At 35.6% G+C, this 72,089-nt stretch overlaps 1 protein-coding gene, 1 non-coding gene and 1 pseudogene across 2 annotated transcripts; 2 read left to right on the forward strand and 1 right to left on the reverse strand.

The window, feature by feature from the left end:
* Positions 1-25,592: 25,592 nt before the first annotated feature.
* On the forward strand, positions 25,593-27,379 carry LOC113293049 (annotated as a pseudogene).
* A 2,449-nt stretch (positions 27,380-29,828) lies between these two features.
* TRNAY-GUA lies at positions 29,829-29,917 on the forward strand. The gene is given in 2 exon segments: positions 29,829-29,865; positions 29,882-29,917. It is a non-coding gene; the product is annotated as a tRNA-Tyr (tRNA).
* Positions 29,918-57,073: 27,156 nt separating this feature from the next.
* LOC113295340 (probable cysteine protease RD19D) lies at positions 57,074-58,391 on the reverse strand. The gene is made up of 3 exons (XM_026543682.1): positions 57,899-58,391; positions 57,693-57,812; positions 57,074-57,592 (listed from the first exon to the last, which is right to left on the reverse strand). Exons 1-3 carry the CDS (start codon positions 58,388-58,390, stop codon positions 57,074-57,076), a joined length of 1,131 nt encoding a protein of 376 aa, XP_026399467.1. The 5' UTR covers position 58,391.
* Between the last annotated feature and the right edge of the window lie 13,698 nt (positions 58,392-72,089).

Genomic DNA, 72,089 nt, shown 5'->3' on the forward strand with positions numbered 1-72,089 from the left:
CTCGAAACTCAAATCTGTGACAGGCGTTCAAATTCACTCTCATCTTTTTGAAATGCAATCTTGAACATAACTCTTATCGTAATTTTTTGTTTCTTATCTTCAGATGAAGATTCATGAGTTCTTTCAAGATTACTACCATCACGAGAAGTATTTTCTATATAAGTTTCCGCAGAAGATTCATTATCCTTTGGCCTCTTTATCCAGATTTATTCTTGTATATGGTAAGTTATCAATGGGGATTTATCTTGAACATCAATCACTTCAAAACATGTCTTATCTGTTAACTTCTTTTGGAAACTCAATGAACTTTTCATGAGTGTGAATACTTTGCATGTTTCAGTTTTGGTTGGGATGATTGTAAAAAATGACCTTACATCTCCCTTAAGCTCCTTTTCTATTTTTTATCTAATTGTTTTCATATTTCTCGATAAATTCTTTCAAAAAAATACATTCATGCTTTCAGAACATTTAGTAGTCAACATACCTGCCCAAAAATAAATCTTCACGTAACATGGAACCCATCGACCTTTCTATTTATATAGTTTGTTTAACCATCTACTTTGTTCCAAACTTTTATACCTCTAAAACATATCACTCCTACCCTTTTCAAAATCAGCTGGACCTTGTGTATCGTAGATGACTCTTTTCAACTTGGATTTTGTTTTCTTATAATTTGCATAGATACTTAACTTTTCAGAATGTCATAAACACCATCGATGTTTAGCATTTGGAAAAACCTATTTCAAACGCGGCCTTCAGAGCACATCCTCCCATGCAATTCAGCCAAGTTTTAAATAACCAAACAAAAGTCTTGGTGCTCTCATTTGAGAGAAATCCACATCCACATATAATTGATTTCCCATGATGATTCACCCAAAAAAAAAAAGGGAAAATGGCATGTCTTATCTATCTTTCAAGTATGTTATATCAAATGTAATAACTTCACCAAATTCCTTATAAGCTTGTATGCACCTTTCATCAGCCTAAAAACATTCTTCGATCGCCACCCCCCACCCCCCGATATCCATATTGATGCTATAAAAGAAATTTGGGCATTGTTTTTGCATCTTAATAAAATAATTTTGAAGTGTTCTTGTATCTCTTTCGCCTAGTTCTATATGTTTCGCGCGTAAAAGCATATTTCTCACCAAATGTAAGCTTATCATCACCTACCCCAACTGCTAATAAATGGAAGCTTTTGTTGGTTTTAATTCCTGTTTTTTGATTTAGTACTAGTTTATGTTTAGAAGTGGTGTCAATTTTTTTTTTGCATATCAAATTTCGAGTACTACTTGGACATAACTAGTGGTTGTGACCAGCAACTAAAACAACAATTCTCCACTTTTCATCTGGGTACAGTCTCGCTTATAGTGAGCTTTACAACCAATTTTTGAAGTTGGTCCGACATTCAATGGATTCGATTCAACATTATGTTTGCCTCCTCGAACACAACAATAACATACCTTCTCGATGCATATCAATAATAAAATTAACATTCATACAATTCATCTACTGTATCAAAGTTCATTCCCAGCTTTGGTTCAATCACCTCACTTTGATCCTTGTTGCTAACAATATCCGGAATCCCAACATCTTGGTATCCAACAATATTACACACTTCTGTATCCATGTCTGCTCATTAAGATTATTGATAAAAACGTGTTATAATTTTCGAAATCACAAACAATCCACTATTTACGTCGTGAAACAAAAAAATCAGGTTTTTTGTTAATGAATTAAAGTCTGTGAAGCACAAATTTTACCAAAATAGATACTAAAATCTTAAATCAACCGATAAAAAAAAAACTTATTGATTCTTGGTAAGCTTCACCGATCAAAACACTATCTTGGCGCCTTTTTTTCTCACAATGAGGGAACTAAAATTAACTCTTGATACGTTCTTTTTCGTTTCTCCAAAATCACATCCCGAGAAAAATATGTGGTCTCATTTGGAGCTAGACCTAGGAATACCCTCGGTATTTCTCACGGTCATTGCAAAATTATTGATAACAAACAGAGTTTCTTTTGTTTTATTAAGAAATGAGATTTAATGTGAGAATTGGCCACGTCCACTGTCTGTTAGATATTAGTGATTCCACGTGCTTGGTAAAATAAAGAGAAACCTTTGTGTACACTTGAATCATTCCCCGACCATTAATTTATTAAGCGGTGCAACACTAAAAGACAACCCAGGTAACTCTTCCTTATGTTGTGTTTTTAGCCACAAATGTCATTTTGCTTGTATTTCTGTTATTTTCCTTCCAGTTACAGGATTCACTTGTACTTTCTAAAAATGCTCTAAATTAAATTTATTAACGAAGGCCTAGCTAGTGTAATTATGGATGTAGAAATGCCGCACTTACATGCTATCAAATACCTCTGTACTTACATTTTGCTAATCCTCAAGCAAAACAAAAGCCAACATTCTTATATGATATGCAACAAAATATAAAAGATAGAGTCGAGGGAATAAATTTGATGGGTTGGTCATGAAGCGAAAGATATTTGTTTCCCAGCTTTCTCATAGCAAGTAATTTCAAACAACGTGAAGATGGAACCCAGAAAGACATGTATAAGTAACAACCTGCAAAGTATTTATACAAAATGTGGAAAGTTGGGTATCAACCCAACATATTAGTTCAGCTACAAATATGAACCCGCAAAGACTATAAACATCCAAAAATACATCTGAATCCATAAGTAACTCACCTCTATAAACAACAAGTTCAGAATGTTTACTAGCTTTCAATTCCCAGTTGAGATTCCAAATTGGGTATTAAATCAACTGAAATATTTTCAGCGGATTCACTAGAAATCGGTGGAACCAATACATTAGCAATATCAATAAGCATGAGATCACATGAGTTGGAAAAAGGAGTTAAACAAACAGTTTCCGGTTCATATTTTTTACTGTGCATTACCTGACTAGTATTTATATATTTAACACCTATATAAGCATCTTGAAAATTACTAGGTGGAACAACAAAAGAAGGGCTCAATGCAGAAATCTTGCGAAAAAAAAGATTATCTGAATCGACAAAATAAGATAAGCAAATATCTGATAGTTCAGTTTTAGTGAACTCCTTACAACCTGCAATATTTTGAAGGATATTTTCGAGATTCTCATTTTAACAACAAGTATAATCATTCACACTATCAACCATTAGTTATTTAGGTGTTGACTCTGTGACTCACATATTTACCTTAACTATTAGTTGACCGCGAAAGATAACAGAGACCGTTAGTTGAGTCAGGTGACCGGCGACAGTTTCTCAATGAATTTTCCGGCATCGATGATAGGATTTCGACGACCACTTTTTGACAGAAACATCAGTGGGTTATTTTTCACACATGAGTATGATGGATTACTTGGATGTGGACTTTGGGAAGACTTATCATAGTTTTGGAAGTTGGAGAAAGAGAAAGATATTAAAGGAAATCACTTCTACATGTTCTTCAACTTGGGGTGTTGGTGCAAAGAAAAAGTAGCCGTTATTCTACTAATGTTTCTAGGGTTTGCTTTATCTTTTATCTTCTTTAATTCAATTATTTTGTGAACTCCAAAATCCATGACTAGCTAATTTATTTATTTTTGGTTAACATTTTAATTGTATTTCTCAAACATGATGCTTGATTAATAAATTAGGTTGTTTCAATATTTATCGTTTATAATTCATTAAGAAAATCGTTTATGATTTGATTCCTTGATTGTTTGAGTCCGAAATCAAGTGAATTTGATTTCATATATAGAGCTAAATTAGGGTTTTCAATACGAAAAATTTGATAAATTCTGATTACAACTAGCATAGTATGGTTATTGCTTGTAGTGATACATCAGTATAATCGCATATGAATCATAACCTTTGTTAAATTGACTGGACAACATATGCTTATTACATTGATTAGACTAATTCTGAAAACTTAATGCTCCTGGGAAACTAAAATTAATTGCGTTTTTACACTTTAGGTTGTCCTTTGGTCAAATTCATATTCGCATCTTTTTAATGTGTTTGTGAAGAAATTAGAAAACTACCGGAATATTCTTGCATTCAAGTTATTCAAGGGCTTTTAACAGTGAGAGAACAAATACAAATTCTAGTTATTGATATACGTACATGTTTGTGAATGAAAACGATCCCTTAACCAATATTCTCATCTCACTAATCTTTTAACTATTTCCTTTGCTTTCACTTAGTTTTAAATTATTTTCAAGAATCACAAAAATACCCCTAGTTATGTAACTTGAAAATAAATAACAACACATACCTCTTGTGGAACAAACTATTTCTTACTACTGTAGTTAGTCCATATTTTTGACATGCTGCGACACACACCAACTGTGCAGAATACAAATACATGAACATGCCCAAATGATCATTTGGAAACCTCGGTTTTGGTGTGTCTTTTGATATTGATGAAAAGACGAGGGTGCCCAAATACACCACAATCTTTTATTTTGATCACAACCTATACAAGACCCACTGTGTATAAACCTCTTGGAGATACAATCACTCAAGGAATATTTCAACACAGTGTCCAATTGATATAGGGTTAGTCCGAACTGGCCTAACTCGTGAATTAAATATCAAAGGCAAGTGGAGAAAACCAAATCACTTTGTGTGATTGTCTATGGATATGGAATCGAGACAATACAACAACAAAGTTGTTAGAGCATTGCTCGGTCAACCTCGCATGCGTTGCTATCTCAAGCATGTTTGTCAATGTTAGTGATCAAAACTATAAGTCTTGATTTCTAGTCTATTATAACTAAGTCTCGTACTAGGATAAAAAGTGTAGTTGATCTCAAGGACTTCATGGCGATTCATCATACAAGCAGAAGAACTACTCAAGGAACCGTTGGAACTTCTCGACAAAAAGATATGTGAAGACTTGAACTTATCTATCACTCAAAAGTCTATCTACTCTATATCTCGAAATATGTGTTGGTAAGTTTTTCGCTTCGGTCAAGTTTTACCTTTACCTAGTGACGAAAGTCATGATATGTTTTAATCACTTTCAAAATTGCTTTGACGAGAAATGGTGTAACAATTACATAACATCCTCTAAGAATGTTTCAATGATTGAAATGAGAGTTTAGAATACATAACCAATGATGGACACAAGCATTGTTGTGGAAACAAATTTATGTATAAGTCATAGTCCTTGAACCAAATTTTGCAAACTTTGTTGATCAAGAGAAACCGGAAGAATGGCTTGTTGCCAAGTCCGCGAACTGCCGAGATTCTCATCCCAAGATTTTCTGCTGGAGTTTGTAAACTCTGCCCGGTTGCTTAAGTCCGTGAACCTAGTCTGCGAACTTAAGAAGGTTATATATCTGAAGATGATTTCTAAACTTAAACTTAAAAAGACTAAGGAATGCAGTTTGCAAACCGTGGGTATAAAAGTTCATGAAGATTCAAGTGAGTCAAATCATCTTTGCTTCAACTGTATCTTCTATAGTACATAAGATTTCCTTGCAATTGAACAACTCTCTAATTAGTTCATTTGAAGTTATTTAAACTAGTTATGGTGAAGAAGAACATGGTTGATATGATATGCTCATATGGCTAACCTTTTTTTAACTATTATTGAACTAAGAAGTGCATAGTTTTGGGTACGGTTAAAAAACCTAGAAGCGTGCATTGTCAAGTGTGTGTAACAAGCTAAGTTTTCGATCTAACAGTTGAGAAATATTAACTTGAATCTAAATCAGGTTTTCATCTAAAAGTGGATATTGAATGCTTTGTTACTAAGCTAACATTGATTGCAAACCCAGATTTGAAAGACTATATAAAGGATACATCTAGTATTGTGCAAAACTAATCCCCACACCTTACGTGTGATACTAGTTTGCATACTAGAGTCGATTCTCCTTTAACCTATGGTTTTATTTTCTCAAACCGGGTTAACGGCTTAAAGACTTCATTAGGATTGCGAAGCCAGACCGATACTACTTTTATCGTAGTTGTGTGATCTGATCTTGCATCTTCTATCGTACGAGTACAATCAGATTGATTGGATTGAGATTGATATCTCCGATAGGCAATATATAAAAAGTAATCACAAACGTCTTCGTCTCGTCGTTTGTGATTCCGCAACATCTTGTTTCGCTACCATAAGATTAAGATTGTTGTGAGGTGATTCATAACTCTAGGATGTTCTTCGGGAATATAAGACCGGATTATCAATTGGTTCCTGTTCACCTTGATTATTATCAAAAGACGGAACAAAACCTTTAGGGTTTATCTGTGGGAGACAGATTGATCCTTAGATAGACTTGTCTGTGTGAGACAGATTTGTTTATTGTCAAAGCCTGCGATTTTGGGTCATAGCAACTCTTAGTTGTGAGTGAGATCAGCTAAGAGAATCAAGTGCGTAGTATCCTGCTGGGATCAGAGGCGTAGGAGGATAACTGTACCTTGGATCATTGGGAGATTGATTGGGGTTCAACTACAGTTCAGTCCGAAGTTAGCTTGGAGTAGGCTAGTGTCTGTAGCGTCTTAATACAGTGTGTGTTCAATCTGGACTAGGTCCCGGTTTTTTTCTGCATTTGCGGTTTCCTCGTTAACAATATTTCTGGTGTCTGTGTTATTTCAATTTTCACATTATATTGTTTTATCTTTATAATTGAAATAATACAGATTATGCGTTAGATCATCAATTAGAGTAATCCAACCTTTGGTTGTTGATTGTCATTGATTGGTCCTTGGATATTGGTCTTTAGTACCATCCAAGTTATTCCTTGTATTTGATTAAAGACTCGCTGATTCTATTAGATCGAGTAAATCAAATCAAGAGAGAGATATTAACTCCTCGATATACTTTAATCTAGATTGAGTCTGACTGTCTAGTTGATTCTCTAGAAAAATATATTGGAGTTAGTCCATACATATTGCTAAGTGAAATATTGGTGGTGTTGTTAGACCCCCGCTTTTTCAATTGGTATCAGAGCAGGCAAACACGTTTAAGACCTTACAAGTATGTGTTTGTAGCGACCTGACTCTATGGACAGAGGTACTATCTCTATTAACGTACCACCAGTCTTTGATGGCTCTAATTACTTGTTTGGAAAATTGTTATGCGAGCTTTTCTTCAAGCGCGTGATTTTCAGTCATGGGTATATGTTGTTAATGGCTATGATGCTCCCGTCGTGGCAGTTGGAGATATAAACGTTCCCAAGAATATTGGTGAATATAGTCTTGCCGAGCTAATTGCTGCAAAGCAAAACTCGGACGGTTTGAATGCCATCATACATGCCATTACCCCACACCTTCAGCACTATGTGTCAAATTGCACTAGGTCTAAAGATCCTTCTTAGAAAACGTATTCGAAGGAATACCAGTGAAAAGGAAGCCAAACTTCAAAATCTGAATTCCAAATGGGAAAATCTTCGTATGGCAGATAATGAATCGATTGATGATTTTTACCACAAAATGTCTGAAATTGTTAATGCATCATTTGCATTGGGTATAACCATTCCTGAAAAGGACATTGTGATGAAAATCCTCAGATCGCTGCCATCAAGATACGATTCTAAGAAGCATGCCATCATTGAGGGAAATAACCCCGGTACACTTTCCAAGACATCACTAATTGGAAAGTTAAGAATTCTTGATCAAGATACATGAAAAACGTTCGCACTCAACGCTGTGAACAAACCTGAGATGTCGTCCTCTCACCTGTCCTGGGCTGATGAATGTGATCATTCACTAGTAGTCAAAGAAGTTAAGAATCTAATAAAAAGGAAGAATAGATTTACAGGTTTTCCATCTTCTCTGGTTGCTGAAAATAATTCAACAGAAGACAATACTTCTCAATATAAATCACATGAGTCTAAATAGTGCAATGGAGTTACTGCCCTTACTTCAGATTCTTTTTCAACTAAAATTCTGATTCGGAACTTGAGTTTGACACTGAGTTGGTTGATCTCCTGAATAAAGAGATTATTCAAGAGAACCTTCGTCTTAAAGCCTCCTTGAGGAATGTTGAATCATCACTCCAGACGAAAAATATTGAGATAGAGCATCTTCATATTAAATTCATCAAAACCATGTCTTTAAAGGAAGAAAAGATTAATTCTCTCAGAGATGACCTACAAAGGATGTCTGGAAGCTCTGACAAAATTGCAGCAATGTTGTTTGGTCAGAGATCCTTTGTAAACAATCATCGTTTAGGATTCAAAAGCAAAACAACAAAAGTGATGGATTCTGCAAATCAAGAAACAATGGTTGGGTGTTGTGTCAAACAGGAAAAATTACATGGATATGAAAAATCCACATTGATATGCTCCTTCTGTGGACACTCAAGGCATGATAAAGATACCTGTTGGAGATTCAATAAAAGCAACAAAAGAGTCACCAAACTTCAAAAGAACATGCAAAGAGTGAGTCTGGATAAAGATAAGCAAGGTAAATATTCCAGAAGAAGTAAGAAATCTGTTAGCACAACCAATAGTGACAATCCACGAAAAAACAAGGGAAGTGAGCATTTGGCTCGTCCGGTCACCAACTGAATGGTGTCGTTTGCCCTCTCATCTTTAACTTGGGAAAGATGAGAAGTGTCTGAGAAGTGGCTCAAGTCAATGTTCGTGAATTTCATTTTATATTTGTGTAGGTAATCTTATTTTTAGATTCTTGGAAGACTGTGTCAAAATGGTCTAGGGTTTGACACTTTTAAATCTCATTTTATTGTATGTTTTCTCCTTCTTTCAGTTACGTTCTCATGGCCCCTGTAACTAGAGGTACTACCAAAAGAGATGCATTAGAAACAGTCAATGTACATCTATGCAAATGAATCACTTCCTCGAGAATGATAAAGAAGAAGTCAACAACCAATGGAGAAGGTTCTTCCTCTAACTGTATCTTTTCTGTTTGTCGTGCTAGAGACATGGTGAAAGTTTTCATCAACAAGCGAAATGATTTAAAATCTCGAATCATTTCCTCTTTGGAAGAGGTAACTCACTATGAACAAAGGTTGTCTCTGACTAATAATACCCTGCGTGATCTAAAAAGAGACCTTAGCGAGTTAACTGATATTTCTGAAGATCTAGAGGAATTGAACGATCCCATAATCAATGGGTTTTTCAATAATGAAAAGGAATTTTCTGTAGATGCTCTGATAAAGATCTACAATGCCTAGTAAGTCTTCTTTTTGGTTTAGTTGGAAGAATAACTAGTGCCTTGAATAGCAATAATTGTGACTACACATAGCTATTATTTTTCATCTTCTTATTCTTTTTAGGTTTATTTTTTAAATTCTAAAAATATTTGGTGGATGATGTTTTTGCAGTATTAATCCTTGTGATTTTTTATATTGCAATTTGATATGGGATATTGGTGTTTACGTCCGTGATCTATGTTTGTCCCATACTCTGTCAAAAGTAAAGTCGTTTTTGATCGATATTCACGTACTGGTAAAAGAATGAATAGACTTTTGACAAATACAAAAGTTAAGCCTATGTTGTCAAACATTTGATGGAAGATAGGTTAAAATCTTTTGTTTTCAAGGATTATGTCTATTAATATCGTTATGCAAATAGTGATTGAAGATAGTTAGAATCCTTGAGTATTCCGCAGTATTGATCATCCCTGATCCATATTTTTATGTATTACTGTGAGGCTCCGTAATGAATCTTATGTTGAGCACTAAACAACCAAGTTGATTTATTAGCTTAGTTGGTGTTCCGTGTCGAGCATATTGAACTAAATTAATCATCTTGTTTGGTTATTTAGTTTTTGCTCCGTAAGGTTTCTTATGTCGAGCAAAACAAATGACAATTAAATTGATTAGTCTTGTGATTAGTTTGGTTGTGTATTCCAATTAGATTAATTATGGGTTCTCTTGTAATTAATCTAGTTGAGTATTTTCGTGTCTCCATAAGTTCTCTTATGTTGAGCATAATCAATTGAATTGATCACCTCTTGTGTTTAATTCAATTGCGTATTCCGATTAAATTAATCATGGGTTTACTTGTGATTAATTTGATTGAGTTTTTTGGATATAGAAAATCATTCTCATGGTTTTTAGTGTCCAATAAAATTCTTCTTTTCTTTTGAAATTAAGGTCACTCTTGTTGTTCTTTCGGGAATGATATCAAATGGGGGAGAGTTCTTTTGAACTTGTGCTTAATGGTCATATCTTGAGGGGTGTGCGGCTGTGGAGTATTAGAGGGGTTATCTTGTATCTTTAAACTCCTTGATGAATGCATTTAGCTTCGGCTTTATGATTGCATCTAAATTAGTTGGTATGTATTCTTCTTTTAGTCTATGAAACGTCTCTTTCGGAAATTTCATTAGGATCCCGTTCTTGTATCTTTGCCAATTTTATTGACAAAAAGGGGGAAAATTAATATGTAGTTCATACTACAAATACATATGGTTTTCGGATCATTATGTAAGGGGGAGTGGCTTCCATGTGAGACGGAATATTGACTAAGGGGGAGTGATACATATCACCATAGTATTATTGTTGAAGTTGTGATACAATTGAACTTTGACACTGAGTAATAATACTATGACACTGTATAACAATGATCGAGACCAATGCTTTCTCATTGTTATAGATACGGATCTTCAACAACGGTGATGCTAAACTTACAACCTTTGGGATCATTGGAGTACTTGGAAGTGACGAAGATTTCGAGGAATGTTGAAGATTAGACATGTGGAATAGGAGCTACTAAAGTTTCTTCATCTTTTTTGTATTCCATATGTATTGATAGTTTTGTCACTAAAATTGACAAAGGGGGAGATTGTTAGAGCATTGCTCGGTCAACCTCGCATGCATTGCTATCTCAAGCATGTTTGTCAATGTTAGTGACCAAAATTATAAGCATTGATTTCCAGTCTATTATAGCTAAGTCTCGGACTAGGATAGAAAGTGTAGTTGATCTCAAGGACTTCATGGCGATTCATCATACAAGCAGAAGAACTACTCAAGGAACCGTTGGAACTTCTCGACAAAAAGATATGTGAAGACTTGAACTTATCTATCACTCAAAAGTCTATCTACTCTATCTCCTACTCTTCGAGACAAGAAGTCGTATGCTATATATATAGACTTGGATTATACACATTTGGTATTTCGAGCCGAGTATACCTCGCCTATCTATATCTCGAAATATGTGTTGGTAAGCTTTTCGCTTCGGTCAAGTTTTATCTTTACCTAGTGATGAAAGTCATGATATGTTTTAATCACTTTCAAAATTGCTTTGACGAGAAATGGTGTAACAACTACATAACGTCCTCTAAGAATGTTTCAATGATTGAAATGAGAGTTTAGAATACATAACCAATGATGTACATAAGCATTATTGTGGAAAAAAATTTATGTATAAGTCATATTCCTTGAACCAAATTTTGCAAACTTTGTTGATCAAGAGAAACCGGAAGAATGGCTTGTTGCCAAGTCCGCGAACTACCGAGCTTCTCATCCCGAGATTTTATGCTGGAGTTTGTAAACTCTGCCCGATTGCTTAAGTCCGTGAACCTAGTCTGCGAACTTAAGAAGGTTATATATCTGAAGATCATTTCTGAACTTAAACTTAAAAAGACTAAGGAATGCAGTTTGCAAACCGTGGGTATAAAATTTCTTGAACCGATTCAAGTGAGTCAAATCATCTTTGCTTCAATTGTGTCTTGTATAGTACATAAGATTTCCTTGCAATTGAACAACTCTCTAACTTGTTCATTTGAAGTCATTTGAACTAGTTATGGTGAAGAAGAACATGGTTGATATGAGATGCTCATATGGTAACCTTTTGGTTAACTATTATTGAACTAAGAAGTGCATACATTTGAGTACGGTTAACAAACCTAAAAGCGTGCATTGACAAGTGTGTGTAACAAGCTAAGTTTTCGATCTGACGGTTGGGAAATATTAGCTTGAATCTAAATCAGGTTTTCATCTAACGGTGGATATTGAATGCTTTGTTACTAAGCTAACATTATTTGCAAAACCTGATTTGAAAGACTATATAAAGGAGACATCTAGTATTGTGCAAAACTAATCCCCACACCTTGTGTGATACTAGTTTTCATACTAGAGTCTATTCTCCTTTAACCTCTGGTTTTCTTTTCTCAAACCGGGTTAACGACTTAAAGACTTCATTGGGATTGTGAAGCCATACGGATACTACTTTTATCGTAGTTGTGTGATATGATCTTGCATCTTCTATCATACGAGTACAATCAGATTGATTGGCTTGAGATTGATATCTCCGATAGGAAAGATATAAAAAGTAATCACAAACGTCTTCGTCTCATCGTTTGTGATTCCGCAACATCTTGTTTCGCTACCATACGATTACGATTGTTGTGAGGTTATTGATAACTCTAGACTGTTCTTCGGGAATATAAGACCGTATTATCAATTGGTTCCTGTTCACCTTGATTATTATCAAAAGACGGAACAAAACCTTTAGGGTTTATCTGTGGGAGACAGATTGATCCTTTGATAGACTTGTCTGTGTGAGACAGATTTGTTTATTGTCAAAGCCTGCGATTTTGGGTCGTAGCAACTCTTAGTTGTGGGTGAGATCAGCTAAGGGAATCAAGTGCGCATCATCCTGCTGGGATCAGAGGCGTAGGAACATAACTGTACCTTGGATCAGTGGGAGATTGATTGGGGTTCAACTACAGTTCAGTCCGAAGTTAGCTTGGAGTAGGATAGTGTCTGTAGCGGCTTAATACAATGTGTGTTCAAACTGGACCAGGTCCCAGGGTTTTTCTGCATTTGCGGTTTTCTCGTTAACAATATTTCTGGTGTCTGTGTTATTTCAATTTCCGCATTATATTGTTTTATCTTTATAATTTAAATAATACATATTGTGCGTTAGATCATCAATTAGAGTAATCCAACCTTTGGTTGTTGATTGTCATTGATTGATCCTTGGATATTGGTCTTTGGTACCATCCAAGTTATTCCTTGTATTTGATTAAAGACTCGCTGATTCTATTAGCTCGAGTAAATCAAATCAAGAGAGAGATATTAACTCCTCGATATACTTTAATCTAGATTGAGCCTGACTGTCTAGTTGATTCTCTAGAAAAGTATATTGGAGTTAGTCCATACAGATTTCTAAGTGAAATATTGTGTGGTGTTGTTAGACCCACGCTTTTTCAAAAGTGATCACTTGATAAAAGGTACGGAAATAACCAAAACCAATGGGATCAATATCAAATGCCATGTTAACGTACAAAGTGTAATTTACTTTAATTATAATAAAACAATTATAATGCGGAAATTAAATGTAATTGGCACAACAAGATTTTGTGAACGAGGAAACCGCAAATGCAGAAAAACCCCGGGACCTTGTCCTGAATTGAATACTCTCGGGATTAAGCCGCTATACAAAATCTAAACCAACTTCGTATAGTTGATACCAAGCAACTAAACCTATAGTTCACCTAGTTCTGTCTGTATCCCTGCTCCTCCAACTTGTAATAAGTCAGGCATTTGGAACAATTCCTTTGGTTCATATTCCAAATAGTAAACGAACAATAAATCTGTTCGGTAACAACTCTTTTCAAACAAGTGATATGAGTTTGACAAAAGGCTCTTCTGTTTATCTCAATAAACTCCTTTGTCAGGTTCTTAGATCTATCTCAGTACAACTATAAAAGTAATTGTCTATATTTTGCAATCAATACTTCTTAGTCACAAAGAAAATATATTGATGAAGATCTACTCAACTAATCAATCAAGGTTATCACAGAGATAAACCGATTATAGTTGGATCCTCAACGATCAAGTTTTGTTCACACCAAAGATTATGAACTCAAACAAGCAATCTTCTTAGATCTTCAATAAACACCTGCACACAATCAACTTGAATCTCTTGTGATCAATCACACAAAGAACAAAGTTTGTTAATAATAGATTATCACAAGACGTCTTTAGATCTACAAAGAGTCTAAAGATCCCCGTCGAAACTTCGATCTATTTTGAGTGAATCTTATATCAGAAGAGAAGATTCTCAAGCATAAACAAACTAGGTGCAATCAAAGTTCGACCACCGTTAGTCAATCAAATCAATCAAAAACTAATAATAAACTACAATTATCTAGTTTCCCACCAATGGTACTCGTAGAGATTCCCAATCCCAAAGAAGTCTTTAAAACGAGCGGTCGTAAGAGATTTCGCCTAATTAGGGTACTTTCCTCTTCGAATAGACGGCTCCACCAGTAAGAACACAACTAGGTAGTTTTGTTGGCTATGAGGATTAGTTTGCTTGAAATGCAAACTTCAATATTTATAGACCAAGGAAGTTTGGACACCAAGGAATTTCCAAAACCGAAAATATTTCAAGATATGCAATAAATTTCCAAATTCGGTTTTTATAATTCCTGGAAATGCTCTGTCCAAATATTGACCGAAATCTCAGTAGAAAATCTCCAATTAGTAAGTGCACATTACCAATTTTTATTTTCTAAAGATATGCATTTTAATTGCTGGAAATTAAAACCATATAAAACTAAAAACCTTATTTAAAAGATTCTCAATTTATTTCGATCCGGGATTCTTTCCTTTAGCTATTAAGGAATATCTTTGAACAATAAAAGATAAGAGTTACTGTACATGTTCAAAGTATGTCGACATCTTTACTTTGTAAATCCTTTTTCATATTTACATTCTTGGAACCGATTTGCCACACTTCCAAACGAGTTTAGAATTGGTTCATCTGATTTCCAAGAACTATGTGATTGATCAAAAACATTCAATCATTATTCATGGGTTTAACGGTTCTACCAAAACAAGTTTATGTTCTACCTCCATGTGAGTACTAGGATCGGTCACACTAGTTACCAAAAGTTAGTTGACTAGGTACTAGGATCGGTTACCACATATATATGGTATAAGCTTGTATTCGGTTGCACAAGTTGTAGGATCGGTCACACCAATTACTAAAACTTGTTAACCTACTACAAGGATCGATTACACATCTTGTGATTAGTCCCAACCAAGTTCTAGGATCGGTCACCCAATGACTAGGAATGGTCACACCAATTACAAATATTGATCATACCATCTCAGGTGATTACTTAGGATCGATTTCACTAATAAAAGTCATACCAATACAAAAGTCAGGCCTTGTGAATAGATTTACCAAGATACATAAACAAGTTATGAGTGGTTATACTAAACACACATATTGGTAGTCCAAATATTTGCAACGAATAACAATACCAATAAGCCTAGCGATTTCCCTTTCGATTCACAAAAAAAGTGTATGAATGTACGACCTTTAAATGAATGTAAAACATTGTTTCCTAGGACTAAATCTTCACCCATACCCATACACATAATCATAATAGCATTCATACGGTTATGTCGATGTCTTATATACGAACTTCAAAAGATAGACGTTATACTTTGTATTGCAATTTCTTAATATTATGTCTAACTAGAGTATAATCATTCACAGCTTCACATTTATGTTTTCAATATGCACGACTTGAAAGATACGTTAGGAATGAAACAGTTCAAGTCAAATATTACTAACCTCAAGTGGAAGGATGATGTCGTCGTTGTAGCTCTTTACTTCTTGGCATTCTTCAAATCTTCATGTGATACTTTTAAGTCTCATATCCTAGTAACTTTCTAGCTAACCTATACGAAGTTGACTCTAGTAAATAATCAAGCGACTCTTTAAATGATTTTTGATTCACTAAAATATGACAACCAAACTTGACATACCAACGCTTGGTGGGTTCAACCGAGCTATGCTCTAACAATTGATTATAACAAAGCTGGATTGGGTCTAATTTTACTAGATGTTGCAGGACATTGCCATGGAAATCAATATTTCCCGTTAAAATCCTTAGACATCAAACAAAAGGAAGCAAAATTACTCTTAAAATCTTATTTATTTGGGCCAAAAGGAAAAAAAAAGTGTTATCTTCATTTAAAAGAGGACTCTAAGAACATGATACCTGCTCTAAATAGAAACTCAAATGTAATAAAGTGAATGACTGGAAACCTTGTCGAAGACGGTCTATTTTCTTTATTAGATTTTGAGAGTTGGTTGTGCATATATGCACAAAATTAAATATATGGATGATAATCCGACCAAGCATACTGTTAATTTTTGTAGCAAGGAACTAAGAGTACTTTGAGTCAATTCCTAACTGGATACAACAATATGCCCAATTGGATGTTATCATGTTGTTAATCTTAATTAATCAATACTTTCTTAGAACATCTCTTGTATATGTGCAGAAATTTCTCAGAGCATCTCTTGTATTTGTTCCAAAAATAAGAATGTTTTGCGCATGGATTATCTCCAACGTTGTGGAGTCTTATTTTTATGAATTTAATTATGGATAAATAATAAAAGTGGTTTCCTTTTTACTATTGGTTTAGAAAATTTTATTTAGAAATAATAATTAAAAAATAGCTTAAAAAGATGACATGGAGGTCTAACCAAAAGTCTAATTAAGATTTCTTTGAAACCTTCATGTTTAATATTTCATCCCTCCTATTCTGCAGAACCTACTATTGGAGATGCATTTATTTTTTATGCGGTTCTAAAATCCTATATGTCGTTTTAGGCTTCGGAGAATCATGATAAAAACCCTAAAAGTTAGAAAAATCAAATTTGGTCGGGGTAAAACTGTGGTCCAAGCCAGTAAGATGATTCTAATTATCTTTGTACTTTCCAGTCTTCCCATTTATCAGATGGGTTGTTTTACATAACCTAAGAACATAACCCATAAAATTAACGCAATCCAAAGGCATTTTTGGTGGGTCAAACAGAATAACTCTAATAGATTTAACTTGAAAGGTTGGGATTTTATTTCTGAACCCATAGAGTTAGGAGGCTTAGGTTTAAATAAGCAAATAATATGAATAAGGCAATGATTGTCGAGCTTGCTTGGAGATTGGGAACTCAGCAGAACACACTTCGGGGATCCTTTTTAAAAAGATAAATATTTAGAAACACATCTGTGTTTCACTTTAAGAAACATACTTCTTGGATATGAAAGTGTATTCTGCAAGGAGTTTTTATGATTCACAAGTTCAGTTGCTAGAAGGTAGGTGATGGTAATTTAAATCATGTTTGCACAAACATTTGGATACCAGGTATGGAAAGTAATCTCTTATCTTTTTGTGGTATCCAACTGTTGATGGTGGTTTTTAGCTTAGGGTTAAAATCATAAAACCTTACATCTGACATGACGTTACTACAACCACTAGCGCATTTATTGAATCATTCAACATACCTACGTAAGAATTACCAGGGTACCTTTTTTTATATACATGTATCATGTTCCACGGCATAACCCTTAGTATTGACAGACATCATCTTCGTACATACCAAACCCTAATTCTCATGCTACCTCGCCAAGGCATGCCAACCATGCCAGCTGCACCACTGTGCCAATGGCAAACCATGCCAGCCGCACCACTGTGCCAATGTCAAACCATGCCAGCCACATCTCCGCGCCAAGGCATGCCAACCATGCCAGCCGCACCACTGTGCCAATGGCAAACCATGCCAGCCACATCTCTGTGCCAAGGCATGCCAACCATGCCAGCCGCACCACTGTGCCAATGGAAAACCATGCCAGCCACATCTCCGCGCCAAGGCATGCCAACCATGCCAGCCACATCTCAGCGCCAAGGAATGCCAACCATGCCATCCGCACCACTGTGCCAATGGCAAACCATGCCAGCCACGTTTACCGCGCCAAGGCATGCCAACCATGCTAGACGCAGCATGCGCCAATGGCATGCCAAACCCTTGGCCCCACCATGCCAAGCCAACCGCGCCTTGCCTTAGCCCCAACCATGATAGCCGCACCATGCGCCAATGGCATGCCAAACCCTTGGCCCCACCATGCCAAGCCAACCGCGCCTTGCCTTGGCCCCAACCATGCTAGCCGCACCATGCACCAATGGCATGCCAAACCCTTGGCCCCACCATGCCAAGCCAACCGCGCCTTGCCTTTGCCCCAACCATGCTAGCCGCACCATGCGCCAATGGCATGCCAAACCCTTGGCCCCACCATGCCAAGCCAACCGCGCCTTGCCTTGGACCCAACCATGCTAGCCGCACCATGCGCCAATGGCATGCCAAACCCTTGGCCCCACAAAGCCAAGCCAACCGCACCTTGCCTTGGCCCCACCATGCCAATCTGTCCTTACCAAACCCTTGGTCCCACTATGCCAACCCATCCGCGCCATTGTCCTTGGCCCCACCATGTCGGCCTTCCCTATGCGGCTACCAAAACGAAGGCGTGCGACGATCAACGACCACCCTTCCATCCTAGATGCAAATCCTAGCCGTCCAAGATCGCCAAAAAACGCATGGTAACCTTTGGCCCAAAACCCTAGTTTTGGCCACGCCAAGGCATGCCATGCCACATGTGCCAATGGAATGCCAACCACCATGCCGCGCCACACCATGACGGCCTTCCCTATGCGGCTACCAAAACGAAGGTGTGCGACGATCAACTACCACCCTTCCATCCTAGATGCAAATCATATCCGTCCAAGGTCGCCAAACAACGCATGGTAACCTTTTGCCCAAAATCCTAGTTTTGGACACGCCAAACCGCGCCAAGGCATGCCATGCCACATGTGCCAATGGAATGCCAACCACCTTGCAGCGCCATACCATGCCGGCCTTCCCCATGCGGCTACCAAAACGAAGGCGTGCGACGATCAATGGACACCCTTCCATCCTAGATGCAAATCCTAGCCGTCCAAGGTCGCCAAACAATCCATGGTAACATTTGGCCCAAAACCCTAGTTTTGGCCACGCCAAACCACGCCAAGGCATGCCATGCCACATGTGCCAATGGCATGCCAACCACCTTTCCGCGCCATACCATGCTGGCCTTCCCTGTGCGGCTACCAAAACGAAGGCCTGCAACAATCAACGACCACTTTTTCATCTAAGATGCAGATCTTAGCCGTCCAAGGTTACCAGCTAACGCATGGCAACCTTTGGCCATAGTTTGGTCGTGCCTAAACAAATCAAAAACCATAAATTTTGGTCGCGCCTAAACTGGGACATATTAAAGCCATACTGATCATATTTTCATGCCACTGGCTACCAAACGAAAGGCTGCAATAATCAACGGCTACCTTCCTCTTAAGATGCAAAATCTCGACCGTTGAAGGTCACCACCGAGCCGACAAGTCTCCCAAGCTCAACTTGCCAGACAACAACAACATGCTACATGTTTTCCACGAAAACACTCGAGACATCAACACATGTCACAAACTGGGGGATGCTCATTGGGTATTGGTTTGGCGGTTTACAGCGTGCGGTGTACACTACGTTCGTTATTAGAAAGTGTCATAAGGATGAGGTGGTTAGTAAATACAGGGAGTAACGGTGAAACACTTTCTTTTATGGAACATCAATTCCAAGCGTTACCGGTTACCACCTCCTCCCATTTACTCACCCGTTTTCCATTTCTTAATGAGATCAGAGTACGTTTCACTTCGACTTGTATAAATAGGCATTACCTATTTCTACCGAACAATAAGTTCTGGTCAGGAGCATACAACAATCAGAAAACGTTTGCTAGCTTTCCCATCTGTTAGCTTCCCACTTTCTGATACAAGTCACAAAACAAATACTCTTCCAGAATCAACTATTCTGGTCTCAACACTCTCTTCGCTTCCCTCCCCAAAACCAACCTTTCTCCTCCACTTTGTGACCGAAGCAAGTCTGGAACGACCATTTCTTGGTTTAGGCCGGACTTGTACAGATTGATCTCTCGAATCTAAAGTACTCCCTTGCAGTACATTGTTCAGGGTTTAGATTTGTTTCTCACCCACATCACACGAAATTACCGAAACCAGCAGAAACTGTTTTCACCCTTAAACACCAACTAAATTATTTAACACTTGTATTTGAGTTGTTAGACCCAAATACACAGAACTGGAATGAAAGGGGAGTTAGGAATAACTTCCCAGAAATTATTGTAGAAAAAATTCTCGGTGCTAGAATATTTAGTGTTAAAAATGGCATGATAAAACATGATAAACTAGGATGGTTATAAACCAAATACGGGGAATTTTCAGTAAAATCGATGTATCAGAAGTTTTGAAACCCTAATATAGATACCGCTAAGTCTAAAAATACATCTTTCTGGAAACTAAATGTATCTCAGAGAATTAAAATCCTTTTGTGGAAATGTATTCATAATGTTCCACATGTTAGGAAGAAATTGGGTCAATATATAAAATATATGGATATGAAATTCTTTTTCAATGAACATTGGTGTGAATCGATTAAACATTTGTTCTTTGATTTTCCTTAGGCCAAGTCTGATTGGATTCTGTTATAGCATTTCTCGGTCGAACTCACAAGTGTTGCTATCTCAAGCTTATTGTCAAATTTAGTTGATCAAAACTATATCTTGATTTCTAATCCACACTTAGTCAAGTCTCCGATTAGGATAAAAGTGTATAGTTGAGTACCGGACATCACTGTGTTCTACTGTTTGAAAAAGAAGATAAACCGAAGCTTTTGGAGAACTTCATCAACAAAAGTTAAGTGAAGACTGAACCACCTATTACTCAAGTTTCCACCTTTCTATATATGAGACTAAGTCGGATGACTAAAGTGGACTTTACACGCACAACAAAATTTTTAAGTTAATTTTATCTTGTTAATTATTCTCGAAATATATTGACTAAGCTTAAGAACATTTGTTCATACTTGATGAATTTGGTTAAAAACAATTTATTGTTTATGACCTAATCGTGATTCAAGTTAATCATTTGAAAATAACCTGAAACAATGATATGTGTTATTGATGGATGTTTTAAATTGATTATTAGAGAGATATAAATCTACGGTAAATCTGGATACAGGACAGTACACGTACCAGCTTACATACTGGCACAAATGTTATAGTTCCGGAGTCGTAGTACATGTACCCAGTACACGTGACGGCGTAGCTATAGTTCGGCAACGACTTTTGGTACACATGTCGAGTATGCAAACTTAAAAAAGTATGTTGATTCGTGAACTCAGGATGGTACACATACCTAGTATGCATACCGAAAAAGTTATGTAGACACCTGAACATGTTTTGTCTTAAGGGTATACAAACCCGGTACACGTACCATGACAAAATAACTCACGAGATATAAAGTAAGTACACGTACTTACTGAATATTTTCATATGCATCTGAATTATTTCTATACGATAATCGGCATTTGAACAACTCTTTAGAAACACATCTAGACATATTTGATCACTTTATCACCTATGGTTGTGACTCAAGATTAAAATGTTAAAGTATTATATGAAAATGGTTAAGCTTATAGTTTGTCTGGCTAGTTTCAGCTAACCTTTCATGAACTAGTCATTATACATGGTTCGGTTACAGTTTATCCCAACCAGCGTGTATATTTTGTTATGTTAATCTCAAATCAAAGATTTATCTAATGGTGATTATTGATTGCTTGATTCCAAAGCTACCTTAGCTTAAATCTAAAGAACCCGTTCATTTTGAAAGACTATATAAGGAGAACCTCAAGTAACCGAGATCTTTGAATCCCTGACACTTTTCCCGTGTGTCCTAGTTGTAAACTAGATTTGTTGTCTCCTTTAAACCTTTTTAGGTTTAGCGACTAAAAAGACTTCGCTTAGGGATTCGTGAAGCCAGGTCCAAATATCTTTTTCTTGATAGTCCGTGTATCCTGATCTTGCTAGTGATTATTGAGTCTCACTCCGACCAGGCAAGATAGATAGAAATCACAAATTTTTTTCGTCTTAGACTTTGTGATTCCACAATTATATTCCTCTATAACGATTTTTTGTTGACACCGGAGTAGGTTTTACTTGTGAGCTGAATAATAACCTAGGTTGCCTTTCGGGAGTTGTAAGTGCCGCATTTTGGGGTTTGCTAGACCTTGTCTATTGCAGACGGTTTCCTATCTCACCTTGATCTTTTGATCAAAACGGAAATCACATATAGGCTTATCCGTGGGAGGAAGATTGGTTTAAAGTCTTCAATTAAGTTGAAGCAGCTCTTAGGCTGTAAAGAACGTCAGCTAAGTGAATCAATTGCGCAGAGTCTTGCGAGATTCAAGAGGCGTAAGGAGCACGATTATAACTGAATTACTATGATGGTGGATTCAGTCTCAACTACATTCCAGTCCAAAGTATTGATAGTAGGATAGAGTCTGTAGTGGCTTAATACAGTTTGGTGTTCAAATCTGGACAAGGTCGCGGGGTTTTCCTACATTTGCGGTTTCCTCGTTAACAAAATTTCTGGTGTCTTTGTTATTTATTTTTCTGCATTATATTGTTTATCTTTGTAATTAAAATATCACAGGTTATATGTAAATCAATCAAAGTAGATACGTCCATCGTAATTGTTGGATACGACTTGATTGATCTTGGATATTGATCTTTGGAATTGTCCAAGAACTCTCACGGTATAATCAGGTTCACAGACTTGTTTCCGTATATATATTGATTGTGAGAGAAAGAGATATAAACTCTTAATATAATTCCTGATTGAGATTAATTAAGTTGCAACTTTCATAATTGTATTTGAGTTCAGTCCATACATGTTTCCTAAGAAAAAGTTGGTGGTGTATTTTGGTACCCCGCAATTTTAGATTCTACCTCCTCTTGCAGGTTTGAATCTCAGTTTTGATAGAGAGTTTTCCTTTGCTTCAATGTACTCAAACTGGACTGCAGGAAATTGTAAAAAGAACAACATAGAAATAATGGCTACAAATGCTGGTTAATTTGGAAGGAATAATGTCTTAGAGTCTTTCATTCCAAATCAACCACAAGTATGCAACTTGCTTTAGCAATTCAGAGACATTTGGAATTCTGGTCTTCACTCGAGATAACTATTAATGATAACTTATAAAGCAGAGTAAACAATGACTCTGGATTTCGAAGAGAAACAATAACCTTTACTAAATAAGAATGGACAAAAGTTTTATCTAATCAATCCAAAGTGAATTTTGATGCTTCTTGGATTGATTCTTCATCTATTGTTGGATATGGTTTAATTTTATGTCCTGACTCAGGTGCAACTGTCCAAGCTAGAGCTGGAAGCAACAAAGCCTTCAATGCAGAAGAAGAGGAAGCTTTGAGCTTGCTAGAAACAACATCTTAGGTAAAAATTATGGTCTTAGATCACTTTTAGGTAGAAGACGACTGCCAAAGAATAATCCTTTATGCTTATGACAAAGCAAATAATGTTTACCAGATAAATCAGGCGATAGTAGCTGAAACAATGAAGATTCTACATTCCTGTGATAATTTTTTTGGGTACTTTGTTTAACAATAGAAGGTGTAGTGGGTTGCAGATCTTTTGGCCAAGAAAGCAAGAAAAAGTGGAATCCATAAAAAACAATAGGTTAGAATACCAAGCTACACTATCCTTGCTATTGATCTGGAACCATCAAAAAATCCAGTGCAGAAGAAGAAAAAGCTTTGAGCCAGCTAGAAACAACATCTTGGCCCTTGGGCAATAAGTATGGACTTAAAGCACTTATAGGTGAAAGGGCGACTGCAAAAGAATAATCCTTTATGCTCAGGCTAAAGCAAGCAATGTTTACTGGAGAAATCAGGCGGTAGTTACTAAAACAATGAAGAATCTACATTCATGTGACAACTTTTTAGGTACTTCGTTCAACTATAGAAAGTACAATGGGTTGTAGATATCTTGGCCAAGAAAACAAAAATATGAGGAAGCATAAAAAAATAATGGATTAGATTGCCGAGCTACATTGACCCTGCTATTGACTTAGACTTTTCGTTTTCAAATTCAGTTATTTTTTCCCTTTCTGTTTCTAAGATCAACAATATGTCGGGTGATATCAATATTTCATATTGTAATCATGAGATAAGGGTAACCAACACTTTGAAAAATCCTATGATATTTGTTTTTCAATCTATTTTTACTTTCTAACGTAGACGCTCTTAATGAGGAAAAAAAATCATCAAAAATCACCCTTATGAACTTTAAAAAAAAATTATATAGGGAGTACGGATGTGTGTGTTATCGATCAAAACAAAAAGGGACATGTGTTGTGGCTCTTTCTATTCGCGATTTATTTACGTTTTGTATCTTGTTTTGTATTTATTTCATGTTATGATGTACTTGTTTCTCTTTAAAACCATCATGTAAACGTTTCTTGTGGAATGAAATACTTGTTGTTTGATGATCAAAAAAAAAAAAACTAGCGAACTGAAAAATAATCTTGTCATAAATACAGATAGTGTCACTCGATCCTTCTTAAATTCAAACGTATATAGCTGTGGATTTTTGTACAATGAGGTACATATATCGTCCTCTGCAGTCATTCTTGGTTTGAATGTCGGACTTCTAACGCTACAACCGACACATCCTGTTTCGTTCAAGTTAATACGAACCTAGAAAATAATCACCGTCTAATTCCCTTTTTAATATCTCTCACAATTATGAGAAATTCTGGAAGTAGAATAACACATCCTGTTACATCTTGGCACCCACAAGAACTCGATCTAGAATTCTGGATTCTACAAATCTAAGACTCAAGCTGTAGTAATGGGTATTCATCTGTATGGTTTTCTCAACAATGTATGACGATGGTCCATGTCGTACTCTCCTTCTCAGTTCATACCTGAATTAATACTTAAGGATGAAAGGAATCATTCACAAGGATGGTCTGCAATCCACTCAAGACAGTGTACGGAGTCTACGGACCCTGCTGATACCTGAACCCGAATTACGGCCCGAGGTGAAAAAAGCGAAGTCACATGGGTAATCAGCAATCCATTGTAATTCTAACCAAAAAAAATGAAAGAAAGGAGGAAAAAGTAACACAATGCTTTTAATGATTCGACAAAATTGTACATAGCTTTCAATGTTGGAAAATTGCTTGGGCAAAAATCAAATTCCCCAAACACATACATTCAAAGAAGCAAGAGAGTTTCTTCTGATAAGAAGTTTTTGAACACAACATTAAAGAGACCTCATCTACTTATATCTTTAATAATTACCCCATATTTTTTCCCCTTGAAGAAGGCGGCAATGCTCTCAAGTCTCAATAGTTTGGGCTAATAAAAACAACAGCCGTTCGCGTGAAGAGAATAGTTGAATTTGTCCCTGTTAAACAACTTGCATAGGGCGGAGCTAGGATTTCAAAATCATCAAGTAACTACTTGTTATGGACCATGTAACTAGAACTCTTTTAAGGTAGTTAGCATGAAATCACCAATTTTTTCTGAGGCTTCCCCAGATTTACACTGTTTAGAGAACCTGAACATGGTTTCAGAACCAATTGCTTAACATACACAGTTCTCTCCAAGGGAAAAACCAAGTAAGTGTCTCCAACAATTATTAAGTCAAACCAATAAGTTAATGATGGCTGCATTTTATACAGGAGATCGGCCTTTCTTCTTTTTTTTTTTTCTTTCAAATATATGTTTTCATCTGAATTTACATTAGCACCACCAACTAGTTTGGTACAGCATAGTCCCAAACTCATTGCCACTGCATCTCAGCATCTCTCTTTATATAGTGTGTGGGTCCTTTCCACTTCCTTATTAATATCGATCGTACTGATATGCCTTACTCCAACAGCTACCCATTTCTCTCCTCTCTCTCTCTCTCTCTCTCTCTCTCTCTCACTCAAAAACTAAGCTTACAATCATTCTATGTTTATTTCTTTATAACGTCTCTTTCTGATCTCTTATAAGCTACCTCCAAAACAAAAACAAAAAAATTGCTAGCTTCTTCCCTTCTTTTCAATATGACTGATCATATATTTCTCTGCTTTATTGTGCTGATAATCGTTATGATCATCCTCCCTGCTGCTTCATCAAAGAGTGCTATACCGTCTCCTGGTTAGTATCCAAGTTACAAATTCAAGACCATTGATTTTTATCATGGATATAGAAATCTATGGGGTCCTCAACATCAAAGAGTAGACCAAAAATCTTTGACTATTTGGCTTGACAGCAACACTGGTAAGTTATTCGATTTTCTTGATCAACAATGGTATGTTTGTTTTAATGTCATATTACTCATCATAGTACACCGAAACAGGAAGTGGGTTTAAGTCGATTCAGCCATCCGGGTACTTCAGTACTGCAATCAAACTCCAACCTGGTTACACTGCAGGAGTCATAACATCCTTCTACGTAAGATTTGAAAATCCATCATGCATAATACGTATTGATTATTAGCATTATGTCCGTCTAGGAATTTAACAACTCAATCAATCGTTTCTGTACTTCTTTTCCTTTCCTTTTTTTGTTTCCAGCTTTCGAACAGTGAAGTTCATCCGGGGCATCACGACGAAGTTGATATCGAGTTTCTTGGGACAACACCGGGGAAACCGTATACGTTACAGACAAATGTGTACATTCAAGGAAGTGGGTATGGGAAGATTATAGGAAGAGAAATGAAGTTTCATCTCTGGTTTGATCCAACTGCAAATTTCCATAACTATGCCATACTCTGGAGTCCCAAGGAGATTATGTACGTGATCGAGTATAATTCATCAAATGTGATAATGACATTTTAGCAAAACATAGTATACATTAGGTTAAGTCTATAGGACCTATAATTAATAATGATCCAACTTTTTATTGCTCACTGATTCATTTTCTTGCTATGAATAGTAAAATGGGGTCTCATAGTATGATCACCATGTTCAAACTGGGTGAACATAACCAATCGCTTTGAACAGTAGATTTTTCTAGAAACACTAAACTTAATGACTCATGCTTACAGTTTCAAATACTGATCATATGGTGGTCTTGTGATACAGATTTTTCGTTGATGACATACCCATTAGGAGTTACCGGAAGAAAAGTGCATATACATTCCCCTTGAGGCCAATGTGGGTATATGGATCGATATGCGATGCATCCTCATGGGCCACTGAAGATGGCAAATACAAGGCGAACTATCAGTATCAACCCTTTGTCGGAAGGTATTCAAATTTCAAACTAAGTGGTTGCTCCGCCTATGCAAGACCCTCGTGCCGCCCTGTCTCCGCGTCTCCTTATAGGTCCGGTGTGTTAAGCCGAAAACAGTTTTGGGCCATGAGGTGGGCACAAAGGTACTACATGGTCTATAACTATTGCAAAGATTACAAAAGAGACCATTCTCTTACACCCGAGTGCAGGGCTTAATTTGTTTGGCCATAATTAATTAAGTTTTGTACTCTCTTAATAATCTACTCATCTTTCAATTAAGTGGCTACGTTTCCAAGTGTATGTAAACAGTAGTAAAAGAAGTGTTGAGCATCTATCTAGTTTCCCCAAAGAGAAGACAGAGAAATTCAAGAAACAAGGGCTGAACCGCTGAATGCATTCAGTTTTCTCAGCAATAGTTGAGATTTACATTTTGTTTTTGTTACTTATTATCATGTTTCCAAATTTGAATGAGAAAAGACATTGGAATTGAGTTTATTTTTCATCTTTCTGTCAAAGTCTAAGGTGAGTGTACACAATAAAAAGTGTTTTTAGTGCGTAGATACATATAATCTGAATCTAAAACTCATCGTACTCTGAGACGACGTTTAACCATTTGCTAAAGATTCCGTCGCAAATTCTCAGTTCGATAGAGATTCTTGACACAAAATGATGAGCATGGAATCTACGGATGATGAGAATAGAGCGAGTGAATAGCTGATTTATCAACACCGCTTGTTGTGGAAAGCTACTTGACAGAACATGTTAAAGAATAGAGCTTTGATATGCGCGTGAGGTCCACTTGCTTTCGGCCAGTGTCTAAATTCGCGTCTTCTGGTTTTATTTTACAAGCTGCTTCAAAGAACTATACACAGAACGCGCTTGTAAGGTTTCAAAGTTGAAAGAAACAGAGTTTGTGAAACCCAACTTTCAAAAACGGCAATGCCGCATACTTTAAAATTAAGATTGCCGTATAAGTTTATCTTGGTTAGATTTTGTCAAAAGGGGAAATGATGCATGTTCAACTAAAACATGAATTAATTAGTGCAAGAATAAGAAAAGACGGTATGGTCTTGTGATAAGACCATACATTCACAAAGGCTACAATGTATGTCATGTAAAATTTGTGGAAAAAAATTACAAAAAAAAAAAAAAATGAAAAATCGAAAAGTAAGAAAATGCTTCATGCTAGTCATTATCGGCTTTTGTTGTGAGTGTAGCTAATATCGATCGAGATGGCTGAGATACCGTCGATCATATCAGTTTCGATGTTTACTGGAGATGTCGATATTCACCGAAATATAGTGTCTCGGTCCCGGATGACATTCACCAAAATTCGATATCTATTACATTATGATTTATGATTTTGTTACCTCCTTCCGAGTGAACCATACCTTTAGATCATGTTTTTCACGATTCAAATGAGGCATACCAGTCCTAGTAGGGGCTGATATCATTTCATATGGGACAAAAAAAATCCTTTATAATAAGACTGATATTCCTTTTATAAATTGTTATGTTTTTACTCCTCACTGGACCAACTTGTTAAGGTCAGAACTCACAAGACCTAGCCTACTAGCATAATTCATGGAATGTTTCTCCGAAATTGACCGTAGCTCATAGAATTTTCTTCTGATTATTCATTTTTGTTTCCTAGTTTCCGCTTGTCATACAAGTTTATAATTCCGTTACGTGTTGTCACGGTCATGTTGACGAATGCATTATAGCAAAAATTAGCTTGGTAACCTTACGTGCTTGCTCAGGGTTTATGATTCATGCTTCATAATTCGCCAACCTCTTGACATTTTTTTGAGGTCCTAATTGTGATTTCTCTTTTCATGAATGCCCCACGATAATCTATGTCTACACGAGAACACAGTCAAGGAATGAGTCGAATGATAAGAAGTTGAGAAATGCCAGCTTAACCTCAATCTTAATTTATTTTGGGTTGAAGTTTGGAGTTTTTTCCAGGTAATGTCGGCAGGAAATTAAGATCAAATCAGCCAGTCGAGGTCAAGTTTCATGAATTTGTCAACAATTTTCGTCAATCAATCACCGCTCCATTCAAGTGTCTTTTCATGCAAATATGTCAATCTAGAGTCCTAGACTCCGATCGTATCAAATAATAAAGAAAATCTTTGAGCGCAATCTAGATATGATCATCTCATGCTTGAAAACTCCTATTATCCATTAGGTTTTTGACGTTTTCCGTTAACGGAATTGTCATTCCTTCAAAACTCCATCAGAATTTAATGCTCTGATGATCACAACTATTCACAAGAACTAAACGGAATTCAAGTGACATCTTGGAGTGGACCCTTTTAGGGACACAGGCCCTTCTGCAGTGGTCATATCAGCTTTAGGCTTTGTTCAGCTGTAACCATCACCCTTTCTTTCAAAGTATTTTTCGATCAAAATGAACTGTGGGTCCATTCATATTATTTTTATGATTGGGTCCCAATTTTTGTAAATTAAGGGCAAGGGAATTCCACGTGGAATTGTTCACCAATCAATCAACCATTTCTTTACAATTTTCATCAATTTAAGATCTTTTCTGTGTAATAATGGTTTTGACAATTATCAAAGAAGCATTCATTCGTACAAAGATCCAAACTCAGTCTTGGAGTATTGGCAAAGAGAGAGCCTACAGCTCTTTTGTGAAGATATCTTTGCCTTAAGTTTCTTAACTGATTGATTGAGCTGCTCCTGTATATTTATCTGCAATGTCAAGGTTCAATCATCATAAATTATCTTTGCTGAGTCTTTGCCACTAGGCAATCATGATTCTTGTTCCATTATTCTATTTTTAGTTTTTTTCCTCTTTTTAGGTAGGTTGCTGTTTCAAAAACGAATGAACTGTTTATAAGTTTGCCCTGGAAAATTTACACTTATGATATAATACAATTTGTCGACCTTACACCAAACCCGACCTTAGCTCAGTTGGTAGAGCGGAGGACTGTAGTTGTTGCCAACAGATAATCCTTAGGTCACTGGTTCGAATCCGGTAGGTCGGAATTTTTGTTTGCATTTTCATTTTTAGACTTTTTTTTTTTTTTTTTTTGTCAATCAACAAATTTCAATTTATTTAAATCAAAACGTGATTACATGATCGCTTATAAGAATAACAAAAGCATCAAGGTACAAGATAAAAAAAACCCTAATACAAATGAAGATATCAATTACAAAAATATTGCGAAGAGAAAGAGCCATATACCGTAAAGATACCCAATTTTTGTAAATGTAGTAGGGAAGGCAATTACAAAAACATCGCGAAGAGAAAGAGCCATATACCGTAAAGATACCCATTTTTTGTAAATGTAGTAGGGAAGGATAATGGTATAATCCGGAATCGATTCAGACCATTTAATCGGATTTTCTTCTTCTTCAATAAGAGATGCTCCTATAAAAAAGGAGTTATTTGCCCAAAATCTTGTAGATCCAAACGAACCCGGATGCCCTGAATCCCGTAGATTGAATATAGATTCTAAGCAATACCGTATTGGATTGTTGATGTTCTTGAATCGAGAATAACAAGTCACGAACCAGCGATCAAGGTTTGAATAAATCACCCTCAAAGCGAAGAGAAACTCGCCCCAAATGGCGAAGACAAAATCGCTCCAAATAGCGAAGAAATATGTCAAATGACATTAAAAACAAAAGAAATCTACTTTATTTGATTAAAACTTGAAAAGAAAAAGAAATCTTGCTCAGATCTGGTCCAAAAATGACCAAATCTGAGCAAGAGATTAATGGAGACTAAGAGTTTTTTCTTAGAGAGAAGAGGAAAAATAGAGGAGAGAGAATAAGAGAGGAATTTAATCTCTTTCCATGCTCCTTGAAGCGGATATGACTTATGATGCATAAATATGTTTTTTTGAATAGTCCAACAAGGCACGTAAAAGCCCAAGCCTAATATGAGTATTATGATTATTATTTTTGGAATTTTGATAAACTGCCCCACTTCCAAATTACGGTTTAAAAAGTTGCCCCCGTTATTTTTAACTTTTCAAAACTTCCCCTCAGTTACAGAATCCGTCAAAAGTCAAATATCTATTGGTCAACCAAGTCAACACGTGGTCAAAACTCTACCGAATTTCCCAGTCTATCCCTTGGTCTTTATGACCTGTCGAGAGAGAGAGACTTTCATTTTCGCTTTTATCTCTTAGGTTTCAGTTTAGCAGTGGCGATTGAGAGAGAGATTTGTAGATCATGATTGTTCTGCCATTTTAAATGAAATCGAGAGTGATTGGGAGACTTAACTTGGGTGTTTGCTTGATTTGAAGATGAACGAAAACGAAAAGAAGAAGAAGGTTGCAGACATGTTAGTTTTATCAAAACCCTAATTTTGATTTATTCTTTTTTATGATAATTTCTTCGTTTTGATGATGATTCTGTAGTTGAATGTTGATGTTTATGTTATTGCATGATGAATATTCTACTTTATTCATCTGATTTTGTAACTGTTATATGTTTATAAAGTTAGGGTTTGTTAGAAATTGGGTTTGGGAATATGTTAACAGTATTTGAATTTACCAATCAATTTGTTTGAGTATATGCTTTTGTTGAATTTATTTATGGATCTAATTTTAATTTGTTCTTCTTGATGTTGATTCAGTACACACGATCATCATGAGCTTAAACCGTTTGTTTTTATGTCTAGGTGAATCAATATTATTCTGCACTAATGATTGTAGTATCTGAAATACTATAGACCAACTAGTTAACAGTATTTGATGCATGCTATTGTTTATGTTTGTAATGTATTTTTTTTTAAATTTCTTGAATTTCGGTATGATTCTAATGTACTTTGTATGCTTATTTTTCAATGTTTCAGTGTAAATACACCATACATGGATGTAAATTGTTATTGTACACAGAGCCAGATTCAATTTCTATTGAAAAACCTGAACAAAGATGAATTGAGCTTGAAGACACTTGAGCAAAAGATTCACAGTAGGTTACAACTGGAAGATATTGAAACTGTTGATTTAACGTGGATGGAAAATGGAGTTGGTTATAGCTCAATGAGTGATCAGGACTGCTTCACATTTTGGGAGAAAGCTGAAATGAATTGTAATGGTTGTTTAGAATTACAAGTAAGGATACTCAATCCAGAATGGGATACTTTGCAGGCCATTATGAACACACCTGAGAAGACTAGAGTGTCAAAGTCACCATCAGTTCTAGTGAGAATAAACCCTAGACTGAAAGGTAAAGGAGTTACAAATTATACTTCAAAGAATTTGTTTGGTGAGACAGGTGGTTCAAGTACCAAACCAGTTGTACTTGATAGTGATGAAGATGTAGAATTGGGAGCTGCTCAAGATGAAGATATTGAAAATAGACAAAATGATGAAGACATTGAAGATGTTGGTGTATTTAATCATGATTATTGGGTAAATCAGGAAATGCTAGATAGAGAAATGGGAGCCGCTCAAGCTGATGACTATGTTGTTGAACTTGAGAACATTTGTGAGGATGAGTGCAACCCTGTAGAGGACAAGGACAATGTTGCATACTTTTCTTACTGCAAGTCTGACAATGCATTTGAAACCATGACTATTAGCTTTGGGGCAGCAATTAAAGGATGGCAAAAAGGTTGCAGGAATATTATTGGGTTTGATGCTTGCCATCTAACTGGTAAGCATGGAGGTGTATTACTTGCTGCAACAGGATTAGATGCAGAAAACAGATTAGTGTCATTGGGAATTTGTGTTTGCAAGTCTGAAACTATTGAGAACTGGATCCAATTCATCACTGATTTGAAGCCAGCAATAGATGGTCATCCTACGCCTCCTACCTTCATCTCAGATAGGCAAAAAGGCTTACTTGAAGATGTTCATGCTGTATTTCCTGGCAGGCCTCACAGATATTGCTGGAGGTATGTTGATTCCTTAGTGTCCTTGTATGTTCACTGCACCTTATGATTTTCTTTAGGTTTATTGATATGTTTGTATGAAATACACTGCAGACACTTGTATAAGAACTTTAAAAGTACTATAAAGGGCAAACTTTGAACAACTCATTTTGGAATGCTGCCAAAGCATACAAAAGGCATCATTACCAGGTAATGTATATTTCCAGGCTACTTTCATTTTTTTATATGTAAACTTTTTTGCTCGTCATATGTAAACATTTTCTACTGTCATATGTAAACATTTTTGAGTGTTATATGCAGCAACACATGGATGCTTTGAAGGCTGAAAATCCAGCAGCACATCAATACCTTTTAGATGCTGGTCCTGAGTCTTGGTCAAGAGCATTCTTTGATGACACTTGTAAATGTGAACACTTAAATAACAATTTTGGTGAGCCTTTTAATGCAATGATCCCGCACATTAGGGACAAACCTATCTGTAGAATAGGAATCCTTTATAGTCAGTTGGTGAATGCTAAATGGCATGAAAGGAGGCAAGAGGCTGAAAAATGGCCAGATGAAGGTTTGGTTCCAAAGGAAATGAACTTGATAAAGAAGATGTGCAAGTTAACTGGTCATTTTGATGTTAATCCATGTGTTTTTGGAAAACTATATGAAGTTACATCTGTTCACAATTCTATTTTCATTGTTAATCGGGAAGAAAAAACATGTTCTTGTCTTCAATGGCAACTGAGAGGGTTTGTATGCATGCAGTCTGTGCATTGAAAGGATACATACCAAAATGGTATAAGTAAGTTCACTTTATACATTTGTTTGTTTGTCTTTTTGCTCTTGTTAACTATTTACTTTTTGTGTTTGTTAACCATCTATTTTTGTTGTTGAACAGGTACTGCTCTCATTATTACTCTGTGGCAGCATTTAGAGCCACATCTGGAACCATTGGTTGATGTCAAAGAATGAGTCAAGGTAAGCACTTTAAACTAGATCTGAAACCAGTAAAGCACTATCTTGGTAGTTGTACATTTAATATTCACAATATTCTTCTTTATATAACATATATGATTCCTTTAGGGTTTCATTTTTCATTTTCCTTTATTGTTTGGTTGCAGGTAGAGATGGAGCTAAACCCTTTTAAAAGTGCCAGGAAAACAGGAAGGCCTAGAGTTAAAAGAAGGAGGGCATATGATGAACCTCCACCACATCCCAGAGTCTACAAATGCCGCAGGTGTGGGATTGGAGGCCACAACAATAGGGGATGTTCTGGTGGTGCAGTTGGGCAGAACTCTAAAGCACCTAGACAAAGAACTCAAGTTGATGGTGCAACTCTCACAAGCTTTGATAAACCTGCAGCAACCTCTTCAAGATCTAAGAAGAGGAAATCATATGATACTCCAGGTGCATCTACTTCAAAACCAGCTGTAACTAAGAAGCAGAAAGTTTCTCAAAATTTCAGAAATGTTAGATCTGTTAAACAAATAGTGAGCCAGACTATGACAGATCCTAAAGGAAAGACAAAGAAACCTATCAAGGCAAAGAAAAACTAAAGCTGCAGTTTTTTTTTTTTTTTTGTATCTTTTATGAATGGTTAATTTGTGAATTTTAAGTTATTGTAAGAATGTAACTGGTTTTGAACTTTGGTCTGTTTGAACATCTTTTGTTATGACAGGATATGAAATGTAGTAAACTAAGTTCTTAAAGCAACTTCTTACATACTACATATGGAGGTTTTTTCCTAATTGCTTACATATGGCAGCCATTTGGGTTGCATATTCTCTAGCCCTGACTTTTGCAGCAATGTAGGGGGCATCTGAAGCCCATCTAAAAGATTCACAATCTTGACAGGAAAGGTAAGCTATATTCTTATTGTGTTGATTTTTGCACTTCTTCAGTATGAGTTTGGATTTGCAGGTTGCAGAAAAGCAAACCTGATTATGCAGTGGACAATCATTGTAGAAGTGGTCTTCTTCTCCACAAGCACAACAGCTTTTTTTTGATGGTGGCATAATGTCATTGGCTTTACAGTGGTCTAAAGCATCTTCAAACCATTCAAAGTAACTACAGGTTGGTATTATGCACTTGAAGAACATTTTTTCATGGTTTTTAGTTGTTGTAGATCTAAGTAATGCTCTCACGCCAACACATGGAATATGCTTGCACCTAGAATACATCCAAGGACAGACTTGTGTGTCATGATTTCCTTGTTTACACATTGCACAATCAATCATGCCTTTTTTCCCTTATTCTTGATGTTGCTACTACTTGGAGATTCATTCTGACCACCACCCATTTACTTGTTTGCGTTTTCTAAGTTTGAATTTGATGAGTAACTTAAAAAAAAATATGGTTTAATTGATATGAATGAATTAGGGTTCTTCTCTAGTTTTTATAGGGTGGAGAAGATGAAGATAGCCGTTTTTTTTTGTCAGCTTAATCATGGTCGTTAATTTTTGTGTGCACAAGATCATGCCACGTGTTTTCTGGCCATTATGTTACCTGAATCCGTGTGAGTTGCACGTGCGAAGAATTTCCAGCCTTGTTACTGCTGTGTGTGTGAAATGCACGCTCGAGGGGTGTATATGTCATTTGTAAGGTGCCAACTGGCACTTAACCATCCTAACAAGCCGTTATCCGTTTTTTGAAAAAAAAAACGGGGGCACTTTTTTTTGCTATATCAAAAGTGGGGCACTTTATCAAAATTCCATTTTTTTGTGTTTTCTTCCTTTTTGTTTATGTCTTCTTCTTTATAGAGATTTTCTATGCGCTTTTTGTCGTTTCTTTGTGATTTCAATGGAGATTTTGGGTGGAAGTTTGAGTGTGGTGATCAAGATTCAAGACTTTTGGGTATATTGCTCTCATATTTTTATGAGAAAATTTGTTTTTTCAAGAAGTTCTACCCCGCATTTTAGGGGCGACCACGAAGGAATTAGGGGCGACTTTTTTATTCCCATCCAAGAAAGATGGCTATAGGGTGTCTTAAAAATAGAAATTGTCTATATTGTCCTCCATCTTCATATTAAATCTAACCCTATATCCTTTATTTTCATAATCATAACATTTCTCTTCTTCTTCTTCTTCTTTATTCTACCGATTGAATTTTTTTTCATCGTTTTAATTTTGATTGAAACGAAATATCGTCGATCAAACTTTAGGATTAATTGTTTAATATCAAAACCCAAAATTCATTAACCTTAAAATTGGAACTTAGAACATTAAAAAAAAAATCGAGTTAAACAAACAAAACAGATAAATGATAGAATTTGTAGTAAAAAAAATCCGTTAAACAAACATAAACGGATCAATTGCTTGAAATCAAAAAATTGATCGGAAACTTTTCTAAGATTTACAGTTGCAGAAACATAATCGGTAGGTATAAAGAGATTTTTATCTACCGATTATGGTTGATGTTCTTCATTTCTTAAGAACATAAACCATAATCGATAGGCAAAATAGATTGTTATCTGCTGATTTTTTTTACGTCAAGAACTTCAATTTTCGGTGTTAAAATTTGAGCAAAATCAGTAGATAAAATCCACCCGTGACTACCGATTGTGAAAATTGATAAATTCAAAATTCCATTGGTTTTTGAAAATTTTGAATTTGGGGATACTATCACAATCGGTAGGGAATAAACATTATGAAACTATCGATTGTACAATCGGTAAATGATAAACATCACGAAACTACCGGTTGTGAAAATAGAGAAATTCAAAATTCCACTGGTTTTTGAAAATTTTGAATTTTGGAATACTACCACAATCAGTAGGTAATGAACATCAGGAATCTACCGATTGTACAATCGGTAGATGATAAACATCACGAAACTACCTATTGTGAAAATAGAGAAATTCAAAATTCCACTAGTTTTTGAAAATTTTGAATTTTGGACTAATACCACAATCCGTAGGTAATGAACATCACGAATCTATCGATTGTACAATCGGTAGATAATATACATCACAAAACTACCGGTTGTGAAAATAGAGAAATTCAAACCTCCAATGGATTTTTGTAAATTTTGAATTTGGGGCTACTATCACAATCAGTAGATTATGAACATCATGAAACTACCGATTATGTTTGCGTGGAGAATTTGAAAATTTAAGGATATTAGCAAAATCAATTTTGGGGCTACTTTGTAATCGGGAAGTTAAACGAACTTCTTTTACTACCGATTATGTTAGTTCATTTACTACCGATTGTAATCGGAAGTTAAATATGTTTAATTTACTATCGATTATGTTTATGTAGAGAATTCGAAAATTCAAGAATTTTGGCACAATCCAATTTTTGGGCTACATTATAATCGGAAGCCAATTAAATGTCATTTTCTACCGATTATAGATATATTTTGGCTCAGTAGTTTACAATCGGTAGATACGGTACTCCGTTATCTATCGACTCTGGGTTGTTCATGGCATTCAAACTAAAAATAAAAAATAAAAAAATTCCTCTATAACAAATTTCTCCCGATTGTAAATGTAACTACCGATTATTAAGTGTAGAATCGCCGTTATAAAAATGGGAGATAAGGGGTGGGTTAATTTTAGGTTTGGGTGATCCTATTTTGTTTTATTAGTCGCCCCTAATTCCTTCGGGGGTCCCCCTAAAAATACCGAGAAAAAAACCCTATCAAAATGGTTGGATTATAATCTCAAAACCAATCTTTCAATCTTCGGATTGCTTGGTACTCTTGTTGGTAGTTCGTTACTTCTCTTCATGAATTACTCTTTGTTAGTACCTTTTAATTATATTTCCATTTTTGATCTTGATGTTTTTGAAATCTCTATTTTATCATGAATTAAATTTTATGAGATTTATCTAAAAAAAGAAACTTCAACCTATATTTATTAGAAAATGGGTCATTCGTCCAAATATTTTTAAAACATGCTTCAAATGGACGAATAAAAATTAATATGGGTGAAATGGACACTAAAAAAATAACAAGGATGAAACTGGATTCATCCTGACTTAAACTTAAAAAATAGTAAGGATGAAATGGATGCATCCTGATGTAAATTAAAAAAAAAGTATTTGAAAATGGGTAGGATGAAATTGTTTACATCCTGATTATTTTTACATTTTTGTCCATTTAAACAGTATCAAAATCTAAATATCCTTTTCACCCAGAAATTGTTGATTTTGATCTTTTTAACTAATTTTGTGTAGATTTATGAGTATATCTAGGTAATGTCTATATATACTACATTGGTGCTCGGTGCATAGTTAACTTCTCCTGATAATTTTTCACCTAACATATGATGATAAAAATTGATAGTAGCCTGTATTTTTTTGTTAGGATACCTATAACCGTTTGAAACACTAACTCATACACACCACTGATAATCGAAATGCAACTGTTGAACAAAAAATGAAAAATGCAAGCCCCAAAAAACCAAAGTGAAAGCCAGAATTTTAATATTTACTTACCCATACACACTGATGGCATTCTTATTTTCTTTCTTTGCACCCTTCAATTCTCACTCATCGGTGAAAACAAAATATAGATATTTAATGGTTAATTTGTCGCAGCTTCAGGTTTTTCAGTTTGTTGGCATCAAACTGAACCTTATCTGCACGGGTTTTTCAGTTTTTCAGCTTGGTACCAACCAAAACATTTGGCTTCGGCTCTTCGGCAAGGCCACCTTGCACACGATAACCATGTATGTTGACATTACTCCTCTCATGCTTGACCCTAGAATTTCACTGCTACGACTAATATCAGTACTACTTGGTACACATGATTTCAAGCCTATATATCACATTAACTGAATTTGCAGTTCATATTAGGCTGCTACTTCTGCTGTTGTTGCATGGTTCACCTCCAATTTTTTCCTCACTTAATTGGATTGTTGCTTTTTCAGCATATCATGAACCTGGCATCGGGCACCCTCACTTGAGCTAGCCGACGTGTTACTGCTAATTCGCGATAAATTCAGTAAGGCATATCATGTATTTATTTTATTAATTTCTTATAGTATGTAAGGATACGTATTGAACAATAAAACTCAAAGATGTGTGTAGTTTTGCCTCAAATCAAAATAGCATACCTCAAATCTAATATATGTGTCTGCTGATATATTCAGTAGAATGCTAAAATGGTAAACTCAAGAAATAGAATGGGACAATGTATGATGACCAAATCGAGAATAGTTGACATTGGCTAACACTCAAAAATAGACTCGACATATTGAGAAGACATAGTTCTGTCGACAGTGTTAACAAATACGGAAAATGGATTATTTGTCCAAATATTTTTAAAACATGGTTCAAATGGACGAGTAAAAATTAGTATGGGTGAAGTAGACACTAAAAAAATAGCAAGGATGAAACTGGATTCATCCTGACTTAAATTTAAAAAATAGTAAGGATGAAACTGGATGCATCCTGATGTAAATTAAAAATAAGAAAAAGTATTTGAAAATGGGTAGGATGAAATTGTTTACATCCTGGCTATTTTTACATTTTTGTCTATTTAAACAGTATGAAATCTAAATGTCCTTTTCACCCAAAAATTATTGATTTTGGTCTTTTTAACCAATTTTGTGTAACAAATATAAGGCTAATAGTTGGTCTTCCATCGTTAAACACAATGTCACCTATTGCAAAGAAAAAAAATTCACATGGAACTTCGTTACCTTCTGCATCAAAAACTTGTCTAGTGAAAGAACTGCAAAACTGAATTTATCTCCATCAGGTCTACTCCCAATCCCATTAAGCGATCAAACTTCTACTAACACATATTGCGGGTAAAACGAGGCGAACATCAATAATTTCATTTGTAAATGCCAATATTTTCCCATCCTCATTTCTAGTATGGACAAAAAAAACCGTGTGCAACTAGCTCCAGATTTCCATTATCGCTCACAATAACGTTATGAACTGTGATTGATTTTTCTTCTAATATCCCGAAACCCCCTTCAAACAAAACGGAGAAACAATTAAAAGATCACCCATATTCCATAAGAAAAACATGAAGACGGCTAACATCGCAGTTGTATTCAGATGAAGTGTAAATTCCAAAAATGTAGACATTGGTTTGACATAAGTCTACGAAATGGGCAACAACATGTACAATAATAAGTAGTCACACATTTCAGCTAAAACACAATGTAATAGGGTTCTCAGTTACGAGGGCTAAGGGTGAAACTGAATATACTACCTCCGTCTCTAAAAATAGGCAGGTTTGTGTATAAATTTACAAACCTGCCTATTTTTTAGAGACAAATAGACAGGTTTGTGTCTAAAAATATACACACAAACATGTTTATTTTTTAGAGACGGAGGGAGTATATATTTTTGAACTGGGTATTACTCGGTAGCGTCAAGCCATTCTTGATGGGCAAAGAGAAAATGCAATAAGATATCCGGTTAGTGTTCCTGAGCTCACTATAAAGGACGTTGTGTACATGGTTCTGGTAACATAATACTTCAACACAGCAAAGGAAATTATTGCATCATGTAAAATTTGGAGTTTGGGATGTTATCAAAAATTTGATAAAGAAGCATGCTAGGAATGTTATCCTTAACACAGATTTGACTAAAAAAAAGTCAGGGACGAATATGTTATACTTCCAACAATAATTCCTTAAAAGGCATATTATCCTTTAATGATTTTGGCTAATAGTAGGAAGTTAGGAATAACTACCTGTTATCTATTTATTTAGCATGTGTAGAACATCATCAACAATTTTAGGACTCATTGAGAAAATTAATGTCTTTTAATAACTATTAGAGCACCATTCGGTCGTACTCGCATGTTTTGCTATCTCAAGCTTGTTGTTAATGTTAGATGAACAAAACTATATCTTGATTTCTAATATACTAAAGTCAAGTCTCGGACTAGGTATGGAGGTTGGTAGTTGAGTATCAGACATCACTGAATAACCCTCGAAGACTGAAGATCGACGAAGACATTTGGAGAACTTCATCAACAAAGAGGTATATGAAAACTGAACCATTTTATTTACTCACATGCATTATCATTCTATCATCAGACTATGTTGTGTGACTTCTAGTAGATTTAATATTGCAAAGAAGATATTTCAAATCAATATTGTCTTGTTAAACATCTCGTAATATTATTTAAGCAATGGATATTCATTGGTCCTTAGCAATCTTAGTTCGTAATAATTTATTCTTCAAGAACTAATATTTGTTATATGGATCATTTGAAAATTTCCCAAGCAATGATATTTTATATCTATGGCAAATGAGAATATTTTAACATCAAAAGAGAGTGTATCAGAACTACTGAAATATGTGCTCAGGGTAGGTTGGCAAACCATCTCGCAAACCATCTCGCAAACCATGGATATTTGAAGTTCTGTAATATAGGTAGGTTCACGAACCAAGTTCGCGAACCGTAGAATTCTGAATGGGACAATTCACGAACCCGTTCACAAACTGTGGTGATCTGAATTTGTGAAATAGCCAACGGTTCACTAACCCAGTTCACGAACCAATTCACAAACAATCTCAGTACGTATTAGCAGATAATCAAAGACTGTTTTAATAAATATGTTTAACATTGCTATGACTCTCATATATACCTCTAAGACATCTATGATCTCTAAAACACCTTGTGTATGTGCATCATGATTCAAGTCTTAAGTGTTTAAATGAACACAATATTGCTTTCAAGTTCAAAAGGCATATTTTCCAAGAAGTATCATTGTACACGGTTCCGGAACCCGGGCCACAATATATATTCTCCTATGTGATTTCAAGATAAGTTTCACATGCTTACTTGAAAACCTAACTAGTGTTTCATCTAAACAGAGAAAGTGTTTGCTTGATTCTCAAGTTATCTTAGCTTGAATTCTAAGCAACCCTCAATCTTGAAAATATATAAATAGAGAGACTCATTCAACTGGAAATTTAGTCCCCGACAATTCTGTGTCCTAGTTGATTGCTAGAGTCGTCCTCTATCGACCTAGGTTTCCTTTGAGAAATATAATTAGGTCCACGACTGAAAGACTTCACTTGAGGATTCGTGAAGCCAGGTCCGACTATCTTTACCTTGATAGTTAGTGTATCCTAATCTTGTTCATTATGTTATTGAGGTTTTAGTAATCTCTTTCAGGAACGAGATAGATAAAAATCGCAAAGTTCTCTCCGTCTCAGACTTTGTGATTCCTCAAGATAGATATCAAAATACGATTCTTAATTGATTAGTTCACGATTGTTCTCAAGAGGTGGTTAAAAATCCAGGATTCCCAACTAACTAAGTGTAAGTGTTCCGGGATTGTGAGGTTTGATAGCTTTGTCTATTGCAAATAGATTTTCAAGCCTTCATCTAACCGATCTAAATGGAAATCAAATAGTGATATATGTTAGAGGAGGATTGGTAACAAAAGTCTTAACTTAGACTGAAGCAACTCTTAGGCTGTAAAGGACGTCAGCTAAGGGAATCAATTGCGTAGATACGTAAGGAGCACGACCGAAGCTATATTGTTTGGAGAGTGAATTCGGTCTCATTTACATTCCAATCTAAATTTTGATAGTAGGCCAGTGTATGTAGCGGCTTAATACAGTTTGATGTTCAAATCTGGACGATTTCCCATGGTTTTTCTGCAGTTGCAGTTTCCTCGTTAACAAAACTTCTGGTGTCTTGTGTGTTTTCCTTTCCCGCATTATATTGTTTATCTTTATAATATGAATAACACAAGTAGTACACATTCAATTATAGTAGATTAAGTCCATATTGGTTGTGATCGATTACGAGACTCGTTCTTTTTGAATTCACATCTTGAAAGATAGATAATAAGTTTCATACTTGTCATAATTACGATTTGATTATTTAGATACGACTAGATTGGTCTTGGATATTGATTTTTTAGAACGTCCAAGTACTCCCGTTAATAATCAGGTTCATGGATTCCTGAGTCTAGACTTTCTGATTTAGAAGAGTTACCGATATAAACTCTCTATATATATTATCAAGGATCATTAAGTTGGTCTACTTTCAGTTGTATTAGGTTTTGTCCATACAGGTTTTGAACGATAATGTTGACGGTGTACTTGGTACCCTCTCCTTTTCAGTAATGTAAATTACTTACCTGCAAACTAAATGATAACACAAAGTTTTGCAGTGATGATTGGAGATTAAGATATTTATAACGTAGCTAATCAAGAGAATATATGAGAGGAAAAAAGTAAAAGACTGGTAGTTGCACATATAAAACTTTTCATATAGTTCTAAACTCAATTCAAAATCATTTTATTTCATGCACAAAGATCGGTTAACGCTCAACATTAATCTCGATCATACACAAATAACACAAAAAATTGGAGTTCCGAATAAAGGAAGGGAAGAGATGAATACCAATGGGAGGGATTATTTTAGGTTGTGCATGGTGTTTAGGGTTTTAGTGTAATCAAATTTCACGGTAAACATTTACTTAAAGAGGATTAAAAGCAGGTCGTCGATGTGAGGTGTTGTCTACTCACACTAGGTTACGCGACCCTGTACAATTAAGTACTAGGTGTAAAGGAAGTGTAATAATTTTTAAGCGTAGCAGCCAATTGGAGAGTGAGTTTCCATCACCAAATAGGAATTCCACCAATTATACTTTGCCAAGTGTCCTCACCATTACTCCTGCTTCAGAAAAGGCATATTTCAGCCAATAAGAAGCGAGGGTTCCATCATCCTTCATCGTGAGAGTTTTATTTGTCAAGGCATTTAAGGGGAAGATACGTATCTCCTACTAGTATGTAATTATTTTATCTTCTACAATAAATTATAATCCCTATTTAGGTGATTATCAAAATATTTTTTTATATATTTTAGTTTGCATATTTGATGGTCTGTTTTAGGCAATTAAATTACTTGTTATATATCTCCATAATAATTACATATCACCTTCAAAGTGTTTTTATCGACTGTCACAGTCGCTTCAAGCATACATACCAGGAAGATATACATCAACTTGACATAAATTTATCTGCCCATGAAGATCCCATAGCAACGAGATATGATCGCATTCCGATGTATAGCGAAAATTACTCCTTTATTATATAATCCTTTGTATAACAAACAATCTGTTAAATTTTAGTTAATACTCTAGAAGATTCCATAAATTGGAAAAAAATAAAAAACCTAATGACCGGCTATGTTTTGGTTAACAACTTAGATTGTCATTGATAGCCGCCTAGGTTATTATTATCGACCTAGCCAATGCAAAAGTTTTAAAACGCAAACTTACAATTGTCCAGGTAGGAAATAATAACGTAATCGATTCTAGTACTCCAATTTTCTTTTAGAATAATTCCAGTTACATAATCAGTTGGTTACGGTCATAAACCTAACTGATTATGCATATCCCAAAGAGTTGAAACCTATTATAACTATCTATATTATCATTGATGACTTGTAGCCATTTGTGGTGGTGGTGTTCAAAACTAGGTTTTAGATAATGACCTGACCAATTGTGTTCGTTTTCTTAATTAAACAGTTGTGGACGATATTATTTAATTAAAAAGGACAAAGTACTTAGTACACCACCAATTTTTTGGTACATGAACATGTATAGACAAATATTTATGTAATTAATACATATAGATATCTATAAAAAATCTTTGTTATTGATTGTAAATCAAGGTCAACCTAGTATATAATCAAACTGTTAGAGCACTGCTCGGTCGAACTCGCATGTGTTGCTATCTCAAGCATGTTTGTCAATGTTAGTGATCAAAACTATAAGTCTTGATTTCTAGTCTACTATTAGCGAAGTCTTGGACTAGGATAGAAAGTGTAGTTGAGATCAAGACTCCATGGCGATCATCATACAAATACGAAGAACTACTCAAAGAACTGGTGGAACTTCATCGACTAAAAGGTATGTGGAGACTTGAACTTATCTACCACTCAAAGTCTATCTACTCTATCTCCTATCTTGAGAGAAAATTCGTTTTGCTATATAGACTTTGATTATACACATTTGCTATTTCGAGCCGAGTTTATCTCGCTTATCTATTTCTCGAAAAATGTGTTGGTAAGCTTTCGCTTTGGCCAAGTTCATCTTTACTAGTGACGAAAGTCATGTTAAGTTTCAATCACTTGAGAATCACTTTGACAAAAAATGGTTTGTGAACAACAACTATATAACGTCCTCTAAGAATGTTTCAATGATTGAAATGAGAGTTTAGATTATATAACCATTGTTGGATATAAGCATTATGTGATAACTCATACATGTATAAGTCCTTATTCCTTGAACCAAAGTATGCGTACTTTGTTGATCAGGAAAACCAGAACAGAGTCTGTGAACCCAGTCCGCGAACCCAGTCCGCGTACTGTCGGAGGTTCTCTTCCCGAGAAAATCTGCTGGAGTTTGTGAACTATTTATAAACTTATTCCGGGTACTTAAGTCCGCGTACCAGACCGCGTACTAAATTTGGTTATTTTCTAAAAAACGATTATTCGTGAACTTAAACTTATATAAACTAAGGAATGCAAGTTTGCAAACCGTGGCTATAAAGTTCATGAATCGATTCGAGTGAATCAAATCGTTTTTGTTTCAATAGTGTCTATTATAAAGATCTAAGCAATTGAACAACTCTCTAACTAGTTCATTTGAGTTATTTGAACTAGTTGTGGTAAAGAAGAATATGGTTGATATGAAAGTGTTCATATGGATAACCATTTGGTTAACTACTATTGAACCAACTACATGTACATGTTTGGATACGATTACACAAACCTAGATAAACGTGCATTTCATTTTTGTGTAACAAGCTAAGTTTCGATCTAACGGTTGAAAGATATTAGCTTGAATCTAATCAGGTTTTTATTTAACGGTGAATATTGAATGTTTTGTTACTAAGCTAACATTGATTGCAAACCCTGATTTGAAAGTCTATATAAGAGAGAACTCTAGCAACTGGGAAACCTAATCCCCACACCTCCTGTGTGATACTAGTTATATTAGCTAGAGTCGATTCTCCTTTAACCTTAGGTTTCTACCGAGACCATGTAGGTTAACGACTTGAAGACTTCATTGGGATTGTGAAGCCAGACCGGTACTACTTTCTCGTAGTTGTGTGATCTGATCTTGTTGTTTCTATTGTACTAAGTACAATCGTAAGGATTGACTTGATATTGATTTCTCCGATAGGAAATATATAAAAGTAGTCACAAACATCTTCGTCTCATTGTTTGTGATTCCACAATATCTAGTTTCACCATCATGCGATTTAGATTATTACGAGGTGATTGATAATACTAAGATGTTCTTTGGGAATATAAGTCCGGTTTATCAATTGTTCCTGTTCACCTTGATTTATCAAAAGACGGAACAAAAACTCGTAGGTATTTTTGTGGGAGACAGATTTATCTATTACCGTACACTTTTCTGTGTGATATAGATTTTTCTATTAAAGTCTTCGACTTTGGTTCGTAGCAACTCTTAGTTGTGGGTGAGATCAGCTAAGGGAATCAAGTGTGTAGTAGGAGCGCAACTGTACCTTGGATCAGTGTGAGATTGATTGGGGTTCAACTACAGTCCAAACCAAAGTTAGTTTGTAGTAGGCTAGTGTCTGCAGCGGCTTAATACAGTGTGTGTTCAATCTGGACTAGGTCCCGGGGTTTTTCTGCATTTGCGGTTTCCTCGTTAACAAAACTTCTGGTGTCTGTGTTATTTATTTTCCGCATTATATTTTGTTATATAATTGAAATATCACAGGTTGTGCATTTGAATCAATCAATTTGGAAATCCAACCTTTGGTTGTTGATTGAAATTGATTGATGATTGAACATTGGTCTTTGGTACCGTTCAAGTGATTTCTCTCATATTCAATTAGACTCGCAGTTTTCTATTTGCTTGAGTAAGTATTGAATCGAGAAAGACAGATATAACTCTTTGATATACTTTCATTAAGATTGAGTCTGACTGTCTAGTTGATTCTCTTAAAAGTACGTTGGAGTTATTCCATACATATTGCTTATCGAAATATTGGGTGTGGTTGTTAGACCCCCGCTTTTTCACGAACGGTTAAAAGATCTGATTTCCAACAAGACAAAGTCCATGTACGAATTCGATAAGAATAAGTCTTGTATGATCTTTAAAATTGATCAAAAAAATATCTAGGTTTATCACGTATTTCTTGTGATGTTTCAATTATACAAAAAAATAATGTAATGGGTAAAATAAAAAATACTAGACACCAGAAATTTTGTTAACGAGAAAACTTGCAATCTAGTAGTAAAATCCCGGTACGTCGTATAGTTTGATGTCCACAAGATATTAAGCCGCTACAAACACGCCTACTATCAGACTTCGGGATGGTACATAATTGATATTCGAATCAACCCTTTGATAAATTAAGCTTCAGTCGTGCTCCTTAAGTCCCCTGGATCTCACAAAATCCTATGCACTTGACCCATCACTGACATCCTTTACAGGCCTAAGAGTTATTTCATCTGAAGTGAAGACTTCAACTTTCCTGCCTCTAAAAGGAAGTTTATTGGTTTCCTTCAGATATGTTTCAATCAAGGTAATGGAAATCGGTTTACTTTGAGGATATTCAGCAGAAATAAGATATCAAATAAACCTAATAATTAGGATAACTTACTCTCTTCAGAAGATTATAGAGATGCCTAATCGGTTATACCTCACGAAATCATCCGATACAAGTTTAGATATCAATCAGCTTGTGGAATTACAAAGTCTAAGACGAAGGGCAATTTGTAATTTCTATCAATCTTATTCCCTAATCAATATTTATTGAATGGTCATATACCAAAAGATATGGACCTTAGAATAGATATAACTACGACGATCAAGATAATATTCTGGATAACAAAGATCTATCAGGTAAAAGATGGTTTAACCAGGCTTCACGAATCCATTAGTGATGATTTTAAAATTCGTAACCTAATACAGTTTCTCTAAAAAACCTAGGTCTTTAGAGGATGACTCTAGCCGTAACTAGGAAACATGGTTCTAGCATTGAGATTCTAGGTTGCAGAGAGTCCTTTTTATAATGATAAATTAGGATAAATTGCTTAAAGTTCAACCAAACAGTTTCTCGAGAACAAAGCAAATTCATGAACTAGTTTCCATATTTACAAATTACTTTGATCCCAAGCAAACTGAACTTCTCAAGATAGATTAATTTCAAAGAATGTAAACCATGTAAGCATATGAGAAGTTTTCCTTGAGTTACAAAGAGGAATGTGCACAAACGTAGTTATCATTTAAGAACCGGGAACAAAATGAGCCCACGAAAAATAATCTCGTAAAGCTTGTGTACCGTCAATAAAATTTAATAACACCCAAAATCATGTCAGTTCCCGAATTAAAAAATCAGTTTTCGTACAATTATTTGAAGTGTATATTAACGATCGTGAAAGTGTACATTTTGCAAACTGATAGATCAGTTTGTGTACATGAACAATTTCAGAGAGTTCAAGAACATACCCAAAAGCTTACCGTTTTCGAACTGCTAAATTAGTTTGTGAACAAAGAAAAATTCAGTGTGTTCAAGAACATACCCAAAAGCTCACAGTTCTAGGAACTACAAGTTTATATGCAGTTTGCAAACTGGAAAATCAGTTCGTGAAACATTAGTACTACTTGATGTTTTTTTATTTATATTTTAGCAGACATAGTTTATTAAAAAATAAATTATTCTCAACCTCAAAAGGCAATTAGTCATATGAATGTCCGTTGCTTGAATTCATGTTTCAAGATTAATCAAGTACGACCTTAAACTCAAAAAAATTTCTTTGCATTTCTTCAATTATAGTAAAGCCATACGACATTGTCCTAGTAGATAAAATGATAGAAATAATGAGTATATAGGATAATCAGTCTCCACATACCTTTGATAATGAAGTTATCACATATGTCTTCGCTGTTCATCAACCTTCAATCTTCAAGGTTTATTCGGTGAATTCTGATACTTAACTATCATGCTTTAATCCTAGTTCTAGACTGGCTTTACTTTACTATAAATCAAGATATCGTTTTGTGTAACACTGACAACAAGATTGACACTCCAACACTTGTGAGTTTGACTGAATGATGCTCTAACACTAATGACACAAGCACAATCTTCCAGGTAAATTTCATTGACCTAAACAATCATTATTTTAATATGAAATTGGAAAGATAATGCAACCATAAATTAGCGTATGCACTCTTAATCAGATTAGCTCTTATTAGTTCTGTTGAGGTTTATGTTGTTTAGATTTTAACAACATCAATTAAAAATAGGGATAACCTAAGTAACTCAATACAAAATCAACGGTCCTGAGAATTTCTCTTTGAAATTTAAAGTTTTTAACTGAGAGGGAGGATCCCCTCACACTTTTGTTCTCACACTATCTCACACATTAGACGTTATTTTTGTGAATAAAAGCCAAACGGATACGAATTTTAAGCTAATATTTTAGGGATATGTTCCTCGTACAAAGCTCTACGTTCTCACCAAAAATGATTATATTGCGAAATGGATAACATCACTATCTATTACTTTGAAAATGAACCGTTGAAAATCGACGGATTTTTAACCATTGAAATTAAGATCGGTTGATGACGTTGTAATACATTTCGGGGTGCGCTCAATTTTGATAGGTGTGTAGAGCTTTGTAAGAGAAACATATCCCAAAAAATTTAGCTTCAAATTGGTCACAAAATATGAGATAGTGTGAGAATTAAAGTGTGAAGGTATCCTTCCTATTTTTGCAGAAGTTGACGGTTTTTTTTGGCGGCAGAACTGGCAGCTTGGATGAATCTCCATAATGTAATCATTGAAGGAGACTGTCAGGTGGTTGTTAGATGTCTTTCAAGAGCAATGAATAAACCACCCCAGAGACTTTGGAAGATGAAATATGACATTAATGAGATCGTAACCAGATTCAACAACAGTGAATTCAGATATGTTCCAGAAATGACCAAATCTACAGCTCACTCTCTAGCCGGTTATGCTTTTTCCCATGACGTCCAAACTATGTAGACTAAGCATCTTTTGCGAACTGAAGTTGCTTCTCTCTGGTTAGAAGCCGAAAGCCAACCTTTTTTTTTCGGGTTTTCTTCTAGCTTTTCTTTGTGTTTGTTTCTCATACCAAAAAAAAAACCCTTTAAAACATACTAAGTCTTATGCGCTAGATTGAACTGCTAGATCAGCGGTTAAGTGTTGCAGTTCAAAAACAAAAGTATTTATTTGTTAACACTAGTTCTCTCCTAGCAAGTGCTCGCAGTTGAGCTAGCAGCGAGATTGAAGCGCTGAATGGTTCAGCGTCAAAAAAACACCTTTTCGCAGAATGGTTCAGCGCTGGGCTGACGTGGACTGCTAATTTAGCTGCTACATTAGCACGCCCATAAGATTTAGGAGGAAGTCCTAGCTGATTGATTAGCACACCATAAGACTAAGTCTTAAGCCCAGCAAATCGTGTTCATGTTATCAATCATCACCCAGAATTTAAGGGGAACCTTATCTCGAGTCACCTTCAAATAAAAGCGTTGAATTTGTAGCTAACTCTTTACATACGGTGTTCAGGTCGTGTTTGGTTTCTGTTTTTGACATAAAAAAGAAAACCAGCAAAAAGACTTTTGTTGTTTCTTTTCTTTCTGTTTCGAAAAATTCAAAGTATCGAATCCACGAAATATTCAACTCAGTTAAGATCAGAAGAACAACACCAGCGAAAATGGTAAGTCTTTCTCTAACACATAAATCTGGTTTCTTCAATTTGATGATATCTGATCTTTGTTAAATTCTCTTTCGCAGGTTTGTGTATTTTGTTTAATACCACTTTTTCTCATCCCAATCGTTAACCTCTTACCAATACTATTTGATGTTTTGATGGTAAGATAGATCCCCTATCTAATTTCTTGATTTTGTTTCTACTTTTCATTTCCCCTTTTTGATTAATTTTAATCTGGGATATTAATTTGGGTTGTTGTAGGCAAGAATTTATAGGCTTTTAGGTTGGGAATACAGGAAACCAGAAAGAGTTCCACCCGCTTGTCCTTACAAGCCTTCAGCAGCACAGAAAGATGCAATTGTAAGTTTTGCTCAATTGGAAAAGAATAAGTTACCTTTAATCAATTTTAAAATTTTCTAAGCTATTTGTTCATATACCCATGAATTTTAGCTTACAATTATTGAGTAAAGATTCAATCTTTATTGTGTTTGGTTTGGTTCCCTTCTCTTTGTTATGTCGATAATCTCAATTTGGGACATGACAATGAGCTTTTTCCATCATGTTTCCGAGAGGGTTAATGCTTGATCAACCTGGACCCAAATAAGATAAACAACCAGCTGAATAAGAAGGCAAATATTTATTTGATTAGAGAGAAAATTTTATCAACATTACCATCAAAGTTACTTTACCCTAGGTGTTATATCTCTCTGCATCTCATTTCCACTCCGAATTAAAAGTTGCTTCCTTTATTGGTCATTCCAGGGAAGGTAGCTAATTTTAGAACTTTCTGTATTGCCTAAATTCAAATAAGACAAGACTGCTTCGGTTTCTCCAATTCTGTAATTTTTTCTTGTTTCACAACTGGTTTGTCTGGGGTCAAGGCTGATCAACTTATAGTCGCCAGTCTACTCTTAGCTCTCTCATTGACACAAATGTTGTCTTTGCTTTGCTTCCAAAATCTATATTGAAGCTGAGTTTAGCTGTCTGAATAGCAATGGCAGACTACTTTACTTGGAATAGATTCGTTTGAAATCGAGGAACAGAAAACATCATCTTTTAATGTGTTGAGTTCACTTCTGGTCAGCTGGTGAACTAAAACTAACCTAGGGTCTCTTTTGTTCTGTTCATCTGGTGAAGTGAAACTAAACTAGGATCTCTTTAATTTCTCAGTAGGTAGGGGAGGACGTAAAGCTCATGCACGAAAAAATGGGAGTAGCCACTGATACCCTAGCAACGGCTCCGCCGGTGGATAGTGGCAAACAAGACTGAAACGGAAACTAAACTTGGTATTTTTATATTTTTATCACTGTATTTCTTGTAATATCTCTGTTTAGTGTTTGGGGTTGATCTAAGAAACTAAGGGCTGTGCTGTTAACAAAGCTTAGAAAAATAAACTTTTTCAAATGATTATTGTCAAAGATGTTTGGTTTCTATTTCCTACACCTTAGTGTCATGTAGTATGTAATATCTAATAATACTTTTCACAGACCCATGTTGATCTATGTAAGTTAAGCTCCTACATTGATCATGCCTAGAATGACAATGTATACATCCTAGAGAACAAGAAAATGAGCAACTTGACTTCAAAAGGGAACCACAAACTCTTTCTAACCAATGCAGTATGCCGTCCTATTGTTGGTGCAGACACATTCCCTGTCCTCTGCAAAGCTCATAGTAACCATATTCCCCCATGTCCAACAGGATTTGTTAGTAAGCCTAAGAAATAAGAGTCACTGCGATCTACTATTAAAACTCCATGATTTTTTTATCTTCTACTCCCTCTGTTCTTTTTTAATAGCCTGGTTTTGTTTTTAGAGAAAATTAAGGAAATTAAGTGAACTAATCATTGAAAGTGGTCCTCATGACACTTGTCAATAAAAGAAGTGAAGTGCAATGGTCCCCATGACACTTGTCAGCAAAAGAAGTAAAGAAAAATGGTCAACATGACACTTGTCATCAAAAGAAGTTAAGAGAAAGTGGTCCCATAAAAACTAAAATAATATTTGACTTTCCCAATTAGGAAACCAACCTATTTTTTGAAACATTTATTTATAGAAACCAGCCTATTAAAAAAGAACGGAGGGAGTACCATTTTGGGGTTCTGTGATCTGAGTACTTGAATTGAAGTAATCTACACCTGAACATGTCAACTGATACATGTGTATCTTCCTCTCTCTGGGAACTAATGATCCTCAAGACCGATTGAGGATAGAAATGTAATTTGGGAAGGAATACTGATTTTTAGGCAGTATTCTTAGATAAGGAAATATTCCTAAACAAGGTATTATTCATAAATAAGGAAATATACCTAGAAAAGGAATACTTCCTAGACAAGGTAATATACCTAGATAAGGAAATATGCCTAGAAAAGGTATTATTCCTAGATAAGGAAATAGATTCCTAGAAGGTTTTGGGAAACCGTTAAAGCTATAAATAGAGATGTTTAGCTCATAGCTAAGACATCTGGAGTGTGGTTTGTGACACAAACCCACTTAGATCTAGAATGTGGTTTGTGATATAGACACACCTAGATCAGAGAGGAGGTTCGTGTGATACACGGATTTAGAGAAAAGTTTGTGAGGCAATACTAGACTATTGTAAAAGCAAGCTTAACAAAACAATTTAAGGTTATCCACTGTTTAGAGAGATTGTGAGCGTAACAAAGAGATAATTGTAATAGTTTTCTTGTTCATAATCTAGATAAGATATATTTCTTCGAATCTGGTTTCAAGTGTGTTCTGTTTTCTAGTTTTCGTCTATTATTATTCTGAATTCCGCCTCTATAATAATAGTTACCAAGGTACAGAGATCAATACGTATCAAGTTGGTATCAGAGCCAGCTGGTATCTAGTTGGTATCAGAGAAAGTTCATTTCTTTTAGGGAAAATTCCTGTGGTTTATGGTTTCCGCTAGATCTCTCTACAAAAAAACTTGGTGAGGTACTCGAGAAGCAAGAAGACGTTTAATGAACAAGGGAATCAAATATGGGAAAGTCAGTTAATGATCCTAAGCAAAGTGAACCACAAACTACGGAAGATAAGGTGGTTGTGCTAGAAACAGACATGAAGTCTTATACACCCAAGCCGAAGACGAAGAAAAAGACTACGTTTTCATCAGGTGTTTTTGAAGTAAAGGACGAGGAAGAAGAACAACCACTCGAAGAAGATTGCATTATGGAGCGAATAGTGACTAAGACAAGACGAGAAGATATGGACGCTTTTCAAATTAGACGTCAAGGTTAAGTTTCCAGCAAAGATAGATGGTTCAGCAGGGTAAAAGGAACCCTCGAGTTCCCTAACTACCAAATCTAACTTTCACAGGAGTTCAAGTTCTTGAGTGGGGGCGCATGATACATGTGTATCTTTCTCTCTCCGGGAATTAGTGATCCTCAAGAAGGATTGAGGATAGAATTGTAATGTAAGGAAGGAATACTGATTATTAGGCAGTATTCTTAGATAAGAAATATTCTAGACAATGTAATATTCCTAGATAAGGAAATACACCTAGAAAGGGAATATTTTCTAGATAAGGTAATATTCCTAGATAAGGAAATATACCTAGACAAGGAATTCTTTCTACAAAAGGAATTATTCCTAGATAAAGAAATATACCTAGAAAAGATATTATTCTTAGATAAGGAAATAGATTATTAAGAGGTTTTAGAAACCTTTAAAGCTATAAATAGAGATGTTTAGCTCATAGCTAAGACATCTAGAGTGTGGTTTGTGATATAGACTCACCTAGATCAAAGAAAGGAGGTTTGTGAGACAAATCACCTAGAGATAAGTTTGTGAGGCAATTAGTTATGTAAAAGCAAGCTTAGCAAACAGTTTAAGGTTGATCCACTGTTTAGAGAGATTGTGAGTGTAACAAAGAGAGAATTGTAATTGTTTTCTTGTTCATAATTAAGAGAAGATATTTTCTTCGAATCACCACTTGTGTTCTGTTTTCTAAGTTTCTCGTCTATTATTATTCTGAATTCGACCTCTATAATAATAGTCACCAAGGTACAGAGATCAATACGTATCAAGTTGGTATCAGAGCAAGTTCGTTCTTTTAGGGAAGATTCTTGTGGTTTATGGTTTTCACTAGGTCTCTCTACGTAAAACTTGGTGAGGTGCTCGAGAAGCTAGAAGACGTTAGGAGAACAAGGGAATCAAAGATGGGAAAGTCAGTTGATGATCCTAAGCATAGCGAACCACAAACTATGGAAGAAAAGGTGGATGAGCTACAAACAGACACACAGTCGGTTCAAGTTACCCTTAAGGAATCGAATAAAGGTATTCATTCTCATACACCCAAGCGGAAGGCGAAGAAAAAGACTACGTCCCCATCTGGTGTTTTTGAAGAAGGAGAAGAAGAACCGCTCAAAGAAGATTGCATCATGGAACGAAGAGTGACTAAGACAGGACGAAGAGATACATAAGCTTTTCAAATTAGACGTCAAGGTCCAGTTTCCAGCAAAGAGAGATGGTTCAGCAGGTTGAAAGGAACCCTCGAGTTCCCGAACCTCCAAATCTAACTTTCACGGGAGTTCAAGTTCTTGAGTGGGGGCGCATGATACATGTGTATCTTCCTCTCTCCGGGAACTAATGATCCTCAAGACCGATTGAGTGTAGAAATGTAATTTGGGAAGGAATACTGATTTTTAGGCAGTATTCTTAGATAAGGAAATATACCTAAACAAGGTATTATTCATAAATAAGGAAATATACCTAGAAAAGGAATACTTCCTAGACAAGGTAATATACCTGGATAAGGAAATATACCTAGAAAAGGTATTATTATTCCTAGATAAGGAAATAGATTCCTAGAAGGTTTTGGGAAACCGTTAAAGCTATAAATAGAGATGTTTAGCTCATAGCTAAGAGATCTGGAGTGTGGTTTGTGATACAAACACACTTAGATCTAGAGTGTGGTTTGTGATATAGACACACCTAGATCAGAGAGGAGGTTCTTGTGATACACAGATCTAGAGAAAAGTTTGTGAGGCAATACTAGATTATTGTAAAAGCAAGCTTAGCAAAACAGTTTAAGGTTATCCACTGTTTCGAGAGATTGTGAGCGTAATAAAGAGAGAATTGTAATACTTTTCTTGTTCATAATCTAGAGAAGATATATTTCTTCGAATCTGGTTTCTAGTGTGTTCAGTTTTCTAATTTTCGTATATTATTATTCTGAATTCCGCTTCTATAATAATAGTCACCAAGGTACAGATATCAATACGTATCATCAACAAACCAATACTAGCCTAGGGTAACCAATGTTGAATTCATAAATCTCTCCTCTGCAGGTTGGGCCTTGACATATCCACGTATGACATTACAGCTTATGTCAGGATTTGTTAGTAAGCCTAAGAAATAAGAATCCTGACATTACAACTTATGTCAGGATTTGTTAGTAAGCCTAAGAAATAAGAATCCTTCTTCACTGCAATCTACTACTAAAACTCCATGAATTTTATCTTCATGCCATTTTGGGGTTCTGGGATCCGAGTACTTTGAGTTGAAGTAATCTATACCTGAACATGTCAACAAACCAGTGATAGCCTACGCTCCTCCGTAGGTTGGATCTTGACATATCTACTACTACTCATGAGTTATGTTAGTATGTTAAGAAAAGCTTTGACCCACATGGGTCTTTCTCTGAGAGGAGGCTGCAATTAGGGTTTACTGGAATACCACTGTTTGAGTGAAAAAGATAGCAGTTAAGATTTTGCCATCTTCCCCGTCTCTGAATGGACTGTATATGGTTGAGGAGTTGAGCACTGGATTGTATATGGTTGAGGAGTTGAGCACTGGACTGTATGTGGTTGAGGAGTCGAGCACTGGGCAGTGTCTGAATCGACTGTATGTGGTTGAGGAGTTGAGCACAGTACTGTATGTGGTTGAGTCGAGCACTGGGCAGCTATGGTAGGTCTATTTTTCTGTAGGTTGTAGGTTGACTGGACTGTGGTCCAGTTTCATCGGATTAATCATTCTTATAGCTCTCATCGATACAACTGCGGCTGAACTACAATTCAGGTGCAGTTGCTTGCATACCAGCCTGCTGCTAACAAAAACCTCAGATTGGTTTGGAACGCTTTGAAAACAAGAAAGCTCATGTTTTACTGTTTTAGTTTTAGACCCACTTTTGCTCAACATGTTAAGAGAAGAGTGCAGTTGCTTGCATACCAGCCTGCTGCTAACAAAAACCTCAGATTGGTTTGGAACGTTTTGAAAACAAGAAAGCTCATGTTTTAGTTTTAGACCCACTTTTGCTCAACATGTTAAGAGAAGAATCCAACTTAAAGGCCACTCGCAACTTAGAAGCCACTGATGTCCCGGAAACTTAAACTAGACTTGATGGCATGCCAGCCATGCCAGTTGTTTATGATGGCAGACAAGACTGAAACTAGACTTCTTGTTTTTATTACTCTATTTCCTGTCAATATATATATATCTGTTCGATGGAAATAAATTAGCGTTCGTCAGCCTCTACCGTCCTATGATTTCATCCAACGTTTATGCTAGAACTTCTGACAAACCCAGGTTGATTAATGTAAATTCAGCCAGTACATTGATTATGCTTAAACAAACACTAATAACATGTACATCCTAAAACAGAAAACTAGTAACTAGGCTTAGGAAAAACATAACTGTAATACTAAAAAGATCCCGCAGTTACTACTGCGGATACCATTGTGTTCATTCCACACATAGCATGACCTCTGCAAAGCTTATAATAACCATGTTCTCCCCATCTTTTACCCCATGAATTCTTTATGATCCAATAGGGTGTGTTCCTAAACCTAAGAATTGAATATCCTCTTTCGCTATAGCCTACAAGTAAAACTCCATGATTTATAAATTTCTTTCCACAAATTAGTGGACATGAAACCCCACAGATGTAAGTCTGCATAAACACTGCATTCAACCCTACTGCAAGAGGACCATGATGGACTAAATGTGCTGCTATTTGATTCTCATCAAGAGGTATATTTGTGAAGTTCGTGATCCTAACTGCAATTTTCTCTTTATCAAATTTGCATTCTTCAGCTTTACCGACGTATGGGTATGTTTTCTCTTCATGTAGTCCACCAGCTTCAATCAAATACTTGTATGCATTTGTCATTAGTCCTCCTTTGCACCCATTGTCACATGCATCCTTCTCCTTCAAATCACACTTCACCAAAACAAACACATGAAACAAGAAAAGAGCATTTAGCAAAACACAACTGATCTTAGAACGAACTGATTGAATAAGAAATCGTTAAAATCCTGACCTTGTGATCACAATCTACAAGTTGTTGCTCACTAAGACTGACTAGTTTCCCTGTTGCTATGAAATTTGCTCCTTCCACCACTCCTGTGGTACTAAATGCCCAACATGATCCACACGTCCCCTGAAATCATGGTTTTTGCATATTTTACATATCATAATAATCAAAACTTTGTTAGAAAGAGGAAGAGGTAGATGGAGAAAGATTACCTGCAACTTGACATCAGTAACAGCACCTTTTTCTCTCCAATCAAAATTATTTGGCAAACCATTAACATCCATGGTAGAAGCAGTAGTAGAAATTTCATTAGAATCTGGTTGAGACCCACTTTTTAAACCAGTATATAGTCTTTCAAATTCATCTCCAGAGAGATCAGAAAAGGGTGTAACGCCATGAACAGCAGTAGGATCTAAAGCTTGATGTTCTGCAGCTCGAATCATATTTTTCGCAAAAACGCCAAGTCTATGGATATATTCTTCTCTTGTTGAGTATTCTTTACCGTAATCTCTCATAAACATTTGGAAATTCTTCTCTGTTGCAGTACCTAAATGAATTCTATTATCTTCAATGAATTTTCTATTCAAATTTTGTTTTTCTGTGACTTGATAAATTTTTGAGTCTTCTACTGAATCAACGGTAGAAACTGTAAGTAAATAGGTTAAGAATGCAATACCCACTGTGGAAATTAGGTCTCTTCCCATGTTTTTCAATTTCTTCCACTGCTTTGTTTTGAGGTTAACTGAACAGCATCAGCTTTGAACAAAATATATATTTTGTTGATGCTTCTCTGCAATGGAGTTGGTAATCACATTTTTGTTCTTCGAAGCAGTAGTAATCTAACTAGGAAGGGATGAGTAAGATGGACCATGTGGCATGCATGCAAAGAATACTATTGCTTTTTAGCAACACGTTGAGAACTCTGAATCTGAATACGGTGTTTTGTCCTTTGACTGGCGTCATCGGTTTGATTTTTTTTTCCTTGTAGACCTTTCTTCTTTTAAGTTGTTCTTTTTTTTTGTTTCGCTGAACAAAAGGGATGCTCTTTTTTTTTTCCTGAACAAAAGGGATACCCATTGATATAGGCTTCCAAAAGCTATCAGAGGCGACGAACATAACAAATGAGTGTATTTTCCATTTTTCCTTCCAAAAAAACACAAACAAACAAATGACAGTGTATTAGTAACCAACAGACATAAACCTAGAACAACTGTGGATTCCCATAACGTACTAACGAGGACAATTCAAATTTTGTAACTCCGATATAAAAGACCGCAAGATGCATGAAAAGACGCCAAAAAAAAGGATCCGGTAAAACTTCTGGGGATATGTAGTAATGATCCTTCACTGATAAGGGTATCTAATGGGTGGTTAGATTACTTAGATACCCTTAGTTAATTAATTTAGTTAATATTTTTAACTTTCTCTAAAACATTTTAAACTTCCTTTTCTCTAAATTTTAATTAATTTTTTATTTTTTAATTCTTTTTTTCCCTTTTTTCTTTTCTCATTGCAAAGAAATATACAATATAAAATATTTCTCACAAACTCAAGTCTTATTTTCTTACGTGTGCTCAATAGATTATGTTTAAATCGAAAAAAACCAGGACTTTACAGCAGTTATGGAGTGAAACAAATTATCAGCCGAACTTCTCATTGTTCTTCATTTTGAAGGTGTTGATGGTTCGGCTGATAACGAAACACGAAAATGTAAACCGAACTTCACTTTACGAAAAACAATACTAAATTCGCTTATCTTATTTTTTGCTCGAATCTGCCAAACCTAAGTTCGACGGTGACAAAGCTAATTTCAGTCGTTGATAACTTGTCAGCCGAAGCTAGGTATGTTTTCGTAAAGCCTAGGATTGGCTGACAAGTTGTCAACCGAACCTTTGAATATTCTTCATATACGAAGAACACCCAACGTTCGGCTGACAAGTTATTAGTCGAACCTAGGTATGTTTTAACTTTTTTTAGGTTCGTCTTATAACATGTCAGCGGAACTTAGGTTTTGTAAATATAAAAGAATATAAAATAAATACATATAAAAAAAATAAATGATAAGGTCAGTTTTGCTATTATGAAAAATTCGTGGATAAGAAGCTATGTAGTATTATTGTTTCATGACCTCTTTTTTTCCTATTGAGTACGCCAATTTTTTTTGGGTATTTCCCTAAATCATGGTTTTTAAAAAAACGAACGAAAAGCCTGTCAATCCAACAAAAGCAACAAACTAACCCATCTCACATGACCCGACTCAGCCTAATATGTAAAACTTTTCCATGATGCAACTCGAACCGAACTCTCCCCCATCAAATTCGACCTGGTCCGGACAAAAAACCCTAACCATCATCCTTCACTAGCAGGTAGTTGAACTATCATCTTTCTCCTGCACCTATAGGAAAACAAACACCAAAGTCATCCAACCACTACCAATACCACAATCACCCCATATCCAACCCAAGAAAAACCATATCTACTAGCACCAAGATCAATCACCACCACCACGGGAAGTAGGGGTGTCGATGGAAGAATATCCGTCTGATATTTGGAAATCCGTATCCGATAGGTTAAGCGCTATCGGATATTCGATATCCGATAATATCCTATAGGATATCAAAATCAGATATCGATTCGGATAGGCTAAGCTATCAGATATCGGATATTTATCTGAAAATATCCGGTTCCGATAAAAAATGTTAAAAAACCTATAAAACATGTTCATTATTGAAATTTAAGTTCGATTTCTTACTCTTCTAATCTATGGTTAGGGTAAATCACAAATAAGTCCTTGTTCTATCGGATATTGGATATTAACAATTCGGATGGAGCCTAATCCGATTCCAATATATTAAGGAAGAAATATCCGATAAAATATCCGATCTGATATCCGATAAAATGGATAAAATCCTATAGGATCTCGAATACTCGGAAACGGATTCCGGATATCGGACAGATATTGACAGACCTAACCGGAACAAACACCACTGGCGACGACGAAAAAATCAAAAGAAAACAACGGCTCTGAATACAACCCCCACCATCAGACTTATACCTACAAAAAAGAAACATGAGAAAAGGAAACAACCCAAAGAAAAACTCTTATAAACTTAAGAACATAAATCAGTGATGGAGGCTTCACCACCTATCGATTATCCATGAAAAAACCGACAAACTACACAAGAAAATTTTATTTTGAGATCGTTACAATATTTTTCATTATGTACGTGACAGTCGCACTCGATTTGGTCATAAAATGAACCAAATCAAGCAAGAAAATGATGAACAAAAAAAAAGGTTGTACAGTCGGTGAAGCGGGAAAGAGAGAGATTTTTATTAAAAGTGCTAGGGCAGTACCTATGTAATTTATCAAATGAAAGTTTATTCAGCCAGGTGGATAGTGTTAGAGAATTGCTCGGTCGAACTCGCATGCATTGCTATCTCAAGCATGTTTCAATGTTAGTGATCAAAACTATAAGTCTTGATTTCTAGCCTATTTGTAGATGTCTCAGACTAGGACATAAATAGTGTAGTTGAGCGTAAATCTCTCCACGTTCATCTCTTGAAGACGAAGAACTACTAAGAGGAGCTTGTGGAACTTCTTCGACAAAAGGTATATGGAGACTTGAACTTATCTATCACTTGGAAAGTCTATTTCTACTATCTCCTATATTGAAACATAAGTCGTGTTACGATATAGTTTTCTCTATGCATATTTGAGATTTCGAGCTGAGTATATCTCATTTACATATTTCTCGAAATATGTGTTGGTAAGCTTTCACTTCGACCAAGTTCATCTTATATCATGACAAAATGGCCGAGTAACATCATTTGGTGTAAGACTTGGAAGTTTTCAATAGTGATTATTTCAATATCTTGAAAATTGCTTTGATGCTAATAATGTGTGAAAACGGCTATTGACATTATAGAAGAATGTTTCAATGATTGAAATAAAGAGTTGATGATGTAACCATCTTTGGATATAAGCATATATAGTGTGTTCGCACATTAGTGTATAAATTCATAAACCGGAAGCCAAGAATATGCATATGTGTGTATACGAAATTGGTGAAGGAGACATGTTAAGTATGCGTACCCGTACGCATACTGACGGAAGTTCTCGAACCGAGAATTTCTGCTGAGTTTGGTTTTGGAAAAACTCTTAACTAGTCACCTTAAATATGCGTACCTGTACGCATACTGGTGGAAGTTTTTGAACCGAAAATTTCTACTGAGTTTGAGAACTTTACAAACTCAAAAACCGGTTGCTTAAGTACGCATACCCGTAAGCATAGTTAAGCTGGTTACTTTGTCAAATCGGTCAAGTTCATGAACTTAAACATTTAAATCATAAGGAATGAAATCTTTGCAAACCGTGGCTATAATGTTCATGATTGATTCAAGTGAATCAAACCGATTTGATTTTCATTGTGTGTTCTAAACAATTGAAAAACTCTTAACTAGTTTCATTTGAGTCATTTGAACTAGTTATGGTTAAGATGAATAAGGTTGATATGAGAGTAATCATATGGGTAACCTCGGTTAACTATTTGTGAACCAACATGGTGTACACGTTTAGGTATGGTTACATAAACCTAAATGAAGGTACATTTCATTTGTGTGTAATAAGCTAAGTTAAATCTAACGGTTGAAAGATATTAGCTTGGTTGAATCAGGATTTTCATCTAATGGTGAATATTGAATGCTTTGTTACCAAGGTAACTTGGATTGCAAACCCTGATTTGAAAACTATATAAAGGAGAACTCTAGCAACTGGGAAACCTAATCCCCACACCTCCTGTATGTTACTAGTTGCATAACTAGAGTCGATTCTCCTTTAACCTTAGATTTCTTCTCGAGACTCTGTAGGTTAGCGACTTGAAGACTTCATTGGGATTGTGAAGCTATACCCAACTACTATCTTTGTAGTTGCGTGATCTGATCTTGCTCTTTCTATCTTGTTGAGTACAATTGAAATAATTGGCTCGAGATTTTATATCTCCTATAGGCAAGATAGAAAAGTAATCACAAACAAATTTCGTCTCTTCATTTGTGATTCCACAATAACTTGTTTCACTAGTCGATTAAGTTTATTATGAGGTGATTGATAATACTAGGCTGTTCTTCGGGAATATAAGTCCGGTTTATCAATTGGTTCATGTTCACCTTGATTTATCAAAAGACGGAACAAAAATTCTTGGGTATTTTTGTGGGAGATAGACTTATTCAATCCTATAGAATTTTCTGTGTGTGACAGATTTGTCTATCAAGTCTTCGACTTTGGGTCGTAGCAACTCTTAGTTGTGGGTGAGATCGGCTAAGGTAATCAAGTGCGTAGTATCGTGCTGGGAACAGAGACGTAAGGAGCGCAACTGTACATTGAATCAGTGTGATATTGATTACGGTTCACCTACATTCCAGTCCGAAGTTAATTGGTAGTAGGCTAGTGTCTTTAGCGGCTTAATACAGTGTTGTGTTCAAAAAAGTTTCGATGGATGAAAGAAATTGATAACCCTCATTACGAAGGTTATATCAAAAAACCTATTACTAAAGACTGCTCTGAAGAGGTTGTTGAGCTCTAGAAAAAGTTAGATAAACAAATCCAGATCAATTCTGATCTTGCTGCAGAAATTGCAAAGCTTAAGGATTTGAAGTCCGTAAAAACTTTTTCAAAAGTTCTAAATAACAACTCTAATTCTTCCTTGAAGAACTTCCATTTTTCAGGTGATAAACAAGGTCTAGGTTTTGTGAAATCTGACAGCGATCAGAACTCTTCAAACAAGGTTAACGATGTTGGTACATGCTTGTTTTGTGGTTCTCACAATCACTTTCAACATGTATGTTTGTCCTTCAAGAGAAGACTAAATCTTGCTAGTGATTGTCATAAAAAGACTACTCAACTTGTCTTATCTCTTAAACGACATTCAATACTAACAAGAAAGCCCAAAATGGCTAGTGGTGCTAGTATGAGAGCTTTTGCTCTAAAGTCAACATCACCTTTTCAATGGTTCCTTAATAGTGGATGTAGAAGGCACATGACTGGAGATCTCTCATGATTCATCAATTCAAGCGATTTTGATGGTGGGCCCGTAACTTTTGGAGATGGAAGTTGTTGCTACATAAGAAAGAAAGGGACGATCAAATTACCTGGCTTTCCTTAAATTCATGATGTCGTATACGTTAAAGGTATGACTGCTAATCTTCTTTCTATAAGTCAAATCTGTGACAAGGGCCATAAGGTTGTCTTCAATGATAAAGGATGTGACATTGTCGACAAATCTGGAAAAGTGATTTTTCAAGGATCACGTGGCAAAAATAACCGTTATCTTCTAGATACTCAGTCCAGTAACTGTTACAATTTGAATAAGGTTAAATCTACACACCTTTGGCATGAACGTTTTGGTCACATCAATTATCGTCTTCTAACTAAGATCATTAATAAAGAACTTGTTAGAGGCGTTCCCAAAATCAGCGCCAAGGTTAAATGTGTATGTGGTGCCTATCAAAATGGTAAACAAACGAAAGTTCCACAGAAATCATCTCGGACTATTTTCACCAAAGCTCCACTTGATTTAATTCATATGGATCTTTTTGGCCCAATTCAACAATCTACAGTGTTTGGGAAGAGATATGCTTTGGTTATGGTAGATGATTACAGTAGATTCACCTGGGTGGTATTCTTGGCTCACAAGAATGAAACTCTCAGTGAGTTCAATATTATTGTTAATAGAATCCAGAATGAGCAAGGTCACAAACTAAAGAAAATTAGAAGCGATCGTGGTACATAATTCAAAGACACCAAGGTGTTTGAATACTGTGACTCTTTGGGAATTATTCAACAATACTCACCACCAATCACTCCACAAGAAAATGGAGTTGCAGAAATGAAGAATAGAGATATTCAGGAAATGTCCAGGGTAATGCTCCATTACAAAAACCTATCATTAAAGGTTTTGGGGTGAGGCTGTTTTTACAGCTTGCTATTTGATCAATCGTGTTTACTTAAGGTCAAAGACCTTAAACACTCCCTATGAGTTGTGGTACAATAGGAAACCCAAATTACACTATCTCAGAGTGTTCGGCAGTAAGTGCTACATTCTAAAGGATCGAGAACAGAAAAGGAAGTTTGATTCAAAAAGCGATGAGGGAATTTTTATCGGCTATGCATCTGACAGTCGTGGTTTCCGAGTCTTTAATCTCAGAACCCAAGTCACGATGGAATCATCCAATGTTATCATTGTTGATTTAAGTAACTTTCATCATAATGACTGTCCTACTGAATTGCCTCCAACCGAGACAATTGAGAATGTCAAAGAAACGTCAGAATCAGAAGAAGTTGTTCCAACGGTTGCTGATCCTGATATCTCTAGTGATGAGGAGAAAAGTTCTAGTCAGGATGTTCCTATTCAACAAGAGCGTGTATCTGCTCGACACCTTTGGGTTCAAAGGAATCATGATACTAACAATATTATTGGTGGCAAGGGCTCTACGGCTAAGATGAGAGGTCAACTTCAAAATATTTGCAATTTTGGTTGTTATCTATCGCAAGTAGAACCTAGAAAAATTGATGAAGCTCTTAGTGATCCCTTTTGGGTGAACTAAGTGCATGAAGAGTTAAATCAATTTGAGAGACAAGATGTATGGAAACTTGTACCTTGTCTCCCCAATATAAATATCGTTGGTAGTAAATGGATATTCATGAAAACATCTGATGAATTTGGCACCATTGTCAGAAAAAAAGATAGACTTCTCGCTCAGGGTTATTCACAGATTGAAGGAATCGATTTTGACGAAACCTTTGCTCCCGTGGCACGTCTTGAGTCCGTTCTTTTGTTATTAGCCCATGCTTGTTTTCTCAAGGTTAAGCTGTTCCAGATGGACATTAAATTCGCCTTCCTAAATGGAAATTTAAAGGAAGAAGTCTATGTTGCTCAACCTAAAGGTTTTGAAAACCCTTATTTCCCTGATCATGTCCTTAAGCTCAATAAGGCATTATACGGGTTAAAACAAGCACCTCGTGCCTGGTTTGAAAAACTAACTACTTCTCTTCTAAGGAAAGATTTTTCAAGAGGTGGAGCTGATAAAATTTTGTTTACCAAATGGAGTGGAAAAGATGTTGTGATTACTCAAGTTTATGTATATGATATCATTTATGGATCAACATCGGAGAAACTTGCAAAAGAGTTTCAAGTATATCTTGATAAGGAGTTTGAGATGAACAATGTTGGTGAATTAAAATTCTTTTTGGGTTTACAAATTCAAAAACACAAGGATGAAATCTAATTATCTCAAGAAAAATATGCAAAAAATCTTGTCTCAAGATTTGGTCTTGATAAGTCAACTCCAAAACTCACTCATATGCCTACCACGGGTAAACTACATAGAGATGAGAAAGGTGTAAATGTGGATCAAAAAATTTATCGATCTATTATTGGAAGTCTTTTGTATCTCACTGCTACTAGACCTGATATTGCTTTTAGTGTTTGTTGTTGTGCTAGGTTTCAGGTAAATCCAAAGGAATATCTTCTTGCTGCCACAAAGAGGATTATACGTTACATCAGTCACACTGTTGGGTATGGTCTTTCTTACACTTTTGATACTAACACTGATCTTACTGCCTATTCATATGCTAATTGGGAAGGATGTGTGGAACACAGAAAGAGTACATCAGGAGGATTCTACTATGTAGGAATGAATCTTGTATCTTGGCATAGTAAGAAACAAAATTCACAATCTCTTTCAACACGTGAAGCAGAATACATTGCTGCTGGGTCATGTTGTACTCAACTTCTATGGATGAAACAAATGCTTGCTGATTATGGAATAATGAATATCTTTTGTGATAACTCAAGTACGATTGCATCACTGAGAATCCTGTTGAGCACTCAATAACTAAGCACATAGACATCAGGTACCATTTTATTCGAGATCTTTATGAAGATGGTATCATCACTATGGAATTTGTGACTTCTGAACAATAATTGGCATATATTCTCACCGAACCATTAGAAACTCCATAATAGTGTTAAGTCCTGTTTACATTTGTTTCTAGTAGATATGTTTCTGTCTCGTATCCTAGTGTTTGTAAGAAATCCTTCTTTTCTTGTGGTCGCCTTTGTTGTTCCTTCGGGGATGACATTTTATGGGGGAGAGTTCTTTTGAACTTGTGCTTAATTGACAAACCTTTGTGGGGAGTGCGGATGTGGAATTTTTAGGTATTATCTTGTATCTTCATTAACTCTTTGATAAATGCATTTAGCTTCGAATTTATGATTGCATCTAAATTTGTTGGTATGTTAATACACCTTCTGGTCATGATCTATCTCTGTGGAAATTCATTAGGATCCCACTAATTTTCGTACATTTGCCAATTTTTTTGACAAAAAAGGGGAGAATTAATGTGTAGTTCACACTACAAATACATATGGTTTACGAATCATTATGTAAGGGGGAGTGGTTTTCATGCTGAGATATGCATTGACTAAGGGGGAGTGATGCATATCACCATAGTGTTATTGTCAAAGTTGTGATACAATTGAACTTTGATGCTGTGTAATAATGCTATGACACTGTATAACAATGATTAAGAGCATTTTGTTTTCTCATTGTTATAGCTACGGATCTTCAACAATTGTGATGCTGAACTTACAACCTTTAGGATCATGGATTACTTGGAAGTGACGAAGATTTCGAGTCGCGTTGAAGATGCCAAGAAGATCAAGCATGTGGACAAGAAGCTACATTTTTTATATTTTTTTAATCCTTATGTATTTATACTTTTGTCATTAAAATTGAAAAAGGGGGAGATTGTTAGAGCATTGCTCGGTCGAACTCGCATGCGTTGCTATCTCAAGCATGTTTGTCAATGTTAGTGATCAAAACTATAAGTCTTGATTTCTATCATATTTATAGATGTCTCGGACTAGGACATAGATAGTGTAGTTGAGCTTAAATCTCTCGACGTTCATCTCTTGAAGACGAAAAACTACTAAGGGGAGCTTGTGGAACTTCTTCGATAAAATCTATGTGGAGACTTCAACTTATCTACCACTTGGAAATTCTATTTCTACTATCTCCTATATTGAGACATAAGTCGTGTTACGATATAGTTTTCTCTATATACATTCGAGATTTCTAGCTGGGTATATCTCGCTTACATATTTCTCGAAATATATGTTGGTAAGATTTCGCTTCGACCAAGTTCATCTTATATCATGAGAAAATTGCTGAGTAACATCTTACACGGTTTGTGTGATACAATATTTTGATGTAAGACTTGGAAGGTTTCAGTAATGATTATTTCAATATCTTGAAAATTGCTTTGATGCTAATACTGTGTGAAAACCGCTATTGACATTATAGAAGAATGTTTCAATGATTGTAATAAAGAGTTGATGATGTAACCATCTTTGGATATAAGCATATATAGTGTGTTCGCACATTAGTATATAAGTCCATATATAAAATGTTTCAATGATTGAAATAAAGAGTTGATGAGGTAACCATCTTTGGATATAAGCATATATAGTGTGTTCGCACATTAGTATATAAGTCCATAAACCGGAAGCCAAGAGTATGCATAAGCGTGTATACGAAATTGGTTAAGGAGATAGGTTCTGTTAAGTTTGATTTTGGAAACTCTTAACTAGTCACCTTAAGTATGCGTACCTGTACGCATACTGGCGGAAGTTTTTGAGCCGAAAATTTCTACTGAGTTTGAGAACTTTACAAACTCAAAAAACAGTTGCTCAAGTACGCATGCATGTACGCATACTTAAGATGGTTACTTTGTCAAATCGGTCAATTCCATGAACTTAAACATTTAAATCATAAGGAATGCAATCTTTGCAAACCATGGCTATAATGTTCATGATTGATTCAAGTGAATCAAACCGATTTGATTTCAATTGTGTTTTCTAAACAATTGAACAACTCTTAACTAGTTTCATTTGAGTCATTTGAACTACTTATGGTTACGATGAGTAAGGTTGATATGAGAGTAATCATATGGCTAACCTCGGTTAACTATTTGTGAACCAACATGGTGTACACGTTTAGGTACGGTTACATAAACATAAATGAGGGTATATTTCATTTGTGTGTAACAATCTAAGTTCTATCTAACAGTTGAAAGATATTAGCTTGGTTGAATCAGGTTATTCATCTAATGGTGAATATTGAATGCTTTGTTACCAAGGTAACTTGGATTGCAAACCCTGATTTGAAAACTATGTAAAGGAGAACTCTAGCAACTGTGAAACCTAATCCCCACACCTCCTGTGTGTTACTAGTTGCATAACTAGAGTCGATTCTCCTTTAACTTTAGGTTTCTTCTCGAGACCCTGTAGATTAACGACTTGAAGACTTCATTGGGATTGTGAAGCCAGACCCAACTATTATCTTTGTAGTTGCATGATCTGATCTTGCTGTTTCTATCGTGTTGAGTACAATTGAAATAATTGGATCGAGATTTTATATCTGCGATAGGCAAGATAGAAAAGTAATCACAAACAAACTTCGTCTCATCATTTGTGATTCCAAAATAACTTGTTTCGCTAGTCGATTAAGTTTATTGTGAGGTGATTGATAATACTAGGCTGTTCTTCGGGAATATCAGGCCTATTTATCAATTAGTTCCTGTTCACCTTGATTTATAAAAATACGAAACAAAAACTCTTGGGTATTTCTGTGGGAGACAAATTTATTCAATCTTATAGACTTTTATGTGTGAGACATATTTGTCTATCAAGTATTCAACTTTGGGTCGTAGCAACTCTTAGTTGTGGGTGATATCGGCTAAGGGAATCATGTGCGTAGTATCCTGCTGGGATGAGAGACGTAAGGAGCGCAAATGTACCTTGAATCAGTGTGAGATTGATTAGGGTTCAACTACAGTCCAGTCCGGAGTTAATTGGTAATAGGATAGTGTCTTTAGCGGCTTAATACAGTATGGTGTTCAATCTGGACTAGGTCCCGGGGTTTTTCTGCATTTGCGGTTTCCTCGTTAACAAAATTCTGGTGTCTGTGTTGTTTCTTTTCCGCATTATATTTTGTTATATAATTGAAATGTCACAGGTTGTGCGTTAAGATCAATCAATTAGAATATCCAACCTTTGGTTGTTGATTTACATTTATTGACACTTGAACATTGGTCTTTGGTATCGTTCAAGTAACTCCTCTTTTATTTAATCAGGCTCGCAGATATCTATTTGTTGATTGCTGATTGAATTAGGAGTTAGAGATATTAAAATCTTTGATATATTTTATTCTAGATTGAGTCTGACTGTTTAATTGATTCTATAGAAAGTGTATTGGAGTAAGTCCTCTCAGATTGTCAAACGAATTGTTGGGTGTGGTTGTTAGACCCCCGCATTTTCAGATAGGCAAAGTGGAAGTTGCACTATGGTAAAAGTGATTGACTGCTTACCAAGAAGTGCGTGGTCTAGGTAGAGCCGTTGGCGGTTTTGGGAAGTCCACGCAGGTTAAAATAAACCGCTGGCGCATAACTATAAACCTCATCCGGTCGTAGTAAAGACGCCAATGGCTTATTTTCTACATTAAAATACGACTATTTTTTTACTACAATAAATTACCCCCACTTTCAAACACTCCACTCAGACTAAAATTCGCTTCTTTTGAATTGTCTCTACTAAATCTTTTTTTGATTATTTTGCAGTGTTTTAAATTTCTTAAGAGAAACAAGTAGAGTGACGTGCATTGCATGTCGGCAAGCAACATTCTTTACCGTCAATTTTTGATTTGTGAACTAGAGCATACCATTCATAATGTGAATCAATGATGTCAAATTGAGTTTTAGGATTGTCAATGAAGGATTAAATTTTTTCTCATGTGAGACAGAGAGAGAGTTGAGAGAGAAAAGAAGTCGGGAGAAGATAAGAAAGGTATAGGGGTAGTTTTATGATGAATCACGAAACAAACTAATTTGATGACTAATAGGAGGGAATCCAACGGTCCATAATAATAGTACATACGGAAAAGAGTTTATGATGGAAATACGGGTGTGACGAGAATCTTTTGGGAATTTTCTGGGAACTAACATGTGATCTTTAAGGATAGAAGATCTAACGGCTAATGTCAGATAACTTATTGACTTTCCTATTAGTGCTGCTGTCATTAAAGGGGGAGAGATATCTCAAAAATCTATTACACTTTTTTGTGATGCCAAACTTGAAGTTGTTGTTTCTAAGATATGTGTTAGTTTTGAAAAGATTGAAAATAGTAAAATGGAAGTGCAAGTTTTGAAGTTAATCCGACAAAATATTCTGCTAAAAGGAGAAGAAACCTCCAGTTTTGAAACTGAACAACCGAAGTTGAATAAACAAAGGAGAAACAGTTCACGAGCGTGTTGAATGGAAGATATGTTAAATGAAGAAAACCAGGAGGCAAAGATTGTACTAAATTTTAGTGAAGTCATTATTTAAGTTCTTATTATAGTCTAAGTTTATATCTTGTAAAAGAAGTGGCAGTAACATTAATCAATGAAAATATTTAGACCTTAAATTAAACTTCCGTTTTATATTAAGATATTTATTACATTTAGCCTTATATATAAAGTAATTTGATTTCATAACGTAAACAATAACATCAAACAACATCTAATACAGGTACGTAAAGCTTATAGAGTTCATAACATTCAAAATTCTTAAACTCTCTTCAATTGCCGGGTGGTGGAGCATCGATGAAGATGTTGAATCTGTTGAGCTCTATAAAAATGTTGAAATAAGCTTGGAAGGCGAAATATCTGTGGTGAGATACTGCCCACATTTCTAGTGTTCTTGTTTCCACTTCATTTATAGCTTCACCGTTCAATTTATTACGGTGATTGTGCACTAGTAAATCTAGCAACTGCGATGTTTAACGATTAATTACATTAAAACGATGTGACAGTCCTTCAACCTCAATATTAAACAGGTTCCATGTTTCTGCGAGAAACATTCTAAAAGATTTGCCCCAAAAAATATGAACCGACACGGCTTCATTCCTATTGATATTATCGTTTGTTTGAAAAACATTGGCTCTACAAATAGCTAAGTCCTCTTCTTGAGTTGTATTTAGGACCACGAACTCTGGGAGGCCTTTTTAGATGATTTTTTAGTGAGATTTATTGGGGAAGGCGTGAATGTTGAGTTAAAATGAGTAGTATTTATATGAAATTCAAAGAGTGTCGTTGGATGATTGAATATGTAGCCTAACGGGAAGATAAGGGATGCCCGAATAATCTTGATCCGCCAAAAGATTTACTAGAGCCGGGTGGATTAAGGGAGAATGCTGGATGTTGAACATGAACCGCGCGGCTTAAGAAGAGACGCGTGGCCGATCAAGGACCACCATGGGAAAACCAATAAATTTTCCCGTTTGCACAACCATTTTTCTCTTTTGTTA

This window comes from Papaver somniferum, chromosome 7 (genome assembly GCF_003573695.1).
Source record: "Papaver somniferum cultivar HN1 chromosome 7, ASM357369v1, whole genome shotgun sequence".
NCBI classification, from domain to species: Eukaryota; Viridiplantae; Streptophyta; class Magnoliopsida; order Ranunculales; family Papaveraceae; genus Papaver; species Papaver somniferum.

Excerpts from the sequence above, each read along its gene's own strand:
- LOC113295340 (XM_026543682.1), bottom strand. The coding sequence starts at position 58,390 with ATGGGAAGAGACCTAATTTCCACAGTGGGTATTGCATTCTTAACCTAT. Across the intron at positions 57,813-57,898 it reads TTACTGATGTCAAGTTGCAG|GGGACGTGTGGATCATGTTG; the intron begins GTAATCTTTCTC and ends CCATGATTTCAG. Across the intron at positions 57,593-57,692 it reads TTGTAGATTGTGATCACAAG|TGTGATTTGAAGGAGAAGGA; the intron begins GTCAGGATTTTA and ends GTTTTGGTGAAG.